Below are 72,089 nucleotides of genomic sequence, written 5' to 3'. Positions count from 1 at the left end.
GTAGTGACAGACGCAAAAGGATAGTAAATCCTATTCCAGTATGATCGAGAACCGACAGATGATTAGCCATGCAGTGACAGCGCATTGGACCATTTTCACAGGAGGATAGGATGTAGCCGTTGACAACGGTGATGCCCTAAAAAAAGCTTGCCATGGAAAGGAGTAGGATTGATTGGATGAAGACAGCAGGAAAGCAGAGATCAGAGGAATGAAAGCATCTCTATACGCTTATCTGAAATTCTCACCAATGAATTACATAAGTATCTCTATCCTAGTTATATTCTATTTGTCTTTTATTTATCACTTTATAAAACTATTTGAATCCGCCTGACTGAGATTTACAAGGTGACCATAGCTTGCTTCAAGCCGACAATCTCCGTGGGATCAACCCTTACTCACGTAAGGTTTATTACTTGGACGACCCAGTGCACTTGCTGGTTAGTTGTACGAAGTTGTGAAATAGATATAAGATCATGAACGTGCGTATTGAGTTTTTAGCGCCGTTACCAAGGAATGGAATGATCACGATTTCGCACACCAAGTTTTTGGCGCCGTTGCCGGGGATTGTTCGAGTTTGGACAACTGACAGTTCATGTTGTTGCTCAGATTAGGTAATTTTCTTTTTCGTTTTATTTTCAAAAATAAATTGTTTTCAAAAATCTTTCAAAAAAAAATTTCCCTTTGTTTTCGAAAATTATTTTAAAATTTTTAAGAATGAATTCTAAAGTTTCAAAATGGTATGCTGAAACTTGGCTGGCCATCAAGCTTTAGACTAACCTGGTATGATTCCTGGAATTTTGATTGAGGACTTTGAATTCATTACTTCCTTTTTCCTATATGTTTTTCGAAAAAAATAAAATAAAATACAAAAAATTATAAAATCATAAAAATCAAAAATATTTTGTATTTCTTGTTTGAGTCTTGAGTCATTTTTTAAGTTTGGTGTCAATTACATTTTTTCTAAAAATTTATGCATTTTTCGAAAATTCATGCATTCATAGTGTTCTTCATGATCTTTAAGTTGTTCTTGGAAAGTCTTCTTGTTTGATCTTGATGTTTTCTTATTTTGTGTCTTTTGTTGTTTTTCATGTGCATCTTTCCATTCATAGTGTCTAAGCATTAAAGATTTCTAAGTTTGGTGTCTTACATGCTTTTCTTTTCTTAAAAATTTTCAAAAATAAGTCTTGATGTTCATCTTGATCTTCAAAGTGTTCTTGGTGTTCATCTTGACATTCATAGTGTTCTTGCATGCATTGTGTGTTTTGATTCATAATTTTTATGCTATGAGTCTTTTTCATGTTTTTCTCTTTCTTCATTAAAAATTCAAAAAATCAAAAAAAATTTCTTTTCCTTATTTTACTCAAAATTTTCGAAAATATGATTTGATTTAGTTAAAAAGTTTTTAAATTTAATTGTTTCTTATGAATCAAATCAAATTTTCAATTTAAAAATCTTATCTTTTCAAAATCTTTTTCAAAAATCGAATCTTTTTCATTTTACCTTCATATTTTCGAAAACTTTTTAAATTTGATTTAAAAAAAAATCTTTTTGTTATTTTATTTCTTAATTTTCAAAATCTTTACTAACATTTAATATGATTGATTGAAAAATTTCAAGTTGTTACTTGCTTATTAAGAAAGATTCAATCTTTTAACTCTAGAATCGTATCTTTTTAGTTTCTTGTTAGTCAAGTAATCAACTTTAGTTTTCAAAATCAAATCTTTTTAATTTTCTTTTCAAATTTTTTTCAAATTAAAATTTCAATCATATCTTTTTCAAATTCAAATTCAAAATCTTTTCTAACTTCTTATCTTTTTAAAATTGATTTTCAAATCTTATCTTTTTGTTTCAATCATATCTTTTTAAATTTCAATCATATCTTTTTCAAAAACAAATTTCAAAACTTTTTCAATCAATCTTATCTTTTTGTTTCAATCATATCTTTTTCAAAACTACATAACTAATCCTCTCTCTCTTATTTTCGAAAATTCCCTCTCTCTTTTTTAAAATTCCTTTTTAATTAACTTAATTATTTTAATTTTAATTTAATTTCAAACTTTAATTTTCGAAATTTAACTTAATTTTTAATTTTTATTTTAATTACTTTTCGAAATTCTCTCACCTCTCATCTCCTTCTATTTATTTATTCATCTACTAGCACTTCTCTTCCACCCAAAAATTCGAACCCCATCCTCCTCTCTGTGTTCGAGTTTTTCCTCTTCTCTTCCTTACATTACATTCTTTTTTTCTTCTACTAACAATAAGGAACCTCTTTACTGTAACATAGAGGATTCCTCTTCTTTTCTTGTTCTCTTTTCTTTCATATGAGCAAGGACAAGGAAAACGGCATTCTTGTTGAAGCTGATCCAGAACCTGAAAGGACTCTGAAGAGAAAACTAAGAAAAGCTAAAATACAACAATCCAGAGACAACCTTACTGAAATTTTCGAACAAGAAAAGGAGATGGCAGACGCTCCTAACAACAATAATGCAAGGAGGATGCTTGGTGACTTCACTGCACCTAATTCCAATTTACATGGAAGAAGCATCTCAATTCCTGCATTTGGAGCAAACAACTTTGAGCTGAAACCTCAATTAGTTTCTCTGATGCAGTAGAACTGCAAGTTTCATGGACTTTCATCTGAAGATCCTTTTCAGTTCTTGACTGAATTCTTGCAGATCTGTGATACTGTTAAGACCAATGGGGTTGACCCCGAGGTCTACAGGCTTATGCTTTTTCCGTTTGCTGTAAGAGACAGAGCTAGAGTATGGTTGGACTCTCAACCTAAGGATAGCCTGAACTCTTGGGATAAGCTAGTCACGGATTTCTTAGCCAAGTTCTTCCCTCCTCAAAAGCTTAGTAAGCTTAGAGTGGATGCTCAAACCTTCAGATAGAAAGAAGGAGAATCCCTCTATGAAGCTTAGGAGAGGTACAAGCAACTGACCAAAAAGTGTCCTTCTGACATGCTCTCAGAATGGACCATTCTGGATATATTCTATGATGGTCTATCTGAGTTATCAAAGATTTCACTGGACCATTTTGCAGGTGGATCCATTCACCTAAAGAAAACGCCTGCAGAAGCTCAAGAACTCATTGACATGGTTGCTAATAACCAGTTCATGTACACTTCTGAAAGGAATCCTGTGAATAATGGGACGCTGATGAGCGGATATTTTATACGCTTTTTGGGATTAATTTCATATAGTTTTTAGTATATTCTAGTTAGTTTTTAGTTTATTTCCATTAGTTTTTAGGAAAAATTCATATTTCTGGACTTTACTATGAGTTGTGTTTTTTTTTGTAATTTCAGGTATTTTTCTGGCTGAAATTGAGGGAGCTGAGCAAAAATCTGATTCAGGCTGAAAAAGGACTGCTGATGCTGTTGGATTCTGACCTCCCTGCACTTAAAGTGGATTTTCTGGAGCTACAGAACTCAAAATGGCGCGTTTCTAATTGCTTTGGAAAGTAGACATCCAGGGCTTTCCAGAAATATATAATAGTCCATACTTTGCTCAAGGATAGATGACGTAAACTGGCGTTCAACGCCAGTTCTCTGCCCAATTCTGGCGTCCAGCGCCAGAAAAGGATCAAAAGTTGGAGTTCAACGCCAGAAATGGATCCAAACCTGGCGTTGAATGCCCAAAACAGCCTTATGCACGTGAATTGTTCAAGTCTCAGCCCCAGCACACACCAAGTGGGCCCCAGAAGTGGATCTCTGCACCACCCATCATAGTTTACTCATTTTTTGTAAACCTAGGCTACTAGTTTAGTATTTAAACAACTTTTAGAGACTTATTTTGTATCTCATGACATTTTAGATCAAAACTTTTACTCTTTGACAGCATGAGTCTCTAAACTCCATTGTTGGGGGTGAGGAGCTCTGCTGTGTCTCGATGAATTAATGCAAGTATTTCTGTTTTCCATTCAAACATGCGTGTTCCTATCTAAGATATCCATTCGCGCCTAACTATGGAGAGGGTGATGATCAGTGACACTCATCACCTTCCTCAATCCATGAACGTGTGTCTGACAATCACCTCCGTTCCACATCAGATTGAATGAATATCTCTTAGATTCCTTAATCAGAATCTCCATGGTATAAGCTAGATTGATGGCGGCATTCATGAGAATCCGGAAGGTCTAAACCTTGTCTGTGGTATTCCGAGTAGGATTCTGGAATTGGATGACTGTGACGAGCTTCAAACTCGCGAGTGCTGGGCGTAGTGACAGACGCAAAAGGATAGTAAATCCTATTCTGGTACGACTGAGAACCTGCAGATGATTAGCCGTGCGGTGACAGCGCACCTGGACCCTTTTCACTAGAAGGATGGATGGTAGCCATTGACAACGGTGATCCACCTACACACAGCTTGCCATAGGAGGACATGCGTGCGTGAATCAGAAGACAGAGGAAAGCAGAGATTCAGAAGACAAAGCATCTCCAAAACTCCAACATATTCTCCATTACTGCATAACAAGTAACCTTTAACTCACACTCTCTTGTTTAGTCGCAATTCAACTGATAAATAAAATTGACTTCCTGACTAAGAATTGCAAGATAACCATAGATTGCTTCAAACCAACAATCTCCGTGGGATTCGACCCTTACTCACGTAAGGTATTACTTGGACGACCGAGTGCACTTGCTGGTTATTGGTACGAGTTGTGAATAGTGTGATTCACAATTCGTGCACCAAGTTTTTGGCGCCGTTGCCGGGGATTGTTCGTGTTTGGACAACTGACGGCTTATTTTGTTGCTTAGATTAGGAAAAATTTCTCTTTTTAGTTTAGAGTCTCTTATTGTTGTCGTGTTAGAATTTTAGAATCCTTATTTTCCTTTTCTTAAAATCTTTTTCAAAAGAAAAAAATAATTTTTCTTTTAAATCCTGTGCCAAACTTTAAGTTTGGTGTTTTCTTGTTGATTTTTCTGTGTTTTTCGAAAATTTTAGTTTGATTTTCTAAAAATTTTAAGTTTGGTGTTCTTCCTTCATGTTCTTGTGTTCTTGTGAGTCTTCAAATTGTTCTTGAGTTTTCCTTGTGTCGTGATCTTAAAATTTTTAAGTTTGGTGTTCCTTGGTGTTTTTTCCTCCAAAAAAAAAAATTTCGAAAACAAGGAGCATTAGATCTAAAAATTTTAAATCCTGTGCTATCTTATTGTTCTTCTCTTTCTTCTTAAAATTCAAAAATATCTTTTCTCTCTATTTTAAAGCATCTTTTTCGAAATCTATTTATAAAATTTAGATTTTTTTTCAAAATTTAAAATCTTTTCCAAATCATATCTTTTTCAAAAAAACTTCCTTACCACTTTCTCTCCCCTCATTTTTTTCGAAAATCTTCACCTATTTTTTATTAGTTTATTTTATTTTCGAAAAAAAAATATTTTCTCTATTTTACATCATCTCCCTTTCTCCATCATGGACCTAAGCGGAAATGAACAGTCCAGGAGGACTCTGGGGTCATATTCTAACCCCTCTACTGCTTCATATGGGAGTAGCATCTGCATACCCTCCATTGGAGTCAGTAGCATCTGGCACAGTTTCTACAGATTGCTGACACATTACATGATAAAGAAATAGATCAGGATGTCTACAGACTATTACTGTTTCCATTTGCTGTAAAAGATCAAGCTAAGAGGTGGTTGAATAACCAACCTAAGGCCAGCATAAGGACATGGAAACAGCTGACAGAAAAATTCCTGAATCAATACTTTCCCCCAAAACGGTTGACACAGCTAAGGCTGGACATCCAAGGCTTTAAACAAGGAGATAATGAATCTCTTTATGATTCTTAGGAGAGATACAGAGAGATGCTACGAGAATGCCCCTCTGAAATGTTTTCAGAGTGGGTTCAGTTAGACATCTTCTACTATGGGCTTGCAGAAGGAGCTCAGATGTCTCTAGATTACTCAGCTGGTGGATCTATCCACATGAGAAAGACAATTGAAGAGGCTCAAGAGCTCATTGATACAGTTTCCAGGAATCAGCATCTGTACTTAAGCAGTGACCCTTCCATTAAAGAAGAGGTTAAGACAGTAACTGCTGAACTCAGTCTTGTAAAACAAGCTGCTGAATTCAATCAGCAATTGGACTTTCTAACAAAGCAGTTAGCGGAATTCAAAGATAGACTACAAGAGACAAGGATGGCTAATATACATATGGAAGAATAGTTTAAGCAAACAAAGCAGGAGCTGTCAAGGCAAATAACAGAAGAATGCCAAGCAGTTCAATTAAGAAGTGGGAAAACATTAAATACCCCACCTCAAAGCAGCAAAAAGCTAAGAAATGAGCAAACCACCCAAAATTCACCTAAGGACAGTAAGAGCCCAGGGAAAAGTAATTCTGGAACTAAAACGCCAGAAATTTGGTGGAAGGTTGGCGCTGAACGCCCAGACCATACTCAGGACTGGCGTTCAACGCCAGAAACAAGGCAGGACTGGCGTTCAATGCCAGAAATAGGCAAGGATCTGGCGTTGAACGCCCAAAATGGGCTAGATCTGGCACTGAACACCCAAAATGGGCACAGTTCTGGCGTTCAGACGCCAGGAATAGACAAGGAGCTGGCGTCCAATTTCACTTCAGCTTCTAACCCTGGCACTCAATTGCCAGTGAGGGATCAGACACACACAAATGCTGATAACAACCCCTCTAAAACGGCTTCTTCAACCACTTCTGTAGGCAATAAACCTGCAGCAACTAAGGTTGAGGAATATAATGCCAAGATACCTTATCCTCAAAAACTCCGGAAAGAGGAGCAGGATAAGCAATTTGCTCGCTTTGCAGATTACTTCAGGACTCTTGAAATAAAGATTCCATTCGCAGAAGCACTTGAGCAAATACCTTCTTATGCCAAGTTCATGAAAGAGATCTTGAGTCATAAAAAGGATTGGAGAGAAATAGAAAGAGTTCTCCTCACTGAAGAATGCAGTGCAGTCATTCTGAAGAGCTTTCCTGAAAAGCTTAAAGACCCCGGGAGTTTTCTGATACCATGCATATTAGAAGGTAATTGCACCAAGACAGCTTTATGCGATCTTGGGGCAAGCATCAACCTAATACCTACATCCACTATCAGAAAGCTTGGGTGGTCCATAGGTGACCTTAAGGGCATAAGCCCAGCTAGATGCATGCACAAAATCTTATTGGAGGATAATGCTAAACCAGTGGTTCAACCACAGAGACGGCTAAATCCAGCCATGAAGGAAGTGGTGCAGAAAGAGGTCACCAAATTACTAGAGGCTGGGATTATTTATCCTATTTCTGATAGCCCCTGGGTGAGCCCTGTCCAAGTCGTCCCAAAAAAGGGAGGCATGACAGTGATTCATAATGAAAAAAATGAACTGGTTCCTACAAGAACAGTTACAGGGTGGCGCATGTGTATTGACTACAGAAGGCTCAATACAGCCACCAGAAAGGATCATTTTCTTTTACCATTCATAGACCAGATGCTAGAAAGACTAGCAGGTCATGATTATTACTGCTTTTTGGATGGCTACTCAGGCTATAACCAGATTGCAGTAGATCCTCAGGATCAAGAGAAAACAGCATTCACATGTCCATCTGGAGTGTTTGCTTATAGAAGGATGCCATTTGGGCTGTGTAATGCGCCTGCAACCTTCCAGAGATGCATGCTCTCTATTTTCTCTGATAGGGTAGAAAAATTTCTGGAAGTCTTCATGGATGACTTCTCAGTATATGGAGACTCATTCAGTTCCTGTCTTGATTACCTGAAACTTGTTCTGAAAAGATGCCAAGAGAACAACCTAGTTTTAAACTGGGAAAAATGTCACTTCATGGTGACTGAAGGGATTGTTCTTGGGCATAAAATCTCAAACAAGGGAATAGAGGTGGATCAAGCAAAAATAGAGGTAATTGAAAAATTACCACCACCTGCCAATGTTAAGGCAATCAGAAGCTTTCTGGGGCATGCAGGATTCTATAGGAGGTTTATAAAGGATTTTTCAAAAATCGCAAAACCTCTAAGCAATCTGCTAGCTGCTGACACGCCATTTGTATTTGACACAGAGTGCCTGCAGGCGTTTGAAACGCTGAAAGCTAAGCTGGTCACAGCACCAGTTATTTCTGCACCAGACTGGACATTACCATTTGAGCTAATGTGTGATGCCAGTGATCACGCCATTGGTGCAGTGTTGGGACAGAGGCATGACAAGCTTCTGCACGTCATTTATTACGCTAGTCGCATTCTAAATGATGCCCAAAAAAATTACACAACCACAGAAAAAGAATTACTTGCAGTGGTTTACGCCATTGACAAGTTCAGATCATACTTAGTAGGATCAAAAGTGATTGTGTATATTGATCATGCTACTCTTAAATTTCTACTCACAAAGCAGGATTCAAAACCCAGGCTCATCAGATGGGTGTTGCTTCTGCAAGAGTTTGATATAGAAATAAGAGACAGAAAAGGGACAGAGAACCAAGTGGCTGATCATCTGTCTCGGATAGAGCCAGTAGAAGGGATGCCCCTCTCCTCTCTTGAGATCTCTGAGACTTTTTTGGATGAGCATTTATTTGCCATTCAGGAAACACCATGGTTTGCCGATATTGTAAACTATAAAGCTGCAAGGTTCATACCCAAGGAGTACAACAGGATACAAAAGAAGAAATTAATTACTGATGCAAAGTACTACTTGTGGGATGAACTTTATCTCTTTAAGAGATGTACAGACGGAATAATCCGTAGGTGTGTGCCTAGAGAAGAAGCATAGAGGATCCTGTGGCATTGCCATGGATCTCAATATGGAGGCCATTTCGGAGGTGAGCGAACAACCACCAAGGTCCTCCAATGTGGCTTCTATTGGCCCACACTCTATAAAGATTCCCGAGAGTTTGTACGTAACTGTGACAGTTGCCAAAGAGCTGGTAATCTGCCTCATGGTTACGCCATGCCTCAACAAGGAGTCTTGGAAATTGAGTTGTTTGACGTATGGGGAATTGACTTCATGGGACCTTTCCCACCATCATACTCAAACACTTATATTCTGGTGGCAGTTGACTATGTATCAAAATGGGTTGAGGCCATTGCCACAACCACCAATGATACTAAAACAGTGCTGAGGTTCCTCCAGAAACATATCTTTAGCAGGTTTGGTGTCCCTAGAGTACTAATCAGTGATGGGGGCACTCACTTCTGCAATAAACAGCTTTACTCTGCCATGGTTCGGTACGGAATTCACCATAAGGTGGCTACTCCATATCATCCACAAACTAATGGGCAAGCTGAAGTCTCTAACAGAGAATTAAAGAGAATCCTAGAACGGACAGTAAGTACCCGTAGAAAGGATTGGGCAAGGAGCTTGGATGATGCTCTGTGGGCTTACAGAACAGCATTCAAGACCCCTATAGGGACCTCTCCATACCAACTTGTGTATGGTAAGGCATGTCACCTGCCCGTGGAACTGGAACATAAAGCCTACTGGGCAACCAAATTCCTAAACTTTGATGCCAAATTAGCTGGAGAAAAAAGATTGCTCCAGCTAAATGAGCTAGAGGAATTCAGATTTAAGGCTTTCGAAAATGCCAAGCTTTATAAAGAGAAATAAAAAAAGTGCCATGACAGAAAGCTGTCATCTAGAATCTTTGAGCCAGGACAGAAGGTTCTGCTGTTCAACTCTAGACTCAGGCTATTCCCCGGGAAATTGAAATCCCGGTGGAGGGGACCATACGTGATTACAAGTGTATCACCATATGGTTATGTGGAGCTTCAAGATATTGATTATGATAAGAGGTTCATTGTCAATGGACAGAGAATTAAACACTATCTTGAAGGCAACGTTGAGCAAGAGTGCTCAAGGCTGAAGCTAGACTAAAAGCTCAGCAAGGTCCAGCTAAAGACAATAAAGAAGCGCTTGCTGGGAGGCAACCCAGCCATGGGGCATCAATCCTCTAAGCATTTTGCCCTATTTCTATTTTTATTTTTATTTGTTTATATAGAGTTTATTGATAACAAGGTAAAGAATCAATTGCATAAGTTCACAGGGTTACAGAAGGTATCTGCACACAAAACAGAGAAAAAGAGCTCACTGGCAAGAAAACGCCAGTAAGAGCCTATTTTGGGCGTTCAGCGCCCATAAGGGGCAGCCAGTGGGCGCTGAACGCCAGTAAGGGTAGCAATCTGGCGTTCAACGCCAGAAAAGGGCAACAACTGGGCATTGAACGCCCAGGAGATCAGCATTTAGGCGTTGAACGCCCAAAACAGGCAGTGTTTGGGCGTTCAAACGCCAGGATGATGGGGAGGTGGCAAACTCATTTTTCTTCATATTTTTTCATTCTAATCTTGATTTTCATACTTCAATTCATGATTTCTTGCATAAACATGTTAAGAACCCTGATTTCTAAAATCCCTAATTTCTAAAAATCCTACTTTAAAAATATCAAATATATCTTAATCCATAAGCACAAACCCTCTTTGCAAATTCAATCCAACTCTTTTCAAATCTTTTTAAAAACAAATCTATCTTTTCAACTCATCAATATCTTTTTCAAAATCTCGACTTTATCTTTTTCAAAATCTAGATTTATCTTTTTCAAAAATCTTTCATATCTTTTCAATTTTAAACTATATCCTCTCTTATCATATCTTCTATCTTATTTTTTCCAAATCAATCTCTTTTATCATATCTTTATCTCTTTTTTCGAAAACCCACCCTCCCTCCCTTTAAATTTGGGTTCGGCCTCCCTCCCCTTCCATCAACAATTGCACCTAGCTCTCCTTCTATCCCTCTCCTTTCTTTTCTTTTGCTTGAGGACAAGCAAACCTCTAAGTTTGGTGTGTTTATCCGCGATCACTAAGATCATGGCTCCTAAAGGAAAACAACCCACTCCAAGAGGCAAGAAAGAGAGCGTTCCAAAACCACTTTGGAATCAAGGAAAGTTCTTATCTAAAGAACATTCAGACCATTATAACAAAATAATGGGTCTGAGATCAGTGATCCCGAAAGTTAGATTCGATCTGAAAGAAGATGAATATCCAGAGATCCAGGAGCAAATTCGAATCAGGAACTGGAAAGTCCTAGCTAATCCTGAAACGAAAGTGGGAAGGAATATGGTCCAGAAGTTCTATGTTAATATGTGGCAGACTGACAAGCAAAAACTATCTGGAACTGCTTTCTATGAATATCGGACCATGGTCAGAGGAAAGATTGTTCATACCACCCCTGACAAGATCAGAGAGATCTTAAAGCTACCTCAGCTGAAAGATGATCCAGACTCCTTCAACAGGAGAATGATGAGAACAGACAAGGGCCTGGATAAGATTCTAGAGGACATATGTATCCCTGGAGCCAGGTGGACCACCAACACAAAGGGTGTCCCAAATCAACTCAAGAGAGAAGATCTCAAACCAGTCGCCAGAGGATGGCTGGACTTCATTGGGCATTCTCTGTTGCCTACTAGCAACCGTTCTGAAGTCACAGTTAAAAGAGCAGTGATGATCCATTGTATCATGATGGGAAAAGAAGTGGAAGTTCATCAGCTGATCTCAGCTGAACTCTACAAAATTGCTAACAAAAATTCTAAAGAGGCTAGGTTGGTTTATCCAAGCGTGATTTCTCTACTCTGCAAGGACGCTGGAGTAAGGATGGGAATAACTGAGTATATCTCAGTTGAGAAACCAATCACCAAAGCATCAATGGAAAAATAACAAGCACAGGATGATCCCACCAAGAAGAAAACACAGGAATTTCTCCTAGAAATCCCTCAATCTGAATACTGGGAGTATCTTGAGACATCTGTTACCAAGATACGGGAAGCTATGGAACAAATAATAAAAGAACAGAAGGAACACGGTCAAATTCTTACCTATATGTTTAAAGAACAAGAAGAGCAAGGGCGTGACTTAAGGGAATTGAAATGCCAGAAGTTATCTCTTGAAGGACCAAGCACCCCACAAATCAGAGGAACACCCACTTCCCAGAATAAAGGTTGTTAAATTCCAATTTCTGCTTTAACTCTGTGATAGTGTCATTATAGAAGTTCACCTCAGGAGTCATATAGTAGTAATTAGTATCTATTTTGATTTTATCTCCAATTAAGCCATAGTTTATTTTTCTCATCATCAGCAAACATGAATAAAATAGTAGATCTTTTGAATAAGAGGTAATAAAATTTCAAGTTTTAATAAGAGAAATTCTAATTAGTTACATGTGGTGGCAATACTTTCTGTCTTCTGAATGAATGCTTGAACAGTGCATATGTCTTTTGAATTTGTTGTCTAAGACTGTTAAATATGTTGGCTCTTGAAAGAATGATGAACATGAGACATGTTATTGATAATCTGAAAAATCATAAAAATGATTCTTGAAGCAAGAAAAAGCAACAAAAAAAAAAAGCCAATAACCCTTAAAAACAAAAGGCAAGGGTAACAAAAAGGATCCCAAGGCTTTGAGCATCAGTGGATAGGAGGGCCTAAGGGAATAAAATCCTGGCCTAAGCGGCTAAACCAAGCTGTCCCTAACCATGTGCTTGTGGCGTGAAGGTGTCAAGTGAAAACTTGAGACTGAGCGGTTAAAGTCAAGGTCCAAAGCAGAAAGAAGAGTGTGCTTAAGAACTCTGGACACCTCTAATTGGGGACTTTAGCAAAGCTGAGTCACAATCTAAAAGGTTCACCCAATTATGTGTCTGTGGCATTTATGTATCCAGTGCTAATACTGGAAAACAAAGTGCTTAGGGCCACGGCCAAGAATCATGAAATAGCTGTGTTTAAGAATCATCATACTGAAATAGGAGAATTAATAACACTATCTGAATTCTAAGTTCCTATAGATGCCAATCACTCTGAGCTTCAATGGATAAAGTGAGATGCCAAAACTGTTCGGAAGCAAAAAGCTATTAATCCCGCTCATCTAATTAGAATCTGAGCTTCACTCAAAAACTCTAAGATATTATTGCTTCTCAACCAATTAGTCTTCTATTTTATTTGTCTAGTTGCTTGAGGACAAGCAACAGTTAAGTTTGGTGTTGTGATGAGCGGATATTTTATACGCTTTTTGGGGTTAATTTCATATAGTTTTTAGTATATTCTAGTTAGTTTTTTGTTTATTTCCATTAGTTTTTAGAAAAAATTCATATTTCTGGACTTTACTATGAGTTGTGTATTTTTCTGTAATTTCAGGTATTTTTCTGGCTGAAATTGAGGGAGCTGAGCAAAAATCTGATTCAGGCTGAAAAAGGACTGCTGATGCTGTTGGATTCTGACCTCCCTGCACTCAAAGTGGATTTTCTGGAGCTACAGAACTCAACATGGCGGGTTCTAATTGCGTTGGAAAGTAGACATCCAGGGCTTTCCAGAAATATATAATAGTCCATACTTTGCTCAAGGATAGATGACGTAAACTGGCGTTCAACGCCAGTTCTCTGCCCAATTCTGGCGTCCAGCGCCAGAAAAGGATCAAAAGTTGGAGTTCAATGCCAGAAATGGATCCAAACCTGGCGTTGAATGCCCAAAACAGCCTTATGCACATGAATTGTTCAAGTCTCAGCCCCAGCACACACCAAGTGGGCCCCAAAAGTGGATCTCTGCACCACCTATCATAGTTTACTCATTTTTTGTAAACCTAGGCTACTAGTTTAGTATTTAAACAACTTTTAGAGACTTATTTTGTATCTCATGACATTTTAGATCAAAACTTTTACTCTTTGACAGCATGAGTCTCTAAACTCCATTGTTGGGGGTGAGGAGCTCTGCTGTGTCTCGATGAATTAATGCAAGTATTTCTGTTTTCCATTCAAACATGCGTGTTCCTATCTAAGATATCCATTCGCGCCTAACTATGGAGAGGGTGATGATCAGTGAAACTCATCACCTTCCTCAATCCATGAACATGTGTCTGACAATCACCTCCGTTCCACATCAGATTGAATGAATATCTCTTAGATTCCTTAATCAGAATCTCCGTGGTATAAGCTAGATTGATGGTGGCATTCATGAGAATTCGGAAGGTCTAAACCTTGTCTGTGGTATTCCGAGTAGGATTCTGGGATTGGATGACTGTGACGAGCTTCAAACTCGCGAGTGTTGGGCGTAGTGACAGACGCAAAAGGATAGTAAATCCTATTCCGGTACGACTGAGAACCTGCAGATGATTAGCCGTGCGGTGACAGCGCACCTGGACCCTTTTCACTGGAAGGATGGATGGTAGCAATTGACAACAGTGATCCACCTACACACAGCTTACCATAGGAGGACATGCGTGCGTGAATCAGAAGACAGAGAAAAGCAGAGATTCAGAAGACAAAGCATCTCCAAAACTCCAACATATTCTCCATTACTGCATAACAAGTAACCTTTAACTCACACTCTCTTGTTTATTCGCAATTCAACTGATAAATAAAATTGACTTCCTGACTAAGAATTGCAAGATAACCATAGATTGCTTCAAACCAACAATCTCCGTGGGATTCGACCCTTACTCACGTAAGGTATTACTTGGATGACCCAGTGCACTTGCTGGTTAGTGGTACGAGTTGTGAAAAGTGTGATTCACAATTCGTGCACCAGATGCCTATGAAGAAGGGAGTTCTTGAAATTGACACTTTGAATGCTATATTGGCTTAGAATAAAATATTGACTCAGCAAGTCAATATGATTTCTCAGAGTCTGAATGGAATGCAAGCTGCATCCAACAGTACTCAAGAGGCATCTTCTGAAGAAGAAGCTTATGATCCTGAGAACCCTGCAATAGCAGAGGTGAATTACATGGGTGAACCATATGGAAACACCTATAATCCCTCATGGAGAAATCACCCAAATCTCTCATGGAAGGATCAATAAAAGCCTCAACAAGGCTTTAATAATGGTGGAAGAAATAGGTTTAACAATAGCAAGCCTTTTCCATCATCCACTCAGCAACAGACAGAGAATTCTGAGCAGAAGCCATCTAGCTTAGCAAATATAGTCTCTGATCTATCTAAGGCCACTTTAAGTTTCATGAATGAAACAATGTCCTCCATTAGAAATTTGGAGGCACAAGTGGGCCAGCTGAGTAAAAGGGTCACTAAGATCCCTCCTAGTACTCTCCCAAGCAATACAGAAGAAAATCCAAAAGGAGAGTGCAAGGCCATTGAATTAACTATCATGGCCGAACCCACAAGAGAGGAGGAGGACGTGAATCCCAGTGTGGAAGACCTCCTGGGACGTCCAATGATCAATAAGGAGTTTGCCTCTGAGGAACTAAAGGAATCTAAGACTCATCTAGAGACCATAGAGATTCCATTGAACCTCCTTATGCCATTCATGAGCTCTGATGAGTATTCTTCCTCTGAAGAGAATGAAGATGTTACTGAAGAGCAAGTTGCCAAGTACCTTGGTGCAATCATGAAGCTGAATGCCAAATTATTTGGTAATGAGACTTGGGAAGAAGAACCTCCCTTGCTCACCAATAAACTACGTGATCTGGATCAACTGACATTGCCTCAGAAGAAACAGGATCCTGGAAAGTTCTTAATACCTTGTACCATAGGCACTATGAACTTTGAGAAGGCTCTATGTGACCTTGGGTCAGGGATAAACCTCATGCCCCTTTCTGTAATGGAGAAACTGGGAATCTTTGAGGTACAAGCTGCCAGAATCTCACTAGAGATGGCAGACAACTCAAGAAAGCAGGCTTATGGACTAGTAGAGGACATGTTAGTAAAGGTTGAAGACCTTTACATCCCTGCTGATTTCATAATCCTGGATATTGGGAAGGAGGAAGATGAATCCATCATCCTTGGAAGACCCTTCCTAGCCACAGCAAGAGCTGTGATTGATGTAGACAGAGGAGAATTGATCCTTCAACTAAATGAGGATAACCTTGTGTTTAAAACTCAAGGATCTCCTTCTGTAACCATGGAGAGGAAGCATGAAAAGCTTCTCTCACTGTAGAGTCAACCAAAGCCCCCACATTCAAACTCTAAGTTTGGTGTTGGGAGGCCACAACCAAGCTCTAAGTTTGGTGTTGAACCCCCACAACCAAACTCTAAGTTTGGTGTTGGGAGGTCCCAACCTTGCTCTGATTATCTGTGAGGCTCCATGAGAGCTCACTGTCAAGCTATTGACATTAAAGAAGCGCTTGTTGGGAGGCAACCCAATGTTATTTAATCATTTTTATTTTATTTTCTCTTTGCTATTTCATGTTTTATTAGGTTGATGATCATGTGGAGTCACAAAAACTACTGAAAAGTCAAAAACAGAATGAAAAACAGCATTGAAAACAAAACACCCTGGAGGAAGGGCTTACTGGCGTTTAAACGCCAGTAAGGAGCATCTGGCTGGCGTTTAACGCCAGAACAGAGCATGAAACTGGCGTTAAACGCCAGAAACAAGCAGCAGTCTGGCGTTTAAACGCCAGGATTGCACCCAGAAACATGCTGCAGACTGGCATTGAACGCCCAAAACAAGCATGGAAGTGGCGTTTAACGCCAGAAACATGCTGCAGTCTGGCGTTAAATGCCAGGATAGCATATATAGGGCGTTTTACACGCCTCAAAAGTGAAGGGATGAGAAATCCTCAAACACCTCAGGATCTGTGGATCCCACAGGATCTCCACTTACCTTTCTTCTCTCCTCTTCACACCTTTTCATATCACTCTCCCCAAATACCGCTCACCAATTAACTGAATCACTTTTTCCCATCACCTCTTCACCATTCACATCCATCCTCTCTTCCCCAAAAACCCCACCTACCTTTAAATTCAAAATAATTTTCCTCCCAAACCCAACCCTAAATGGCCGAACCCTAACCCCTCCCCACTCTTATATAAACCCCTCACTCCCTCTTCATTTTCACACAACACAACCCTCTCTTCACCCCTTGGCTGAGACCAACTCTCTCTCCCTCTTCTCCATTTCTCTTCTTCTTCTACTTCTTTCTCTCCTCTTTTGCTCGGGGACGAGCAAACATTTTAAGTTTAGTGTGGTAAAAAGCATTGCTTTTTGTTTTTCCATAACCATTCATGTCACCAAAGGCCAGAGAAACCTCTAGAAAGAGGAAAGAGAAGGCAATTGCTTCCACCTCTGAGTCATGGGAGATGGAGAGATTCATCTCTGAGGTCCATCAAGACCACTTCTATAAAGTTGTGGCCAAGAAGAAAGTGATCCATGAGGTTCCTTTCAAACTCAAAAAGAATGAGTATCCGGAGATCCGACTTGAGATCCAAAGAAGAGGTTGGGAAGTCCTCACCAACCCCATTCAATAAGTCGGGATCTTAATGGTTCAAGAGTTCTAAGCAAACGCATGGGTCACTAGAAACCATGATCAAAGTGTGAACCCGAACCGAAAGAATTGGCTCACCATGGTTCGGGGGAAATACTTAGATTTCAGTCCAGAAAATGTAAGGTTGGCGTTCAACCTACCAATGATGGAAGAGAACGCACGCCCCTACACTAGAAGAGTCAACTTTGATCAAAAGTTGGACCAAGTCCTCATGGACATATGTGTGGAAAGAGCTCAATGGAAAATTGACTCAAAAGGTAAGCCGGTTCAACTAAGAAGGCTTGACCTCAAACCAGTAGCTAGAGGATGGTTGGTGTTCATTCAACGCTCAATCATTCCTACTAGCAACCGGTCTGAAGTTACTATAGACCGGGCCATCATGATCCATAGCATCATGATTGGGGAGGAAGTGGAAGTTCATGAGATTATACCTCAAGAACTCTACAAGGTGGCTGACAAGTCCTCTAATTTGGCAAGGTTAGCCTTTCCTCATCTCATTTGCCACCTCTGCAATTCGGCTGGAATTGACATAGAGGGAGACATCCTCATTGAAGAGGATAAGCCCATCACTAAGAAAAAGATGGAGCAAACAAGAGAGCATGGACCTCAACATGAGCATGAGGAAATTCCTCACCATGAAATCCTTGAGATGCCTCAAGGGATGCACTTTCCTCCACAAAACTATTGGAAATAAATCAACACTTTTCTAGGTGAATTAAGTTCCATCATGGGACAACTAAGGATGGAGCACCAAGAGCATTCCATAATCCTCCATGAAATTAGAGAAGATCAAAGAGCTATGAGGGAGGAACAACAAAGACAAGGAAGAGACATAGAGGAGCTCAAAAGCACCATTGGTTCTTCAAGAAGAGGAAGACGCCACCCTCACTAAGGTGGACTCATTCCTTAATCTCCTTGTCTATTTATTTTACTATTTTTTGTTTATTATGCTTTATGTTTGTGTCTTCATGATCATTAGTATTTAAATGTTTATGCCTTAAAGTTATGAATGTCCTATGAATCCATCACCTCTCTTAAATGAAAAATGTTTTAATTACAAAAGAACAAGAAGTACATGGTTTCGAATTCATCCTTGAAACTAGTTTAATTATCTTGATGTGGTGACAATACTTTTTGTTTTCTGAATGAATGCTTGAACATTGCATATGTCTTTTGAAGTTGTTGTTTAAGAATGTTAAATATGTTGGCCCTTGAAAGAATGATGATAAGGAGAAATATTATTTGATAATTTAAAAAATCATAAAAATGATTCTTGACGCAAGAAAAAGCAGTGAATACAAAAAGCTTGCAGAAAAAAAAAGAAGAAAAATGGTGAAAAAAAATAGAAAAAAAAAGAAAAAGCAAGCAGAAAAAGCCAATAGTTCTTAAAACCAAAAGGCAAGAGCAAAAAGCCAATAGCCCTTAAAACCAAAAGGCAAGGGTAATAAAAAGGATCCTAAGGCTTTGAGCATCAGCGGATAGGAGGGCCTAAAGGAATAAAATCCTGGCCTAAGCGGCTAAACCAAGCTGTCCCTAACCATGTGCTTGTGGCGTGAAGGTGTCAAGTGAAAACTTGAGACTGAGCGGTTAAAGTCAAGGTCCAAAGCAAAAGAAGAGTGTGCTTAAGAACCCTGGACACCTCTAATTGGGGACTTTAGCAAAGTTGAGTCACAATCTGAAAAGGTTCACCCAATTATGTGTCTGTGGCATTTATGTATCCGGTGGTAATACTGGAAAACAAAGTGCTTAGGACCACGGCCAAGACTCATAAAGTAGCTGTGTTCAAGAATCAACATACTGAACTCGGAGAATCAATAACACTATCTGAACTCTGAGTTTCTATAGATGCCAATCATTCTGAACCTCAATGGATAAAGTGAGATGCCAAAACTATTCAAGAGGCAAAAAGCTACAAGTCCCGCTCATCTGATTGGAGCTAAGTTTCATTCATATTTTGGAATTTATAGTATATTCTCTTCATTTTATCCTATTTGATTTTCTGTTGCTTGGGGACAAGCAACAATTTAAGTTTGGTGGTGTGATGAGCGGATAATTTATACGCTTTTTGGCATTGTTTTTACATAGTTTTCAGTATGATTTGGTTAGTTCTTAGTATATTTTTATTAGTTTTTAATTAAAACTCACATTTCTAGACTTTACTATGAGTTTTTGTATTTTTCTGTGATTTCTGGTAATTTATGGCTGAAATTGAGGGACTTGAGCAAAAATCAGATTCAGAGGTTGAAGAAGGACTGCAGATGCTGTTGGATTCTGACCTCCCTGCACTCAAAGTAGATTTTCTGGAGCTACAGAACTCCAAATGGTGCGCTCTTAATTGCTTTGGAAAGTAGACACCCAGGGCTTTCCAGCAATATATAATAGTCTATACTTTGAATAAGGATTGACAACGTAAACTGGCGTTCAACGCCAGTTCTATGTTGCATTCTGGAGTCAAACGCCAGAAACAGGTTGAAAAGTGGAGTTCAACGCCAGAAACAGGCTACAAACTGGCGTTCAACTCCAAAAGAAGCCTCTACACGTGTAAAGCTCAATGCTTAGCCCAAGAACACACCAAGTGGGCCCCGGAAGTGGATTTCTGCATCATTTATTTATTTCTGTAAACCCTAGTAACTAGTTTAGTATAAATAGGACTTTTTACTATTGTATTTACATCTTTTGGACGTTTAGTTCTTAGATCATGGGGGCTAGCCATTCGGCCATGCCTGAACTTTCACTTATGTATTTTTCAATAGTAGAGTTTCTACACACCATAGATTAAGGTGTGGAGCTCTGCTGTTCCTCAAAGAATAATGCAAAGTACTACTGTTTTTCTATTCAATTCAACTTATTCCGCTTCTAAGATATTCATTCGTACTTCAATATGATGGATGTGATGATCGTGACAGTCATCATCATTCTCAACTTATGAACGCGTGCCTGACAACCACTTCCGTTCTACCTTAGATTGAATGGATATCTCTTGGATATCTAATACAGGGGATCGAGTCCGAGTTATTAGCGTCTTCGTGGTATAAGTTAGAACCCATGGATGGCCATTCCTGAGATCCGAAAAGTCTAAACCTTGTCTGTGGTATTCCGCATAGGATCTGGGAAGGGATGGCTGTGACGAGCTTCAAACTCGCGAGTGCTGGCCGTAGTGACAGACGCAAAAGGATAGTAAATCCTATTCCAGTATGATCGAGAACCGACAGATGATTAGCCATGCAGTGACAGCGCATTGGACCATTTTCACAGGAGGATGGGATGTAGCCATTGACAACGGTGATGCCCTACAAAAAGCTTGCCATGGAAAGGAGTAGGATTGATTGGATGAAGACAGCAGGAAAGCAGAGATTAGAGGAATGAAAGCATCTCTATACGCTTATCTGAAATTCTCACCAATGAATTACATAAGTATCTCTATCCTAGTTATATTCTATTTGTCTTTTATTTATCACTTTATAAAACTATTTGAATCCGCCTGACTGAGATTTACAAGGTGACCATAGCTTGCTTCAAGCCGACAATCTCCATGGGATCAACCCTTACTCACGTAAGGTTTATTACTTGGACGACCCAGTGCACTTGCTGGTTAGTGGTACGAAGTTGTGAAATAGATATAAGATCATGAACGTGCGTATTGAGTTTTTAGCGCCGTTAACAAGGAATGGAATGATCACGATTTCGCACACCAACTGTAAATAAATAAATAACTGTAAAATAAACTTTTGGCAAGGTATGAAAAATTAGAGATCTTATCCTAGCTATCCTTATCAATGATGATGAAAACTGAATCTTAATTCCACTTTGTTAACCTTTACTAAGATAAAGGAAGGTCAAGGGATTAATTGGTTTGATCTTCGAATCCTATTTATTTCCTAAGAAAAGATTGGGATTATTGAAGTTCAATTTAATTAACAAAGATAACAATTATCAATCATGTTTGAGTTTGATAACTCTTGAGTTACTGATTTCTTAACCAAGACCAAAAGAAAAAAAATAAATCTACTGGAATAAAAATGCCTTCAGATGGGAATAACAATAATGTAAATAAAAGAAAAGCAATATTAAACTGAAATACCTCAAATAACATTAATTCAAAAGAGTAATCTGTAATATGAAAGAATTCATAAATTAAATTGCAAAAGTAAATAAAAGGGAATATTGAACCTGATAAAGAGATAATCCTGAAAGCAAATAAAATCCTAATTGTAAATCCTAATCCTAAAGAGAGAAGAGAGAGGAGAGAACCTCTCTCTCAAAACTAAATCTAAATCATGAAAACTAACTAAAGTGGAGACTCTCCTTGAATGGATGCATTCCCTCACTTCATAACCTCTGGTCTATGCCTTCTGAACTTGGATTTGGGCCAAAAAGGGCTTCAGAATTCGCTATGAGCATTTTCTGCAATTTCTGGTGCGTGGCCTCTGTCACGCGTCTGCATGGGTCACGCGGTCACGTTATTCGGAGTTTTCCTTGTCACGCTGTCGCGTCAGTCATGCGACCGCGTCATATGTGTTTTGCTCTAGGCATGCGGTCGTGTTAGTCATGCGGCCGCGTCAATGCCTTTTCGCGCTGGCATGCGGCCGCGTCGCCCATGCGATCGCGTGGTTGCCAGTTTCTTCAAAAACTCTGTTTTGTGCTTTTCTTCCATTTTTGTATGTTTCCTTTCCATCCTTTAAGTCCTGCCTTAGAAAATCTGAAACTACTCACACACTAATCACGGCATCGAATGGAAATAAAGGTGATTAAAATAATTAATTTTAAAGCATAGGAAACATGTTTTTCACATACATCACATAATAAGGAAGGGAAAGTAAAACCATGCAATTAATATGAATAAGTGGGTGAAGGATTGAATAAATCACTCAGATTAAGCACAAAATATATCATAAAATATGGGTTTATCAAGCGTGCCAATTGGGCTTCTGTAGCTCCAGAAAATCCATTTCGAATGTTGCAGGGTTAGAATCTAACAGCATTTGCAGTCCTTTTTCAGCCTCTGAATCAGATTTTTGCTCAGGTCCCTCAATTTCAGCCAGAAAATACCTGAAATCACAGAAAAACACACAAATTCATAGTAAAGTCTAGAAATGTGATTTTTGAATAAAAACTAATAAAAATATAATAAAAAGTAACTAAAATATACTAAAAACTATGTAAAAACAATGCCAAAAAGGGTATAAATTATCCGCTCATCAAGGAATCATCCTAATTTCTCATGGAAGGATCAGCAGAAGCCTAATTAAGGCTTCAATAATAATAATGGAGGGAGAAATAGGTTTGGCAATAGCAAGCCTTTTCCATCATCTTCTGAGCAACAGATAGAGAATTCTAGGCAGAGCCTCTCTGACTTAGCAACCATAGTCTCTGATCTATCTAAGACCACTCTCAGTTTCATGACTGAAACAAGGTCCTCCATTAGAAATTTAGAGGCACAAGTGGGTCAACTGAGTAAAAGAGTTACTGAAATCCCTCCTAGTACTCTCCCAAGCAATACAGAAGAGAATCCAAAAAGAGAGTGCAAGGCCATCAATATGACCAACATGGCCGAACCTATAGAGGAGGAAGAGGCAGTGATTTCCAGTGAGGAAGACCTCAATGGACGTCCACTGACCCCTAAGGAGTTCCCCATTGAGGAACCAAAGGAATATGAGGCTCAGATAGAGACCATAGAGATTCCACTAAACTTACTGTTGCCATTCATGAGCTCTGATGAGTATTCTTCCTCTGAAGAGGATGAAGATATTATTGAAGTGCAAGTTGCTCAGTATCTAGGAGCAATCATGAAGCTGAATGCCAAGTTATTTAGTAATGAGACTTGGGAGGATGAACCTCCATTGCTCATCAATGAACTAAATACCTTGGTTCAACAGAAATTACCTCAGAAGAAACCGGATCCCGGAAAGTTCTTAATACCTTGCATCATAGGCACCATGACCTTTAAGAAGGCTCTGTGTGACCTTGGTTCAAGTATAAACCTCATGCCACTCTCTATAATGGAGAAACTAGGGATCTTTGAGGTACAAGCTACAAGAATCTCACTAGAGATGGCAGACAATTCAAGGAAACAGGCTTATGGACTTGTAGAGGATGTCTTAGTGAAGGTTGAAGGCTTTTACATCCCTGCTGATTTTATAATCCTAGACACTGGGAAGGAAAAGAATGAATCCATCATCCTTGGAAGACCCTTCCTAGCCATAGCAAGAGCTGTGATTGATGTGGACAGAGGAGAGTTAGTCCTTCAATTGAATGAGGACTACCTTGTGTTCAAGGATCAAGGATCTTCTTCTGTAACCATGAAGAGGAAGCATGAAAGGTTTCTCTCAATACAGAGTCTAACAGAGCCCCTACACTCAACTTCTAAGTTTGGTGTTGGGAGGCCACCATCAAGCTCTGAGTCTCTGTGAAGCTTTCTAAGAGCTCACTGTCAAGCTACTGACATTAAAGAAGCGCTTGTTGGGAGGTAACCCAATGTTATTTAATTATATTTATTTATATTCCATTGTTATTCTATGTTTTCTTTAGGTTGATGATCATGTGAAGTCATAAAAACAACTGCAGAATTAAAGCAAAATCAAAAATAGCATTAAAAATAGCACACCCTGGAGGACAAGCTTACTGGCATTTAAACGCCAGTAAGGATAGCAGAATGGGCGTTTAACGCCCAGTATGGTAGCATTCTGGGCATTAAACGCCAGAATGGGCAGCACTTTGGCCGTTTAACACCAGAAAAGGGTGTCTGGCGTCTGGCTGGCATTAAACGCCAGAAAGGGGCAGCAGACTGGCGTTTAACGCCAGGAAAGGTAGCAAAGCTGGCGTTTAACGCCAGAATTGGCACACTGAGGGCGTTTGAATGCCAGAATGGTGCAGGGAGCAGAATTCCTTGACACCTCAGGATTTGTGGACCCCACAGGATCCCCACCTACCCCACCTCTTCTTTTCTCCTCTTCACACCTTTTCATAACACTCTTCCCCAAATACCCTTGACCAATCACATCAAATACCTTTTCCCCAAACACCATTCACCTATCAAATCCTACCCTTTTCCCTATATTCTCTTCACCATTCACATCCATCAATCATAAACCCCACCTACCTCACCATTCAAATTCAAACTATTTCCCTCCCAAACCCACCCCTTCATGACCGAATTCTCTCTCTCTCTTACCCTATAAATACCCCTCCTTACAACCTTCAATTTCACACTTCATACACACTTATCCCCCCTTGGCCAAACCACTCACCCCCCCTCCATCTCCTCTATTTCTTCTTCTTCTACTCCTTTCTTTCTTCTTTTGCTCGAGGACGAGCAAAACTTCTAAGTTTGGTGTGGGAAAAGCTTTGCTTTTTGTTTTTCCATAACCATTAATGGCACCTAAGGCCAGAGAAACCTCTAGAAAGTGGAAAGGGAAGGCAATTGCTTCCACCTCCGAGTCATAGGAGATGGAGAGATTCATCTCAAAGGTCCATCAAGACCACTTCTATGAAGTTGTGGCCAAGAAAAAGGTGATCCCCGAGGTCCCTTTCATGCTCAAAAAGAGTGAATATCCAGAGATCCGACGTGAGATTCGAAGAAGAGGTTGGGAAACTCTCACCAACCCAATTCAACGAGTCGGAATCTTAATGGTTCAAGAGTTCTATGCCAATGCATGGATCACTAAGAACCATGATCAAAGTATGAACCCGAACCGAAAGAATTGGCTCACAATGGCTCGGGGGAATTTATATTTCAGTCCGGAAAATGTGAGGTTGGCATTTAACTTGCCAATGATGAGAGGAGATCCTCATCCTTTCACTAGAAGGGTCAACTTTGATCAAAGGTTGGACCAAGTCCTCATGGACATATGTGTGGAAGGAGCTCAATGGAAGAGAGACTCAAGAGGCAAGCCGGTTCAACTGAGAAGGCTTGACCTCAAACCTGTGGCTAGGGGATGGTTGGAGTTCATCCAACGCTCTATCATTCCTACTAGCAACCGGTCTGAAGTTACAATAGACGGGGCTATCATGATCCATAGTATCATGAATAGAGAGGAAGTAGAAGTTCATGAGATCATATCTCTCGAACTCTACAAGGTGGTGGACAAGCCCTCTACTTTGGCAAGGTTAGCCTTCCCTCATCTCATCTGTAACCTATGCAATTCAGCTGGAATTGTCATAGAGGAAGACATCCTCATTAAAGGAGACAAGCCCATCACTAAGAAGAAGATGGAGCAAACAAGAGAGCCCACTCAAGGACCTCAACAAGAGCATGAGGAAATTCCTCATCAAGAAATCCCTGAGATGCCTCAAGGGATGCATTTTCCTCTAAACAACTATTGGGAGCAACTCAACACTTCTTTAGGAGAATTGAGTTCTAACATGGGACAACTAAAGATGGAGTACCAAGAGCACTCCATTATCCTCAATGAAATCAGAGAGGACCAAAAGCAAGGAAGAGACATAGATGACCTCAAGCACTCCATAAGATATTCAAGAGGAAGAACTAGCCGCCATCACTAAGGTGGAACCGTTCTTTAATTTCCTTGTTTTTATTTTTCTATTTTTCAAATTATATGCTTTATGTTTTGTCTATGTTTGTGTCTTTATTACATGATCATTAGTGTTTAAGTGTCTATGTTTTAAAGCTATGAATGTCCTATGAATCCATCACCTTTCTTAAAATGAAAAATGTTTTTAATCGCAAAAGAACAAGAGGTACATGGATTTTGAATTTTATCTTGAAATTAGCTTAATTATTTTGATGTGGTGGCAATACTTTTTGTTTTCTAAATGAATGCTTGAACAGTGCATATTTTTGAATTTGTTGTTTATGAATGTTAAAATTGTTGGCTCTTGAAAGAATAATGAAAAAAGAGAAATGTTATTGATAATCTGAAAAATCATAAAATTGATTCTTGAAGCAAGAAAAAGTAGTGAATAGACAAAGAATGCGAAAAAAATATAAAAAAAAGAAGGCGATAAAAAAAAGAAAAAAAAAGAAAAAGCAAGCAGAAAAAGCCAATAGCCCTTTAAACTAAAAGGCAAGGGTAAAAAGGATCCAAGGCTTTGAGCATTAATGGATAGGAGGGCCCAAAGGAATAAAATCCTGGCCTAAGCGGCTAACCCAAGCTGTCCCTAACCATGTGCTTGTGGCGTGAAGGTGTCAAGTGAAAATCTTGAGACTGAGCGGCTAAAGTTATGGTCCAAGGCAAAAAGAGTGTGCTTAAGAGCTCTGGGCACCTCTAATTGGGGACTCTAGCAAAGCTGAGTCACAATCTAAAAAGGTTCACCTAGTTATGTGTCTATGGCATTTATGTATCCGGTGGTAATATTGGAAAACAAAATACTTAGGGTCATGACCAAGACTCATAAAGTAGTTGTGTTCAAGAATCAACATACTGAACAAAGAGAATCAATAACACTATCTAAATTCTAAGTTCCTATGGATGCCAATCATTCTGAACTTCAAAGGATAAAGTGAGATGCCAAAACTGTTCAGAAGCAAAAAGGCTACTAGCCCCGCTCATCTAATTGAAACTAAGTTCATTGATAAGTTTAGAATTTATTGTATTTTCTCTTCTTTTTATCCTATTTTGTTTTTAGTTGCTTGGGGACAAGCAACAATTTAAGTTTGGTGTTGTGATGAGCGGATAATTTATACCCTTTTTGGCATTATTTTTACATAGTTTTTAGTATGTTTTAGTTACTTTTTATTATATTTTTATTAGTTTTTATGCAAAAAATCACATTTCTAAACTTTACTATGATTTTGTGTGTTCTTCTATGATTTCAGGTATTTTCTGGCTGAAATTGAGGGACCTGAGCAAAAATCTGATTCAGAGGCTGAAAAAGGACTGCAGATGCTATTGGATTCTGACCCTCTTTCACTCGAAGTGGATTTTCTGGAGCTACCGAAGCCCAATTGGTGCGCTCTCAATTGCGTTGGAAAGTAGACATCTTGGGCTTTCCAACAATATATAATAGTCTATTCTTTGTTCGAGATTTGATGGCCCAAACCGGCGTCCAAAGCCAGCCTAAAACTTTCTGGCATAAAACGCCCAAACTAGCACCCAAGCTGGCGTTTAACTCCAAGAACAGCCTATGCACGAAAAAGCTTCAATGCTCAGCACAAGCACATACCAAGTGGGCCTCGGAAGTAGATTTCTGCACTATTTGCACTTAGTTACTCATTTTCTGTAAACCTAAGTTACTAGTTTAGTATAAATAGCACTTTTTACTATTGTATTAGGATTTTTGGATCCAATTTTCATACTTTGGAGCTGAGACCATTGTTCACGTTTTGGGAGCTGGTTATTCAGCCATGCCTAGACCTTTTTCACTTATGTATTTTCAACGGTGGAGTTTCTACACCCCATAGATTAAGGTGGGGAGCTCTGCTGTTCTTCATGAATTAATGCAATTACTACTGTTTTCTATTCAATCACGCTTGATTCTATTCTAAGATACTCACTCGTACTTCAATCTGGAGAATGATATGATCCGTGACGCTCATCATTATTCTCAATTCTATGAACGCGTGCCTGACAACCACTTTTGTTCTATCTGAGCTCAACGTAGTCATTGGGCAACAGCTTGAGTGCGTATCTCTTCGATATCTAATACACGGACCAAGTCTGTGAGATTAGTATCTTCGTGGTATAGGCTAGAACCAATTGGCAGCATTCCTGGGATTTGAAAAGTCTAAACCTTGTCTGTGGTATTTCGAGTAGGATCTGGGAAGGGATGACTGTGATGAGCTTCAAACCTGCGAATGTTAGGCGCAGTGACAGTGTGCAAAAGGATCAATGGATCCTATTCCGATGCTAGCGGGAACCGACAGATGATTAGCCATGCGGTAGCTGTGCCTGGTATTTTTCATCCGAGATGAGAAATCCGACAATTGATTAGCCGTGCAGAAACCGTAGAGGACCATTTTCACTGAGAGGATCCTACAGCTTGCCATGGAAGGGAGCACGCATGATTGGAAGAAGGCAATAGGAAAGCAGAGGTTCAGAAGCAACAAAGCATCTCCAAACGCTTATCTGAAATTTCCACCAATGAATCACATAAGTATCTTGACAAGCCCCTATTTTATGATGTATTTTGTGGTCAATTGAGTGTTTTTATCAATTCTTCACCCACTTATTCATATGAATGCATGGTTTTACTTTCCCTTCCTTATTTTATAATATATGTGAAAACATGTTTCCTATGCTTTAAAAATATTAATTTTAATTATTCTTTATTACCATTCGATGCCGTGATCTGTGTGTTAAGTACTTTCAGGCTTCATAAGGCAGGAATGGCTTAGAAGACAGAAAGGAAACATAAAAAAATGGAAGGAAAGCACAAAAATGGAGTTTTGAAGGAAAGGCAACGACGCGAACGCATGGATGACGCGAACGCCCGCCTAGCACAAAATAGCAGTGACACGTACGCGTGGACGACACAGACGCGTGCCTTGAGCAGAACGCAAATGACGCGTACGTGTGACTGACGTGTACGCGTGACAAGGAAAATCTCCAGAACATGCGAACGCGTGACCCACGCGCACGCGTGACGGGCGCCACGTGCAGGAATCTGCATAAAACGCCCTCAGCGATTTCTGGACCCTTTTTCGGCCCAAATCCAAGCCAGAAACACAGAATATAAGCCAGAGAATGGGAGAATCAAAAGAGAACGTTAGAGAACATTCATAATTCGTAATTTTAGGTTTTAGATGTAGTTTTTAGAGAGAGGTTCTCTTCTCTCTCTTAGAATTTAGCATTAGGATTAGGATTTAGGATTTCTATTATGATTAGGCTACTTCTCTTCAAACACAGGTTCAATGTTCCTTTAATTTATTTTCTACTTTTATTTATTCTATTACTTTAATTGTTATTTATCTTTTCAATTTGGTTTATGAACTCCATGTTAGGATTGATTTTCTTAATTAATACATATTGAGGTATTTCGGATTTATGATTGCTTTCTTTAATTTATGTTATTTATGTTATTGATTGCTTTTCAATTTATTTATTCATTCGAGTAGATTTTCTTCCCTTTTGTCTTTGGTTGAGTAATGGGTAAAACTTGAGTTATCAAACTCAACAGTTGATTGGAAATTGGGATTGCTGATTGATTTGGATCCCTCTAAAGCTAGTCTTTCCACAGGAGTTGACTAGGACTTGAGGATCAATTTAATTAGTCCACTTGACTTTTCTTTATTTAGTAAGGGTTAACTAAGTGGGAGCAATGATGAGCGGATAATTTATACGCTTTTTGGCACTGTTTTTAGGTAGTTTTTAGTATGATTTAGTTAGTTTTTATTATATTTTTATTAGTTTTTATTCAAAAATCACATTTCTGGGCTTTACTATGAGTTTGTGTGTTTTTCTGTAATTTCAGGTATTTTCTGGCTGAAATTGAGGGAACTGAGCAAAAATCTGATTCAGAGGCTGAAAAAGGACTGCAGATGCTGTTGGATTCTGACCTCCCTGCACTCAAAGTTGATTTTCTGGAGCTACAGAAGCCTAATTGGCTCGCTCTCAATTGCGTTCGAAAGTAGACATCCTGGGCTTTCCAGCAATATATAATAGCCCATACTTTGCCCGAGTTGAGATCACGCAAACTGGCATAAAAACTGGAGTTGAACGCTAGAAACAGGCAGCAACCTTGTGTTTAACTCCAAAAAAAGTCTCTACACATGGAAGCTTCAATGCTCAGCCCAAGCACACACCAAGTGGGCCCCGGAAGTGGATTTCTGCACTATCTATCTTAGTTTACCCATTTTCTGTAAACCTAGGTTATTAGTTTAGTATAAAAACTACTTTTAGAGATTTATTTTGTACCGAATGACATTTTTACACGTTTCATATTGTATCTTTGACGGCATGAGTCTCTAAACTCCATGTTTGGCGGTGAGGAGCTCTGCTGTGTTTCGATGGATTAATCCAATTACTACTGTTTCTCATTCAATCACGCTTGTTTCTATTCAAAGATATTCATTCGCACTTTAACATAATGAATGTGATGATCTGTGACACTCATCACCATTCTCAACCTATGAACGCGTGCCTGATAACCACTTCCGTTCTATCTTAGATTGAATGTATATCTCTTGGGTACCTGGTTCACGAGTTTGTCTGCTTCTCCTGACAATAGAGCATTCAAATCCGTGAGATCAGAGTCTTCGTGGTATAAGCTAGAATCAATTGGCAGCATTTCTGAGATCTGGAAAGTCTAAACCTTGTCTGTGGTATTCCGTGTAGGATCCGGGAAGGGATGACTGTGACTAGCTTCAAACTCATGAATGCTGGGCGTAGTGACAATGTGCAAAAGGATCAATGGATCCTATTCCAATATTAGTGAGAACCGACAGATGATTAGCCATGTACATGGACCCTTTTCACTGAGAGGACGGTTGGTAGCCATTGACAACGGTGATCCACCAATATACAGCTTGTCATGGAAGGAGACCTGCATGCGTGAAGAAAAAGACAGTAGAAAAGTAGAAATTCAGAAGACAGAGCATCTCCAAAACCTCAACCTGTTCTCCATTACTGCATAACAAGTATTTATTTCATGTTCTTTTACTTTTTACAATTAAAACTAAGAATCATTACTGATATCCTGACTAAGAATTACAAGATAACCATAGCTTGCTTCAAGCCGACAATCTCCGTGGGATCGACCCTTACTCACGTAAGGTATTACTTGGACGACCCAGTGCACTTGCTGGTTAGTTGTACGGAATTGCAAAAGTGTGATTGTGATTTCGTGCACCAAGTTTTTGGTGCCGTTGCCGGGGATTGTTCGAGTTTGGACAACTGACGATTTATTTTGTTGCTTAGATTAGGAAAAATTTTTCTTTTCAATTTAGAGTCTTCTATTATTGTTTTTGGTTAAAATTTTAAAATCCTTATTTAATTTTTCTTAATTATTTTCGAAAATTTTCAAAATCAATAACTTCATAATTTAGTCTTTTGTTTGAGTCTAGTTTCATATTTCAAGTTTGGTGTCAATTGCATAATTTTATTTTTCCTTTCATTTTTTTTGAATTATTAGTGTTCAAAATATAAAAATTTTTAAGTTTGGTATCCTTTATGTTTCTGTTTTCTTAAAAATTTTCAAAAGTTTCTCTTAGTGTTCATTTTTGATATTCAAAACTTCCTTGTTTGTTTTCTTTGTTTTGATCTAAAAACTTTAAGTTTGGTGTCATTTTTCCTGTTTTTCTCTTTCTTCATTAAATTCAAAAATATTTTTTCTCTTTATTTTAATTGATTTTCGAATTCTACCTTTAAAAATTCAGATTTTTATTTTAAAACTTCTTATTTTATCTTATCTTAGTTTTAGAATTTCAAAATTCAAAATCTTTTTCAAAAAAATTCATATCCAAGGTTTTTTAAATTTTCTTAATTAATCAATTATTCTAGTTTTCAAAACTTTTATTTTATTTTCCATTTATTTTATTCTATTTTGTTTGGTTGCTTTTAATTAAATAAAATAAAATAAACAAAAATATAATTCATTTGCAATTCATATCAATTCCCTTTTTTTCATCATGCACATAAGTGGAAATGAACAGTCCAGAAAGACTCTGGGGTCATATGCTAACCGCTGCATACGGGAGTAGTATCTGTATACCTCCCATCAAAGCAAGTAGTTTTGAGCTAAATCGTCAGCTCATTGTCATGGTGCAGCAAAATTGCCAGCATTCCGGTCTTCCACAGAAAGAACCTACTGAGTTTCTGGCGCAGTTCTTGCAAATTGCTGACACAGTGCATGACAATACAGATTATTACTGTTTTCATATGCTGTAAGAGAGCAAGCTAAGAGGTGGTTAAATAACCAACCCACAACAAGCATAAGAACATGGAAACAGTTATCAGACAAATTCCTGAATCAATATTTTCCTCCAAAAAGGATGATACGGCTAAGGCTGGACATCCAAGGCTTTAAACAAGAGGATGATAAATCCCTTTATAACGCTTGAAAGAGGTACAGAGGGATTCTAAGGAAATGCCCCTCTAAAATATTTTCAGATTGGGTGCAGTTAGACATCTTCTACTACGGGCTTACAGAAAAAGCTCAGATATCTCTAGACCACTCAGCTGGTGGATCTATACACATGAGAAAGACTATTGAAGAGGCTCAAGAGCTTATCGATACAATTGCTAGGAATCAGCATCTGTATATAAGAAGTGCGTCCTCCAAGAAGGAAGAAGCTAAGGCAGTATCAACTAACTTTAGTCCTTAGGAACAAGTTGCTGAACTCAATCAGCAACTATCTTCTATAACAAGGCAGTTAGCAGAATTTAAGGAGATGCTACAAGAAACCAAAAATGCTAACAAGGATATGGAATCACAATTGAATCAGACAAAATAGCAGTTATCAAAACAAATAACAGAAGAGTGCCAAGCAGTTCAATTAAGAAGTGGAAAAACATTGAATACCTCAACTCAAAGCAGCAGAAAGCCAGGAAAAGAACAGCTGATAGAGGACGAGCAACCTGCTACCCAAAATCCCTCTAAGAACAGTAAGAGCCCAGAGAGGAATAACTCTGGCGTTCAAACGCTAGAAAAGGGTGAAAAACTGGCGTTAAACGCCCAGTCCATGTCCAGTTCTGGCGTTCAAATGCCAGAAAGGGGAGGGAATCTGGCGTTAAACGCCCATCCAGTCCCCAAGCCTGGCGTTCAAATGCCAATGAGGGATTAGACACCTGCAAGTGATGATGGTAACCCCACTAAGAAGGCTTCTCCAACCACCTCTGTAGGGAATAAACCTGCAGCAACTAAGGTTGAAGAGTACAAAGCCAAGATGCCTTATCCTCAGAAACTCCGCCAAGCGGAACAGGATAAACAATTTACCCGTTTTGCAGACTATGTCAGGACTCTTGAAATCAAGATTCCGTTTGCAGAGGCACTTGAGAAAATACCCTCTTATGCTAAGTTCATGAAAGAGATCTTAAGTCATAAGAAGGATTTGAGGGAAACTGAAAAAGTCTACCTCACTGAAGAGTGCAGTGCAGTCATTTCAAAGAGCTTACTAGAAAAGCTTAAGGATCCTGGGAGCTTTATGATACCATGCACATTAGAGGGTACTTGTACCAAGACAACTCTATGTGATCTTGAGGCAAGTATCAACCTACTCCCTGCATCCACTATCAGAAAGCTTGGCTTGACTGAAGAGGTCAAACCAACCCGGATCTGTCTTCAACTTACTGATGGCTCAATTAAATACCCATCAGGCATAATTGAGGATGTGATTGTCACAGTTGGGCCATTCGCCTTTCCCACTGACTTTGTAGTACTGGAAATGGAGGAGCACAAGAGTGCAACTCTCATTCTAGGAAGACCTTTCCTAGCAACTGGACGAACCCTCATTGATGTTCAAAAAGGGGAAGTGACCTTGAGAGTCAATGAGGATGAGTTCAAGTTAGATGCTGTCAAAGCTATGCAGCATCCAGACACATCAAATGACTGCATGAGTGTTGATATTATTTTCTCCCTGGTAGAGGAGATCAATATGGCTGAGAGTCTCGAATCAGAGTTAGAAGACATCTTTAAAGATGTTCAGCCTGATCTGGAGGAATCAGAGGAAATAAAAGAACTTCTGAAAATTCCTCAGAAGAGGAGAAACCTCCTAAACCCGAGCTCAAACCACTACCACCATCCCTGAAATATGCATTTCTAGGAGATGGTGACACTTTTCCGGTGATCATAAGCTCTGCTTTAAATCCACAGGAAGAGAAAGCAATACTTCAAGTGCTAAGGACACACAAGACAACTCTTGGGTGGTCCATAAGTGATCTTAAGGGCATCAGTCCAGCAAGATGCATGCACAAGATCCTATTGGAGGACGATGCTAAGCCAGTGGTTCAACCACAGAGGCGGCTAAATCCAGCCATGAAAGAGGTGGTGCAGAAATAGGTCACCAAGTTACTGGAGGCTGGAATTATTTATCCTATTTCTGATAGCCCCTGGGTGAGCCCTGTCCAAGTTGTCCCAAAAAAGGGAGGCATGACAATGGTTCATAATAAAAAGAATGAACTGGTTCCTACAAGAACAGTTACAGGGTGGCGTATGTGTATTGACTACAGAAGGCTCAATACAGCCACCAGGAAGGATCACTTTCCTTTACCATTCATAGACCAGATGCTAGAAAGACTAGCAGGTCATGAATATTACTGCTTTTTGGATGACTATTTAGGTTACAACTAAATTATAGTAGATCCTCATGACCAAGAAAAAACAGCATTCACGTGTCCTTCTGGAGTATTCACCTACAGAAGGATGCCTTTTGGTCTGTGCAATGCACATGCAACCTTTCAAAGGTGCATGCTCTCTATCTTCTCTGATATGGTAGAGAAATTTCTGGAAGTCTTCATGGATGACTTCTTAGTATTTGGAGACTCATTCAGCTCCTGCCTTAACCATTTAGCACTTGTTCAGAAATGGTGCCAAGAGACCAACCTAGTTTTAAACTGGGAAAAATGTCACTTTATGGTGAATGAAGGAATTGTCCTTGGACATAAAATTTCAAACAAGGGAATAGAGGTGGATCATGCTAAAGTAGAGGTGATTGAAAAATTACCACCACCTACCAATGTTAAGGCAATCAGAAGCTTTCTGGGGTATGCAGGATTCTATAGGAGGTTTATAAAGGATTTTTCAAAAATTGCAAAACCCGTGAGCAATCTGCTAGCTGCTGACACGCCATTTGTATTTGAAACTCTGAAAGCTAAGCTGGTCACAGCACCAGTTATCTCTGCACCAGACTAGACATTACCATTCGAACTAATGTGTGATGCTAGTGACCATGCCATTGGTGCAGTATTGGGACAGAGGCATAAAAAGCTTCTGCACATCATTTACTATGCCATCCGTGTTCTAAATGACGCACAGAAGAATTACACAACCACAGAAAAGGAGCTGCTTGCAGTGGTTTATGCCATTGACAAGTTTAGATCCTATTTAGTAGGATCAAAAATGATTGTGTACACTGACCATGCTGCTCTTAAATATCTACTCACAAAGAAGGATTCAAACCCAGGCTCATAAGATGGGTGTTGCTTCTACAAGAGTTTGATAAAGAAATAAGAGACAGAAAAGGGACAGAGAACCAAGTGGCTGATCATCTGTCCCGGATAGAACCAGTAGAAGGGGCATCCTCCCCTTCTATTGAGATCTCTGAAACCTTTCCAGATGAGCAACTATTTCCCATTCAGGAAACACCATGGTTTGAAGACATTGCAAACTATAAGGCTATAAGATTCATACCCAAAGAGTACAGCAGGCAGCAAACAAAGAAATTGATTTTTGATGCAAAGTACTACTTATGGGATGAACCATATCTCTTTAAAAGATGTGTAGACGGAATAATTCGTAGATGTGTGCCCAAGGAAGAGGACAGAAGATCTTATGGCATTGCCATGGATCACAATATGGAGGCCATTTCGGAGGTGAGCGAACAGCCACCAAGGTTCTCCAATGTGGCTTCTACTGGCCTACTCTCTATAGAGACTCCCGAGAGTTTGTACGTAACTGTGACAGCTGCCAGAGAGCTGGAAATCTACCTCATGGTTAAGCCATGCCTCAACAAGGGATCTTGGAGATTGAGTTGTTTGATGTATGGGGTATTGACTTTATGGGGCCTTTTCCACCATCATACTCAAACACGTATATTCTGGTGGCAGTAGACTATGTATCTAAATGGGTAGAGGCAATTGCAACACCCACTCATGATACTAAGACAGTGCTAAAGTTCCTCTAGAAATATATCTTCAGCAGGTTCGGTGTCCCTAGAGTACTAATCAGTGATGGGGGCACTCATTTCTGCAATAAACAGCTTTACTCTGCTATGGTCCGGTATGGAATTAGCCACAAGGTTGCAACTCCATATCATCCACAGACAAATGGGCAGGCTGAAGTCTCTAATAGAGAACTAAAAAGAATCCTGGAACGGACTATAATTGCCCGTAGAAGGGATTGAGCAAAAAGCTTGGACGATACTCTGTGGGCATACAGAACAGCGTTCAAGACTCCTATAGGAACCTCTCCATACCAGCTTGTGTATGGCAATGCCTGTCATCTGCCCATGGAACTGGAGCATAAGGCATACTGGGCAACCAGTTTCCTAAACCTAGATGCTAAGTTAGCTGGAGAGAATAGATTACTGATGTACACGGAAACTTGTCTCTCAACAAATTTCCTTCGACAAGTGTACCAAATTGTCGTCAAGTAAAAACTCACAATAGAGTGAGGTCGAATCCCACAGGGATTGATTGGTCAAGCAACTTTAATTAGAGGAATGTTCTAGTTGAGTGAAGCAGAATTTGGTTTGAGAGTTGCATAAAATTAAATGACGGGAAAGTAAATAGCAGAAAATGTAAATTACTGGAAATAAAGAGCTGAATGTAAATAGCGGAAAGTAAATTGCAGAATCTTAAATGGGAATGGGGAAGATGCTCATAAAAGTAAACTGCAGAAATTAAAGAGAATGGGTAAGATCAGAAATGGGGATTCATTGGGCTTAGGACATGTTGCATTCTCCGGATCAAGTTCATTTTCATCTCTTCCTCAATCAATGCATTCATTGATCTCCTTGGCAATCTTAAGTGATCGAATTCCAATTCCTTGGTAATTCAATCTCTCAAATCTTGATCAATAGCCAATTTCTTGGTCAATTGCTCATGAGAAGAGATGAAGTATGGTCACTGATTATACCACATGCATTCCCAAAGCATTTCTAGCATGATCTCTTCATTCCTCTTCCAAGGTTCAGAAGAAATCCAAGTATGAATAGCTTCTTTTCCAAGATAACTACCCAATTGGATGAAGATTGAAAGCTTTCTAGTAAAATCAAGAGAAAAGATAGAAGAAGAGTAATGAAAATTAGTATTGATCCATCAAATTACAACAGAGCTCTCTAACCCAATGAAAGGGGTTTAGTTGTTCATAGCTCTGGAAATAGAAAACAAAGATGGAGAATACATCATGAAAACTGGAACTAGAAGTGCAGAGAAAGTAAATTATACAGAGAGTAGTTCCCAATTTCCAATCCCCCAAAAAGCTCCTTCCTAATTCAAAACTACCCCTATATATACTACTCTTCTAATCTTCTAGTTGGTTCTTCAAGTCTTGGATATGGGCCTTTGGATGTTGAGTTTGAAGCAGTTATACTCTTCAGTGGGCTTAGCTTTACTTGCAGAGAGAAAGTGTGAAGTAGGCAGGGTGTTTAGCTCAGGACGTTAGTGGCGTTAATGTTAAGTGAGAGTGTGGGTTCGAGAACGTTAGTGACAATCACCTTTTTCACTAACGTTCCTCACCCAGGGATGATCCACGTTAACTTCAACATTAGTGGCACTAACGTGACCACTAACGTTGCCTCTTGGTCCTTCATACACATTATTGGGACTCACCTTTCCCAATAATGTTGAGAGTCTTCCCTTCCCCCTACGTTAGAGTCCACGTTAACTAGGTTAACGTGGCTCTTAACGTAAGCTTGCCAATCCTTCGAGAACGTTAGTGACACTTACCTTTGTCACTAACGTTCCAATGTGCCCCTACTTCCCACGTTAGAGTCCACGTTAACTAGGTTAACGTGGCTTCTAACGTAGCATTGATAGCCATTTCCAACGTTAGTGACAAAGGCGAGTGTCACTAACATTGGCTCATCATTCCCTTATCCACGTTAGCTTCCACGTTAACTAAGTTAACGTGGGAGTTAACGTTGCTCACATTGGCTCATTCCAACGTTAGTGACAAAGGTGAGTGTCACTAATGTTGGCGATTCTTGCTCCCTCCACGTTAGCTTCCACGTTAACTTAGTTAACGTGGGAGTTAACGTGGCTCATTGTGGCTTAGCTCAACGTTAGTGACAAAGGTAAGTGTCACTAACGTTGGCTTCTCTTTTGCTTCTCAACGTTAGAGTCCATGTTAACTGAGTTAACGTGGCTCTTAACGTGGCCAATTGTGAGCTTGGTCCAACGTTAGCGACAAAGTTAAGTGTCACTAACGTTGGCTTCATTTCTTTCTTCCATGTTAGAGTTCACGTTAACTTAGTTAACGTGACTCTTAACGTGGGCTATTATGGCTTCGAGGGCGTTATTGGCGATTGCTTTTCTCATTAACTTTGCAAGTTACTCCCATACCACGTTAGAGGTCACGTTAGTTAGACTAACGTGGCTGCTAACGTGGTTCTTCCTTGCTTCCTTTGTCCTGAAATCAAACAATAAAGTGCATCAAAGCTCTAGTCCCCGTCATGGGAAATGCATCATCCAATTTGTCATTCAATTCATGCAAAATCCTCATGAAATTATGTAAAGTGCACAATGTATGCTTGAATCAAGATGTAAGTGAAATTCTACCCAAAACTTGCTTATTCCCTAAGAAAATGCATGAAACTACCCTAAAAATAATAAAGAAAAGGTCAGTGAAACTGGCCAAAATGCCCTGGCATCACAACACCAAACTTAAAGCTTGCTTGTCCCTAAGCAAGTACTGGAACAAGAGAATGATGAATGGAATGCCAAGAAAAATGAGTCATTATTGTGGAAGTCATGTCCTTGGTTTTATGGTGGTTTCATGCATAGCAACTTAGGTTCATTCCTTCACTGGCTTTCAGACCTTTATCATGTCCTAGAATACTCACTTGATTGCATCCCATGAGACTTTTATTCATTGATCCATTTTGTTATTTCAGGGCTTGTTTGTGTTCTTAGACTAGGTGCTCTGTGAGGGGGCGACTCTTTAAGATAAGCTTTCAGCCAGCACTCCCGAACCAGTTGGTTCAAGGTGCTAGGTGTTGAGAAACCCCTAAGGACTTACTCCTTCAAGTCTCTTTCCCCCATACATACACACCACAGGCACATGGTTTGTTTATTTTCTTTCTTGAGACCTTGGTGTCCAGCACCTCTTTGGGTTACTAAATGTTCTGTAGCAAGGTAGCTCTTGATAGTGGATTTTCAGTTGATAATCCCGGGTTAGTTAACCCAAGTTACCAAGTGATGAAGCACTCCTATGAACTTATTCATCCAAGCAGATCCTTGGTACAGGAGCACCATAGACACATCTCTCAAGTTTCAACTCTTATTATTCAACTCTTATTGTTCTTTTCCCCTTTTTCTTATTAGGATTTTGTTATTTAGCTAGTCACATGGGGTGTGTTTCAAGCATATGATTTAGGCCAGATAGTTTTTTTTTTGAAGTAAAGGAGCTCAACACACAAAGTGGAGCATTAAAGCAAACCAGTACAACACACGAACTAGGTAACAACATCAAACTACTCAACTTACATGACAACCCCTAGTCATCTTCAGCACTGCCATCAACAACCATAGGGTTCACCACCAAGCCATTCATCAGCGAATTCAAAAGATCTGTTCAGAATTTCTTCCACACAAGATGCTTGGGTTTTGAAAATTCTACAATTCCTTTCTAGCCAAATTGTCCATATAACAGCACAGAATCCAATGAACCACCGCTTCCTCTCATCCTTTCGTACTGACCCATTCGTCCAACTTAGAAAGTGCTCCTTTAATGAACCTGGCACTGCCCAAAGCCTTCCAAGAGCGAACAGCCAAGCACTCCACACCTGCCAAGTGAGCTCACACTCGATAAACAAATGAAACGCAGTCTCCTCAGACTTACAGCATAACACACACAAATTATCATGCTGTGCTATAACGCCTAATCTACGTAGTCTATCCTTGGTATTCACCCTGCTGACCAGCACAAACCAAGCAAACAGCTCGATCCTTGGAGGTACAAATCCTCTCCAAATAGCACTAGTGAAACCATAGGTTGTGATGTCCTCCGGGAGGACCTCTGCTTGCAACACCTGCACAAAGGAGTTAGTGGAGAAAATACCAGATTTATCAAATTTCCATACCACACTATCCTCTCTATCATTCGTTAGCCTTACTGTTTGTAACCTCTCTTGAAGCTGGTTTACAAGCTCCATCTCCCATTGGAACAACTCTCTCCTCCATTGAAGACTCCAAACCCACTCTAACCCATCCCAGAACCTACAATTCCCTATAACAGATCCTTTAAGGTTTGAGACCGAGAACAGTCTTGGAAACACATCTTTCAATGGACCACTAGGTAGCCAGTTATCCTCCCAGAATCGGATTAATCCGCCATTCCCGACCTCCATGGACAAGCCACTGATCATCTTTTCCCTTACTTGTGGCTCACTGATTTGTAATTGACATATCTCCTTCCACGGACCCCCTCTTGTAGGTATTGGCTGTCCACTCAGCATCTCAGAAGGATTCATGTTATTACAGGAGCAAACAACTTTCTTCCAAAGAGGACAGTCCTCCTTAGAAAATCTCCACCACCACTTAAAGAGTAAGGCGGTATTCCGAACCACTGCATCACCAACTCCCAACCCGCCTGCCTTTTTTGGAGCCATTACTATATCCCATTTTACTAGCGGCATCCCATACACCCCATCCTCTTTACTCCATAAGAATCGTCTTTGTAGTGAGATCAGCTTCTCTGCCACTGCCTTGGGCATCTTGTATAGACTGAGGTAGTAGACCGGCAGACTATTAAGAACCGATTTAATAAGGACCAGCTTACCCGCCTTGTTGAGGGATTTTGCTTTCCACAGGCTCAGCTTTTCTTCCACCTTATCAATCACAGGTTTCTATGTCCTAACGAGCCTCGGGTTTGCTCCCAGAGAAATACCCAGGTACCTGATTGGTAAAGAAGCCTCCTTGCACCCCAATATATGACACATCTCCCGTGTCCAGCTCCTCTCACAATTAACCGAAATCAAACTGGACTTTTCAAAGTTGATGCTCAACCCAGACATCAACTCAAAGCAACGCAACAACCGTTGGTAGTTCCGGATAGTCTCCTCCTCAGTAGGACAGAAAAGGATAGTATCGTCGGCAAACTACAAGTGTGATAACTCAATGTTGTCCCGCCCAACCAAAAGCGGAGTAATCCGCTCGTTCCTCACTGCCTCCTTAATCATTCTATGAAGAACATCCACAACCAGTACAAACAAAAAGGGGGACAGTGGGTCTCCTTGTCTTAGGCCTCTCTCCATTTTGAACGGCTTAGAGGGTGAGCCATTTATTAGAATCGACATGGATGCAGAGCAAACACATTCCTTTATCCAAGCCCTCCACCTACAGCCAAAACCCATCTTGTGCAGAACAACATCTACAAAATTCCACTTGACCCTATCATAAGCCTTTTGAAAGTCTAATTTGATAATCACTGAGCTCTTTTTCTTTACCTTTAGCCACTGCACAGTTTCACAGGCAATCAGTGCCCCATCATGTATCTTCCTGCCCTTTACAAAAGCACTCTGAGTCTCCCCAACTAAACCTGGCATAACCTTTCGCATCCTCCGAACCAGCACCTTAGCAATAACCTTGTACACACAACCCACCATACTAATCGGCCTAAAATCTTTAATTTCTTTGGCCCCAACAAACTTCGGCGCTAGCGCCACCCAAGTGACATTTGAATCCCTAGGTAGCACCGCAGACTGGAAAAACCCCATTACTGCTTCAGTGAACTCCCTACCGATATCAACCCAACACTTTTTAATGAAATTCATATTATACCCATCGCTTCCTGGTGCCTTGGTTGCCTCACAATCCCACACCGCTTCCTTGATTTCCTCCACGGATGGCATCATCTCTAGCTCTGTTGCCTCTTCCGCACTTATCTGCTCTACCAGTCCATCCCGAAACCCTATAATAGGCGATGTCTCCTGATGGTACAAGGTTTTATAGAAATCCCGTATAGCAACCTTGATCCTGGCCTGATTCCGCACTAATCTTCCATTGATCATTAAAGCATCAATATGATTGTTCCCCCTCCGAGCTGAGGCTAAGTTGTGAAAGTATCGAGTATTTTTGTCTATCTCCTTAGCATGCCTGGATCGGGACATCTGCTTCCAATGAAGTTCCCTTGGAATATACCACTTCTTGCATGAGCTTACAAGTGCCTTTCTTCTAGCTTCCATAGTCTCATCATACACTCCGTTGCTCACCAAGTCATCGACTATCTTTATCTCTTCTTCAAACTTTTTAATCCTCATATCCATGTTTCCAAAATTCTCCTTGTGCCATTTCCCAAGTGGGACTGTCAACCCCTTCAACTTATCCATAAATGAAGAATCCCCCAAGTTCCTCCACTCCTCCTTTACCATTCGTCGGAATCCTTCGTGAGAAAACCAAGAATCCAGGCTCCGAAACGGTCTTGGCCCCCCTCTCATCCGTGTCACATCCACAATCAAAGGACAATGGTCAGATAAACCTCTAGGCCCTCCTCTCAACCTTATATCCGGAAATTCTTCTAACCACTCCAGACTAACCAGCACCCTGTCAATGCGACTGCAAGACTGACCTCTAAACCAAGTGAACATTCGATCAGTCAGCGCTAGGTCGACTAACTCCATATCATGAATACATGAGTTAAACTCTATTGCAGATGCCGACAACGAAACAGCCCCTTTCCTCTCTTCCACCTGAGTAACCTCATTGAAGTCCCCTAGATAGCATATCGGTACTTGGCATAACCCGGCTAAAAAGCTCAACTCTTCCCATACCAACAGCTTCTCCTCCCTCACATGTGCACCATATACTAGGCAGAAAGCACAATGAAAGTTATTATTCAACAACACACCATCCATACATAAGCATCTATCCCCTTTTTAACAGTTATGCATCTTAAACATTGCTTCATCCCACATCAACAACATACCTCCCGACGCCCCTTCCACTCCTACAAACTCCCACTTAACTGCATCATTTCCCCAAAGTTGGGCTACTTCAAACATAGTCAAAGCTACTTTCTTTGTCTCTAACAAGCCTAGCATATTCAGATTAAATTTCCGCCTAAAGTTCTTCACCATACTGAATTTTCCTATTCCCGCCAACCCCCTGATATTCCAAGAGCTAAAATTCATTTTAACACATTTATACACACTTTTTTACGATTTTTCGGGCGACTTCTCCTAGCTTTCTCCTTCTGCTTCGCTAGCTTTTTCTTCTGAGCGATTACTTCATTTTGTGCTTGCAATATCGCCATTATGTCATCCTCCTCATCATACTGCACTGCTCCAGACTCTACAGCAAGCTCCCATGCCTTCCTGTTTTCGCACATTTCCTTCGCTCTTTTGTCTGGCGTTTCCGAGATCGCTTCACTCCCAGCATCACAATTGTTAAATTCCAAGCCATTTGAATCCTCCACTTCGTCATCCTTTTCCAACTCAGACTCCGCCACTGCTTCGTCAGCCTCAACTGCTTCGGAACCAGCCTCATCGCACTGTCCTGTATTAAGTCGTGCATCAACATCACCGTACCCACCAAGACCCGAACCAGTTTTCTCTCTAGACCAGTCCCTGAGCAGCCCTCCTCGGTCCCGCATGGCACTCCCCTCAGTCCCCCCTCCAGCGAGAGTCACCCCTACGACTTCTCCACTCAGGACTTGTCTCGTCCCAGCGAACCCAGGCTCACCCCCATTTCCCTTCTGCGCCCGCGCTGCGTCTTCCCTATCAATGCCCACCGCCAGTTTCCTCGACCTTGCTTGGCTGTCGTCAACCTCCACTCCATGGCTCCCCCTCCCTTTATCACCATTAATCATCGCATCCAGCAGCGCGTGGTCCCCATCAACACCGCCTCCAGGGGACGTCACTCGGAGTTGTCCTCCATTGCCATCCGCATCCTGGCACCCCTTCCCTCTCTCCCCCTTCGTCGTCGCAATCTTCTTCAAACCCGCCGGCATGCTCCCGTCGATGGTGATGGCAGCGCCGTCTTTAACCTGGTCAAAGCCACAACTCGGTTCCCCATCCACGTAGCCCTCTGTCCTCTTCATTGAACCCAGCCCAGCCAACCTACCTCCGACCCAGTCCCCACCCGATACATCATGAGGAACAGCATTTTGGGCTTTTTGGTGATGGCCCAATCTCACACCCTTGGCGTTGGTACGTGGAAAATGGGTCTCAGTGCTAGTTTTATGATTATTGGGCTTAATGCCTTCCAAACCCCTTTCAGCCTTACTCAAAAAACCAGCCCCATCCCTTATAAAACCTCTATCATAATCCCAGGATATAGTCTGTTCCGAGTCAATCTCCTCACTGATAGCCGGGGATCCCGTTGTTGCAGCAATTTTCTCATTGGAATTAAATTCCTTACTTACTGCTGTTACCGTTTTTGAAACTAAAAATCCGTTACTCCACTCATTCAAATCCTCTGGATGAATGACGACTCTACCCCTCTGCTGATCGTCCTCCCTAACCGCCAAAGCCAGCAATTCCGCCTCTGCATCCCATCCCAGCCGCTGCAGGTGACTCTGATAACCATCAACATGTCTTAAACTGTCCCCAGTTGAATGATCAGCTTCTACTGAGAAACCACCGGTTCCCGCCGACCCATCCTTCATCACCCGCCCTGCTACCCGAGAGGCATTGCTTCCCTTTTCCGTGACCAAGATATCAAAACCCGTCGTTCCAGCCATAACACGAACCCATTCATGAATGACGTCAAGCTTGCACGTATCAACCAGGACTCGTCCAGCGCCAAACGACGAGCAAGAGCTTGTAACCTCATCACAACACACCACATCACCCCACAGACTTCCAATCTTATAGAACGTATCGTCCGACCAAACCTGTAGTGGAAGTCCGATGCACTCAATCCACACTCTTCTCTTATCGCAGCGCACATGCTCTTCCCATCGGCTCACACTAACAAAGAACTGCAGTAGACTGTCCAAACCAGTGACCAGTGCATCTTCCAAGCTAGTAGCACTATCAAAGGTCAACATGGCTTTGTACGCCCCCATGTCACACACTTTAACTACCTTGGGCCACTCCGTACTTGCTATTTCTTTCAACAAATGATAGTCAATAGCTGTTGTGGCACTCCCTATGAGGCTCTTCTGTAGCCAAATCAAATTATCTGGTATCACTGAGACTTCCACTTCCTTCATCCCACCATTCCCTTGGGTTTCAACCCCAGTGTCGATCGATTTCATTTTTACCAAACGATCCCTGGTTTGATCGGAACTACCACCACAATCCCCCTCATCTTCATTTGCACGCCTACTTACATTCAGATTTTGCCCAATCCTACCATGATATTCCCTCCTACCAGCTCCGCTAACAATCGCTCTCCGCGGCGGTGCTTCGACGTCCATCGCCTTCTGTTGCTTTGACATATCTCTTCTGTATTTAGCCTCTCCCACAAAGATCTCCTTACCCCTTAATCGCATATGATTCATTTCCGTAATTGCTTTCAAAGCCCCTCCTTTCGTTGTATATCTTATGAACGCAAACAGATAAACAATTCCATTCCTCGTTTTCCTTGAGAGGTAGATGTCATTGATTCTCCCCGTCCATCCAAACAACTCAAACAATTCGTGCTTTGAGATATCATTGGGTAATCGGTCTACAAAGACAGTGAAAGATTCCTGTTCCAACCGAAGATACTGTTCTCGATTCCAAACTTGTGGTTATCTTCCCACCTTGTGGTTGAACCAATTTAGCTAACTTATGACCACATCACAAACTAAGGAATTTACTCCACAATATGAACTCCACTCTGGTCTTTGATAACACACATTCTCTTTTTATTTGATTAGAAAGGACAAGCATACAAGTAAGCAAAGTAAGGATGCAGTGACATCTAGACAGCACACATGTGACAAGAGCAAATAAGCAACATTAAACTCTAATTATCTAAATCAAGTTCCTTTGGACTTCCATGTTTTAGCATTTTAAGTATATGGAACTAAGTAACAACACAACATTCGGGTGATATTTTCTTGCTATCCCCTTGTTGTCCTCATCCATAGTTTTTGCTCCTTCACTTCCTTGGATGATGGTGCACCATTTTTTTCAGAAGGTTCCTGCAAAGTTATTGGAAGTTGCTTGTTTCCAAAGCACTTGAGACATAGTTAGCTTGCATGTATGTGGTGGACGAAATTGTGATCATCAATGGCACCATCAACATGGTACGCTCAATTGTAATATCAACTCTTTATCACAACTTCGCACAACTAACCAGCAAGTGCACTGGGTCGTCCAAGTAATAAACCTTACGTGAGTAAGGGTCGATCCCACGGAGATTGTTGGTATGAAGCAAGCTATGGTCATCTTGTAAATCTCAGTCAGGCGGATTCAAATGGTTATGGAGGATGAATGATTAAAAGATAAATAAAACATAAAATAAAGATAGAGATACTTATGTAATTCATTGGTGAGAATTTCAGATAAGCGTATGAAGATGCTTTGTCCCTTCCGTCTCTCTGCTTTCCTACTGTCTTCATCCAATCCTTCTTACTCCTTTCCATGGAAAGCTGTATATTGGGCATCACCATTGTCAGTGGCTACAATCCTGTCCTCTTAGTGAAAATGTTCAACGCACTCTATCACAGCACGGCTATTCACCTGTTGGTTCTCGATCATGTCGGAATAGAATCTAGTGATTCTTTTGCGTCTGTCACTAATGCCCCACAATCACGAGTTTGAAGCTCGTCACAGTCATTCAATCCTTGAATCCTACTCAAAATACCACAAACAAGGTTTAGACCTTCCAGATTCTCAAGAATGCCGCCATCAATTCTAGCTTATACCATGAAGATTCTGATTAAGGAATCCAAGAGATAAACACTCAATCGAAGGTAGAACGGAGGTGGTTGTCAGACACACGTTCATAGGTGAGAATGATGATGAGTGTCACGGATCATCACATTCATCAAGTTGAAGAACAAGTGATATCTTAGAATAAGAACAAGCTGAATTGAATAGAAGAACAATACTAATTGCATTGATACTCGAGGTACAGCAGAGCTCCACACCTTAATCTATGGTGTGTAGAAACTCCACCGTTGAAAATACATAAGAACAAGGTCTAGGCATGGCCGTGAGGCCAGCCCCAAAACGTGATCTAAGGTAGCATAGAACTACTCAAAGATTCCTCTCCAAATACAATAGCAAAAGGTCCTATTTATAGAGAACTAGTAGCTTAGGGTTTACAAAAATGAGAAAATGACGTAAATATCCACTTCCGGGCCCACTTGGTGTGTGCTTGGGCTGAGCATTGAAGCATTTTTGTGCAGAGACTTTTCCTGGAGTTAAACGCCAGCTTTTGTGCCAGTTTGGGCGTTTAACTCCCACTTTGGTGCCAGTTCCGGCGTTTAACGCTGGGAATTCTTGAGCTGACTTTAAACGCCGGTTTGGGCCATCAAATCTCGGGCAAAGTATGGACTATTATATATTGCTGGAAAGCCCAGGATGTCTATTTCCAACGCAATTGAAAGCGCGCCAATTGGGCTTCTGTAGCTCCAGAAAATCCACTTCGAGTGTAGGGAGGTCAGAATCCAACAGCATCAATTTCAACCATAAAAAACCTAAAATCACAGAAAAACACAAAAACTCATAGTAAAGTCCAAAAAAGTGAATTTTAAATAAAAACTAATAAAAATATAATAAAAACTAACTAAAACATGCTAAAAACATACTAAAAACAATGCCAAAAAGCGTATAAATTATCCGCTCATCACAACACCAAACTTAAATTGTTGCTTGTTCCCAAGCAACTGAAAATCAAATAGGATAAAAAGAAGAGAATATACAATGAATTCCAAAAACATCTATGAAGATCAGTATTAATTAGATGAGCGGGGATATTAGCTTTTTGCTTCTGAACAGTTTTGGCATCTCACTTTATCCTTTGAAGTTCAGAATGATTGGCATCTGTAGGAACTCAGAATCTAGATAGTGTTATTAATTCTCCTAGTTAAGTATGTTGATTCTTGAACACAGCTACTTTATGAGTCTTGGCCGTGGCCCTAAGCACTTTGTTTTCTAGTATTACCACCGGATACATAAATGCCACAGACACATAACTGGGTGAACCTTTTTAGATTGTGACTTGGCTTTGCTAGAGTCCCCAATTAGAGGTGTCCAGGGTTCTTAAGCACACTCTTCTTTTTGCTTTGGACCTCGACTTTAACCGCTCAGTCTCAAGTTTTCACTTGACACCTTCACGCCACAAGAACATGGTTAGGGACAGCTTGGTTTAGCCGCTTAGGCCAGGATTTTATTCCTGTGGGCCCTCCTATTCACTGATGCTCAAAGCCTTGGATCCTTTTTATCACCCTTGCCTTTTGCTTTAAAGGGGTATTGGCTTTTTCTGCTTGCTTTTCTTTTTCTTTCTTTTTCTTTTCTCTTTTTTTTTCTGCAAGCTTTTCACTACTTTTTCTTGCTTCAAGAATCAATTTTATGATTTTTCAGATCATCAGATAACATTTCTCCTTTTCCTTTCATTCTTTCAAGAGCCAACAATTTTAACATTCATAAATAATCAAATTCAAAAATATGCACTGTTCAAGCATTCATTCAGAAAAACAATAGCATTGCACCACATCAAGATAATTAAACTGTTTTAAAATTTGAAATTCATGCACTTCTTTTTCTTTTTCAATTAAAAACATTTTTCATTTAAGAAAGGTGATGGATTCATAGGACATTCATAGCTTAAAGGCATAGACACTAAGACACTAATGATCATAAGACACAAACATAGATAAACATAAGCATAAAAAAATTCGAAAAACAGGAAAGTAAAGAACAAGGAGATTAAAGAACGGGTCCACCTTAGTGATGGCGGCTTGTTCTTCCTCTTGAAGATCTTATGGAGTTCTTGAGCTCCTCAATGTCTCTTCCTTGCCTTTGTTGCTCCTCTCTCGTGATTCTTTGATCTTCTCTAATTTCATGGAGGAGGATGAAATGTTCTTGGTGCTCCACCCTTAGTTGTCCCATGTTGGAACTCAATTCTCCTAGGGAGGTGTTAATTTGCTCCCAATAGTTTTGTGGGGGAAAGTGCATCCCTTGAGGTATCTCAGGGATTTCACGATGAGGAATTTCCTCATGCTCATGTCCATGAGTGGGATCTCTTGTTTGCTCCATCCTTTTCTTAGTGATGGGCTTGTCCTCATCAATGAGGATGTCTCCCTCTATGTTAAATCCAACTGAATTACATAGGTGACAAATGAGATGAGGGAAGGCTAACCTTGCCGAGGTAGAGGACTTGTCCGCCACCTTATAGAGTTCTTAGGATATAACCTCATGAACTTCTACTTCCTCTCCAATCATGATGCTATGAATCATGATGGCCCGGTCTATAGTAGCTTCAGACCGGTTGCTAGTGGGAATGATTAAACGTTGGATAAACTCCAACCATGCCCTAGCCACGGGCTTGAGGTCATGCCTTCTTAAATGAACCGACTTTCCTCTTGAATCTCTCTTCCATTGAGCGCCCTTTTCACAAATGTCTATGAGGACTTGGTCCAACCTTTGATCAAAGTTGACCCTTCTAGTGTAGGGGTGTTCATCTCCTTGCATTATGGGCAAGTTGAATGCCAACCTTACATTTTCCAGACTAAAATCTAAGCGTTTCCCCCGAACCATTGTAAGCCAATTCTTTGGGTCCGGGTTCACATTTTGATCTTGGTTCTTGGTGATCCATGCATTGGCATAGAACTCTTAAACCATTAAGATCCCGACTTATTGAATGGGGTTGGTGATAACTTGATGAGTATTTTGGTGGAAAAATGAATTTCTCCCAAAACACACAAATCTAACCGGCAAGTGTACCGGGTCGCATCAAGTAATAAAAACTCACGGGAGTGAGGTCGATCCCACAGGGATTGAAGGATTGAGCAATTTTAGCTTAGTGGTTAATTTAGTCAAGCGAATCAAGATTTGGCTGAGTGTTTTGTGATTTGCAGAAATTAAATTGCATGGAATTAAAGAGAACAGGAAATAAAATGGCAGAAACTTAAAATGCAAGAAATGTAAATTGCGGAATCTTAAAGTGCAAGAAATGTAAATGACTTGAATTGTAAAGGGGATTGGGACTTGGAATTGCAGAAATTAAACAAGGAAAAGTAAATTTGCATCACGTAGAGAAGTAGAAGAGAGTTTGGGTTAAATCAGATCTTGAAGCAGAAAAGTAAATGAACATGAAAACAGTAAACAGAGAATTAGAAATTGAAAGTTCAGATCTCAGGACCCAGAGACTAGAAAACCGAGTCTAGATCTCAATGCCTTCCTAGATCCAACAAGAACAATTGCAAAGGAATTGTAAATTGCAAGGAAAGTAGATGAAGAGCAATTAACAGAAATTAAATTCAATCAAGCAGTAAATAAAGCAGAGAGATCCAAGGATGAAATTGAAACAGAATTTCTTCACTTCTCCAACCCAAGATCCAAGACAATTGTAATTGAAATTGAAAGCAATAAAACTAAGAGGAAGAGAAGTGAATTCTCCTTCCCCAAGACTAAGAAATTAAAGATCACTCAATATCCAAAGCTCTCCGAAAACTATTATGAAAATTCAAAGGGAAAGCTCCCCGAAGAACTTGAATTCTATCCTATTTATACACTTTCTTCAAATGATCTTCAAGCCTTGAGTTGGGCCTTTGCTCTTGGTGGAATTGGGTTGAAAGAGGCCTTGGTTGATTGCTCTTGGAGTTTGGAGAAGAACCAAAGTGAACCAAATGAACCGGTTTGGAGTTTTGCAAAAGTTGGAGTAAAAGTTTGAGCAAAAGTTAGGGGCTAACTTTTGCTCCAACTTTTCATATCAGCCACCATAACTTGCTGCTATCCACGTTGGGACAAAAGTTAGGGGTCTAACTTTTGCTCCAACGTTGGCCTCCTAATGTGTACTTATGGCGCCAACGTTAGCCCAAAAGTTAGAGGCTAACATTGGCGCAAACTTTTGCTCCTCCCCTTGTATTTTTCATGTGCCAACGTTAGCCCAAAAGTTAGGGGCTAACGTTGGCGCAAACTTTTGGTGCCCAGGGAGTGATTTTCAAGTTCCAACGTTAGCCCAAAAGTTAGGGGCTAACGTTGGGGCTAACTTTTGGTGCCCAGGGAGTGATTTTCAAGTTCCAACGTTAGCCCAGAAGTTAGGGGCTAACGTTGGGGCTAACGTTTCACCCAAAAGTTTGTGCAAAAGTTTGAGGCTAACTTTAGGTCCAGCTTTTTGCTTCCTGGTTCAATTTCACTTATTCCATTGTCCTCTCTTTACTCCTAGCTATTCCTTCTTGCTTCAACCTTTCTCCAAGCTTTCTTCACCTATCATTAATCAACCAAACACATCAAAGCTATGCTTAAAATCATGAGATATTCATTCTTTCATAATATGTGACAATTATAGTATAAAACCTCATGAAATAGCATGAATTCATACATGGTTGATTAAATCAAAGGAAACATGAAAATCTACCCAATTAGCTTGCTTGTAGCTCAAGAAAGTACACAATTCAAGTGAAAACAAAAGAAAAAGACTAGTGAAACTAGGCTAAGATGACTTGTCATCACAACACCAAACTTAAATCTTGCTTGTCCCCAAGCAAGAAATGAATTATGCTCATAGGTTCTTTCACTTAAGACGGATTGAAGAATAAATTGTAAGGTCCTGTGAGTGAAGTGATCAAGTGTCAGTGGGGTGAACTCTAAATCATATGCTCATGCAAGGGCTTCAGTGCTCACTAGTCTTCACATATTGGGAGTCTTAGGTCTTAGGATTTTCATCCAAATGGTGTCATGGAGATCTTTTTATATGTAGTCACCTTGAAGCAGCTTATAGTTTCTTTGCTTTGGCCTTGACTCTAAGTGTCATGTCTCAAAGCGGCTCTTTAGATAAGCTTTCAATCAATACTCCTAAACCAGTTGGTTTTAAGGTATTAGGTGTTAAAGCACCCCTAAGGATTTACTTGCTCAAGCCTCATTCCTTGACACAGCTCAACCACAAGCATTTACTAGGCTAACAACTCTTTGAGTTTTGTTTCTTCTTTCTTTTTCTGCCTAGTAATTGATGCTCAGAGCCTTGGGCCATGTTCTTTTTGCTTTTGTATTTTCTTTATTTTCTTTTGTTTTGTTTGCTGCTTCTTGGATCAATAGATTTTTGAGAATCTCCACAATACTTCTTTGAACTTCATGTCCTGCCTATGAGCTCCCATGCAAGTTTTCACAAGCATGCAACCTCAATACATAATCATACAACTAGAACCACCACTTCTCCTAATCTTTTGCTTGCCTCAAAATTGTTTAATTCCTCAATCCTTCTTTTCAAAGAACTTTCATGTGATGCATTTTTGAACATCGAGTGCAAACAAGTTTTGAAGAAAAATGTTGTGAATGATCAAGCATCTTGCTTATTGGATTACAGAAAAATTATGCTATGCAGACAGATAATCAGGGAAACTAAACCACTCTCAATCATATTAGTGTTTGATGTAAGATAATCACTTAACAATACAACCTTTTGGAGTTCGCTTGCTTTACTCCTCATCATCATCACCACTGATCCACACATTCCTCTTTCATCTCTTTGGTTGATGATGTTTAATCCTTCCAAAAGCTTGTATGGACCTCTGCAATGATATTGAAAGTTGCTTGTTCCCCAAGCACTTGGAAACAATGGTTAGCATGCATGATTTATTTGTGGGCTTTTGAACTTACTTTGGTATGGGGACACCAAACTTAGTACCTTGCCAATGGTTTTCATGCATTAAATTAACCATGTGTGATAATAATAAATTTTTTTTCTTCCTTTTCTTCTTCTTTTTCAAAAGCAATAAAACTGAAAACTAGGAAACAGCAGAATAGTTAACTAGTTCATCCAACATGCTTGAAGCCAGCATTATGCAGAAAGTGAGAATGTGTTTTATAATGGGATTTTGGTGAAACACCAAACTTAGAATCCTGCATTCTCCTTTAGATTGTTTTGGTGTGCAACACCAAACTTAGATTCTTGCATTATAGATAAAACTAATTAACCTTTTTATTAAAATAACTATGGAAAGAAAACTACCTCAGGTTGGGTTGCCTCCCAACAAGCGCTCTTTTATTGTCACTAGCTTGACATCTTGCTCTTTGATTATGGAGGCTGGAAATCATAATGCCTCAGTTTTTCTCCTCTTGCTGTAGGATTCCTTTCCTCCATGACCTGCACAATCACAAACAATCCAAATGAAAATTGGATATTCTCATGCCAGAATGTAGTCAGAGGATTAGTTGACACCATCTGTCAAACAGTTGGTAAACTTGAGAGATTAATGAACGAAAATCACTTCTCTCGTTTATTTGTCAAGCTATGAGAATCATATTCAGCAAGATAAACCAAGAAAACTTCACTCTATTGCTAAAGTGAGGTTTCAATTAGCTCAGGCAAAAATTCAAACAGTTAGTGTGTCAGTCAAAAATTAAAGAAAAAGTGCTTGATCTAAACTGCCACCTCACTTAATCATTGTCAATCTAATCAATCCCCAGAAACGGCGCCAAAAACTTGATGAGTATTTTGGTGGAAAAATGAATTTCTCCCAAAACACACAAATCTAACCGGCAAGTGTACCGGGTCGCATCAAGTAATAAAAACTCACGGGAGTGAGGTCGATCCCACAGGGATTGAAGGATTGAGCAATTTTAGCTTAGTGGTTAATTTAGTCAAGCGAATCAAGATTTGGTTGAGTGTTTTGTGATTTGCAGAAATTAAATTGCATGGAATTAAAGAGAACAGGAAATAAATTGCTGAATCTTAAAGAACAAGAAATTAAATGGCAGAAACTTAGAATGCAAGAAATGTAAATTGCGGAATCTTAAAGTGCAAGAAATGTAAATGACTTGAATTGTAAAGGGGATTGGGACTTGGAATTGCAGAAATTAAACAAGGAAAAGTAAATTTGCATCACGTAGAGAAGTAGAAGAGAGTTTGGGTTAAATCGGATCTTGAAGCAGAAAAGTAAATGAACATGAAAACAGTAAACAGAGAATTAAAAATTGAAAGTTCAGATCTCAGGACCCAGAGACTAGAAAACCGAGTCTAGATCTCAATGCCTTCCTAGATCTAACAAGAACAATTGTAAGGGAATTGTAAATTGCAAGGAAAGTAGATGAAGAGCAATTAACAGAAATTAAATTCAATCAAGCAGTAAATAAAGCAGAGAGATCCAAGGATGAAATTGAAACAGAATTTCTTCACTTCTCCAACCCAAGATCCAAGACAATTGTAATTGAAATTGAAAGCAATAAAACTAAGAGGAAGAGAAGTGAATTCTCCTTCCCCAAGACTAAGAAATTAAAGATCACTCAATATCCAAAGCTCTCCGAAAACTATTATGAAAATTCAAAGGGAAAGCTCCCCGAAGAACTTGAATTCTATCCTATTTATACACTTTCTTCAAATGATCTTCAAGCCTTGAGTTGGGCCTTTGCTCTTGGTGGAATTGGGTTGAAAGAGGCCTTGGTTGATTGCTCTTGGAGTTTGGAGAAGAACCAAAGTGAACCAAATGAACCGGGTTGGAGTTTTGCAAAAGTTGGAGTAAAAGTTTGAGCAAAAGTTAGGGGCTAACTTTTGCTCCAACTTTTCATATCAGCCACCATAACTTGCTGCTATCCACGTTGGGACAAAAGTTAGGGGTCTAACTTTTGCTCCAACGTTGGCCTCCTAATGTGTACTTATGGCGCCAACGTTAGCCCAAAAGTTAGAGGCTAACGTTGGCGCAAACTTTTGCTCCTCCCCTTGTATTTTTCATGTGCCAACGTTAGCCCAAAAGTTAGGGGCTAACGTTGGCGCAAACTTTTGGTGGCCAGGGAGGTTTTTCTTATGCCAACGTTAGCCACCAAGTTAGGGGCTAACGTTGGCGCAAACTTTTGGTGCCCAGGGAGTGATTTTCAAGTTCCAACGTTAGCCCAAAAGTTAGGGGCTAACGTTGGGGCTAACTTTTGGTGCCCAGGGAGTGATTTTCATGTTCCAACGTTAGCCCAAAAGTTAGGGGCTAATGTTGGGGCTAACGTTTCACCCAAAAGTTTGTGCAAAAGTTTGAGGCTAACTTTAGGTCCAGCTTTTTGCTTCCTGGTTCAATTTCACTTATTCCATTGTCCTCTCTTTACTCCTAGCTATTCCTTCTTGCTTCAACCTTTCTCCAAGCTTTCTTCACCTATCATTAATCAACCAAGCACATCAAAGCTATGCTTAAAATCATGAGATATTCATTCTTTCATAATATGTGACAATTATAGTATAAAACCTCATGAAATAGCATGAATTCATACATGGTTGATTAAATCAAAGGAAACATGAAAATCTACCCAATTAGCTTGCTTGTAGCTCAAGAAAGTGCACAATTCAAGTGAAAACAAAAGAAAAAGACTAGTGAAACTAGGCTAAGATGACTTGTCATCATAACTTCCCAACCTCTTCTTCGGATCTCATGTCGGATTTCTGGATATTTGCCCTTTTTGAGCTTAAAAGGGACCTCGGGGATCACCTTCTTCATGGCCACAACTTCATAGAAGTGGTCTTGATGCACCCTTAAGATGAATCTCTCCATCTCCCATGACTCGGAGGTGGAAGCTTTTGCCTTCCCTTTCCTCTTTCTAGAGGTTTTTCCAGCCTTAGGTGTCATAAATGGTTATGGAAAAACAAAAAGCAAATGCTTTTACCACACCAAACTTAGAAGGTTTGCTCATCCTCGAGCAAAAAAAGAAAGAGAAGAGTAGAAGAAGAAGAAAAATGGAGGAGATGGAGGAGGCTTTGTGGTTCGGCCAAGGGGGAGAAGTGGTGTTGAGGTTGTGTGAAAATGAGGGAGTGAAGATGGGTTTATATAGGAGTTGAGAGGGGTGTAGGGTTCGGCTAGTATGGGTGGGTTTGGGAGGGAAAGTGGTTTGAATTTGGATGGTGAGGTAGGTGGGGTTTTATGAAGGATGGATGTGAGTGGTGAAGAGAATGGTGGAATTTGATAGGTGAGGGGTTTTTGGGGAAGAGGTATTGAGGTGATTGGTGAATGGGTGAAGAAGAGAGAGAGTGGTGGGGTAGGTGGGGATCCTGTGGGGTCCACAGATCCTGAGGTGTCAAGGATAGCTCATCCCTGCACCGAGTGGCGTGCAAAAATGCCCTTTCTGCCAATTCTGGCGTTAAACGCCGGGCTGCTGCCCTTTTCTAGCGTTTAACGCCAGCTCCTTGCCCATTCCTGGCGTTAAACGCCAGTCTGGTGCCCCTTTCTGGCGTTAAACGCCCAGAATGGTGCCAGACTGGGCGTTAAACGCCCATTTGCTGCCCTTACTGGCGTTTAAACGCCAGCAAGCTTTTCCTCCAGGGTGTGCTATTTTTTTCTCTGTTTTTCATTCTGTTTTTGCTTTTTCAATTGTTTTTGTGACTTCACATGATCATCAACCTATAGAAAACATAAAATAACAATGGAAAATAGATAGATATAACATTGGGTTGCCTCCCAACAAGCGCTTCTTTAATGTCAGTAGCTTGACAGTGGGCTCTCATGGAGCCTCACAGATGTTCAGAGCAATGTTGGAACCTCCCAACACCAAACTTAGAGTTTGAATGTGGGGGTTCAACACCAAACTTAGAGTTTGGTTGTGGCCTCCCAACACCAAACTTAGAGTTTGACTGTGGGGCTCTGTTTGACTCTGTTTTGAGAGAAGCTCTTCATGCTTCCTCTCCATGGTTACAGAGGGATATCCTTGAGCCTTAAACACAAGGGATTCTTTATTCATTTGAATGATCAATTATCCTCTGTCAACATCAATCACAGCCTTTGCTGTGGCTAGGAAGGGTCTGCCAAGGATGATGGATTCATCAATGCACTTCCCAGTCTCTAGGACTATGAAATCAGCAGGGATGTAGTTGTCTCCAACCTTTACCAAGACATCCTCTACAAGTCCATAAGCTTGTTTTCTTGAGTTGTCTGCCATCTCTAGTGAGATTCGTGCAGCTTGTACCTCAAGGATCCCTAGCTTCTCCATTACAGAGAGATGTATGAGGTTTACACTTGACCCTAGGTCACACAGAGCCTTCTCAAAGGTCATGGTGTCTATGGTACAAGGTATTGAGAACTTTCCTGGATCCTGTCTCTTTTGAGGTAATCTCTGCCTAGTCAAGTCATCCAGTTCTTTGGTGAGCAAAGGAGGTTCATCCTCCCAAGTCTCATTACCAAATAACTTGTCATTTAGCTTCATGATTGCTCCAAGGTACTTAGCAACTTGCTCTTCAGTGACATCTTCATCCTCTTCAGAGGAGGAATACTCATCAGAGCTCATAAATGGTAGAAGTAAATCCAATGGAATCTCTATGGTCTCAGTGTGAGCCTCAGATTCCCATGGTTCCTCATTAGGGAACTCATTGGAGGCCAGTGGACGTCTATTGAGGTCTTCCTCAGTGGTGATCACTGCCTCTTCCTCTTCTCTAAATTTGGCCATGTTGATTGTGTTTATGGCCTTGCACTCTCCTTTTGGGTTCTCTTCTGTATTGCTTGGAAGAGTACTAGGAGAGAGTTCAGTAACTTTCTTGCTCAGCTGACCCACTTATGCTTCCAAATTTCTAATGGAGGACCTTGTTTCAGTCATGAAACTCTGAGTGGTTTTAATTAGATCAGAGACCATGGTTGCTAAGTCCGAGTGGTTCTTCTTAGAGTTCTCTGTCTGCTGCTGAGAAGATGATGGAAAAGGTTTGCCATTGCTAAACCTGTTTCTTCCACCATTGTTGTTGTTGAAGCCTTGTTGAGGCCTCTGTTGGTCCTTCCATGAGAGATTTGGATGGTTTCTCCATGAAAGATTGTAGGTGTTTCCATAGGGTTCACCCATGTAATTCACCTCTTCTATTGATGGGTTCTCAGGATCATAGGCTTCTTCTTCAGATGAAGCGTCCTTAGTACTGCCTGGTGCAGCTTGCATTCCAGACAGACTTTGAGAAATCATATTGACTTGCTGAGTCAATATTTTGTTCTGAGCCAATATGACATTCAGAGTATCAATCTCAAGAACTTCTTTCTTCTGACTTGTCCCATTATTCACAGAATTCCTCTCAGAAGTGTACATGAATTGGTTATTTGCAACCATTTCAATGAGTTCCTGAGCTTCTACAGGCGTCTTCTTCAGAGGAAGAGATCCTCCAGCAGAGCTGTCCAATGACATCTTGGACAGTTCAGACAGACCATCATAGAAGATACCTATGATGCTCCATTCTGAAAGCATGTCAGAAGGGCACCTTCTGATCAATTGCTTGTATCTCTCCCAAGCTTCATAGAGGGATTCACCTTCCTTCTGTCTGAAGGTTTGGACTTCCACTCTAAGCTTACTCAATTTTTGAGGTGGAAAGAACTTTGCCAACAAGGCATTGACTAGCTTCTCCCAAGAGTTCAGGCTTTCCTTAGGTTGTGAATCCAACCATATCCTAGCTCTGTCTCTTACAGTAAAAGGGAATAGCATAAGTCTATAGACCTTAGGGTCAACCCCATTGGTCTTGACAGTGTCACAGATTTGCAAGAATTCAGCCAAGAACTGATGAGGATCTTCCAATAGAAGTCCATGAAACTTGCAATTCTGTTGCATCAGAGAAACTAATTGAGGCTTAAGCTCAAAATTGTTTGCTCCAATGGCAGGGATAGAGATGCTTCTCCCATAGAAGTCGGGAGTAGGTGCAGTAAAGTCACTCAGCACCTTCCTTGCATTGTTGGCATTGTTGTTGTTTTCGGCTGCCATGTCTTCTTCTAGTTTGAAGATTTCTGTTAGGTTCTCTATAGAGAGTTGTGCCTTAGCTTCTCTTAGCTTTCACTTCAAGGTCCTTTCAGGTTCAGGATCAGCTTGAACAAGTATGCCTTTATCTTTGTTCCTGCTCATATGAAAGAGAAGAGAACAAGAAAGTAGGAAATCCTCTATGTCACAGTATAGAGATTCCTTGAGGTGACAGAGGAAAAGAAGAATAGAAGGAGGAGGTAGAAGAATTCGAACTTATCAAGAGAGATAAAATTCGAATTATTGATAATGGAGGAGTGTTAGTCCTTAAATAGAAGGATGTGAGAAGAGGGGAAGAATTTTTGAAAATAAATTAAAAAGATTTTGAAATAATTAAAATAAATTTTGAAAAATTGAAGAATGATTTTCGAAAATTAGAGTTGGGAAAGAGATAAAGTGATTTTTGAAAAAGATTTTGAAATTAGAAATAAAAAAGATATGATTGAAAACTATTTTGAAAAAGATGTAATTGAAAAGATATGTTTGAAAAGATATGATTGAAAATCAATTTAGAAAAAGAAAATTTTTAAAATTAAAGTTGATTACTTGACTATCAAGAAATTAAAAGATATGATTCTAAAATTTAAAATTTGATCCTTTCTTAATAGGCAAGTAACAACTTGAAAATTTTTGAAGTAAATCTTGAATTGAAGCAAGGATTTTTGAAAATGGTAAAAATAAATATAAAATGGAAAGAAATTGATTTTGAAAGAGATATGATTGAAAAGATATGATTTGAAAAAGATTTGATTTTGAAAAAAAAATGAAAACTAAAAAAAATGTGCATTAAAAACAAAATCTTCCCTCTTGTGTCATCCTGGCGTTAAACGCCCAGAATGGTATCCATTCTGGCGTTTAACGCCCAAAATGCTACCCTTTTGGGCGTTAAATGCCCAGCCAGGTACCCTGGCTAGCGTTTAAATGCCAGTTTTTCTTCTTCACTGGGCGTTTTGAACGCCCAGCTTTTTCTGTGTAATTCCTCTGCAGCATGTTCTGAATCTTCAATTCTCTGTATTATTGACTTGAAAAGACACATTTTTAAAATTTTTTTTTTTTGGATTTTTAATCGAAATGCAACTAAACATGGAAAACTAAAATCAAACAAACAATGCATGCAAGACACCAAACTTAGAAGTTTGTATACTATTGACACAAACAAATTGAGAATGCATATGAAAAATAACAAAACACACAAAACAAGAGAATTTAAAGATCAGAGCAAGGAAATCATCAAGAACAACTTGAAGATCAATAAAGAACATAATGCATGAATTTTTCGAAAATTAGATGAATGCAGTTGACACCAAACTTAAAATTAGACACTCGACTCAAATAAGGAACAAAAAATTATTTTTGATTTTATGATTTTATAAATTTTTTTGTGGTTTTTTTTTTTTTTTTTGAAAATTGAGTGGAAAAGAAAAAATAAGGGTTCAAAATTCTTAATGAGAATTCCAGGAATCATTGCAATGCTAGTCTAAAACTCCGGTCCAGGAATTAGACATGGCTTACTAGCCAGCCAAGCTTTCAAAGAAAGCTTCGGTCCAAAACACTAGACATGGCCAATAGCCAGCCAAGCTTTAGCAGATCATTGCTCTCAACAGCAAAATTGATAGAAATCAACAAGCTCTTGTGATGATAAGTTGAAACCTCGTTCCAAAAGATTAGACATGGCTTCTCAGCTAGCCAGACTTCAACAAATCATCATGAAACTCTAGAATTCATTCTTAAAAACTCTGAAGAACAAAATAGAAAATCTTTTTGTATTTTTTTTGAAAATTTTGTTCGAAAAATAAAGAGGAAAAGTACCTAATCTAAGCAACAAGATGAACCGTCGGTTGTCCAAACTCGAACAATCCCCGGCAACGGCGCCAAAAACTTGGTGGACGAAATTGTGATCATCAATGGCGCCATCAACATGGTACGCTCAATTGTAATCTCAACTCTTTATCACAACTTCACACAACTAACCAGCAAGTGCACTGGGTCGTCCAAGTAATAAACCTTACGTGAGTAAGGGTCGATCCCACGGAGATTGTTGGTATGAAGCAAGCTATGGTCATCTTGTAAATCTCAGTCAGGCGGATTCAAATGGTTATGGAGGATGAATGATTAAAAGATAAATAAAACATAAAATAAAGATAGAGATACTTATGTAATTCATTGATGAGAATTTCAGATAAGCGTATGAAGATGCTTTGTCCCTTCCGTCTCTTTGCTTTCCTACTGTCTTCATCCAATCCTTCTTACTCCTTTCCATGCCAAGCTGTATGTTGGGCATCACCGTTGTCAGTGGCTACAATCCCGTCCTCTCAGTGAAAATTTTCTATGCACTCTATCACAGCACGGCTATTCATCTGTCGGTTCTCGATGATGTCGGAATAGAATCCAGTGATTCTTTTGCGTCTGTCACTAACGCCCCACAATCACGAGTTTGAAGCTCGTCACAGTCATTCAATCCTTGAATCCTACTCAGAATACTACAGACATGGTTTAGACCTTCCGGATTCTCAAGAATGCCGCCATCAATTCTAGCTTATACCACGAAGATTCTGATTAAGGAATCCAAGAGATAAACACTCAATCGAAGGTAGAACGGAGGTGGTTTTCAGGCACACGTTCATAGGTGAGAATGATGATGAGTGTCACAGATCATCACATTCATCAAGTTGAAGAACAAGTGATATCTTAGAACAAGAACAAGCTGAATTGAATAGAAGAACAATAGTAATTGTATTGATACTCGAGGTACAGCAGAGCTCCACACCTTAATCTATGGTGTGTAGAAACTCCACCGTTGAAAATACATAAGAACAAGGTCTAGGCATGGCCGTGAGGCCAGCCCCAAAACGTGATCTAAGGTAGCATAGAACTACCCAAAGATTCCTCTCCAAATACAATAGCAAAAGGTCCTATTTATAGAGAACTAGTAGCTTAGGGTTTACAAAAATGAGAAAATGACGTAAATATCCACTTTCGGGCCCACTTGGTGTGTGCATGGGCTGAGCATTGAAGCATTTTCGTGCAGAGACTTTTTCTGGAGTTAAACGCCAGCTTTTGTGCCAGTTTGGGCGTTTAACTCCCACTTTGGTGCCAATTCCCGCGTTTAACGCTGGGAATTCTTGAGCTGCCTTTGAACGCCGGTTTGGGCCATCAAATCTCGGGCAAAGTATGGACTATTATATATTGCTGGAAAGCCCAGGATGTCTGCTTTTCAACGCAATTGAGAGCGCGTCAATTGGGCTTTTGTAGCTCCAGAAAATCCACTTCGAGTGCAGGGACGTCAGAATCCAACAGCATCCGCAGTCCTTTTTAGCCTCTGAATCAGATTTTTGCTCAGGTCCCTCAATTTCAGCCAGAAAATACCTAAAATCACAGAAAAACACACAAACTCATAGCAAAGTCTAGAAAAATGAATTTTAAATAAAAACTAATAAAAATATAATAAAAACTAACTAAAACATGCTAAAAACATACTAAAAACTGCCAAAAAGCGTATAAATTATCTGCTCATCAGTATGCTTGCGAATTTCTGAACTTAATTTGGTTTGTGAACACCAAACTTATTTCTTTTGCCTAGTGCAACAGATTGCTTACTTGCAGAGAGCCTCATATGTTGTTATTAACAAAACAACTATTAACTTCAGACTAAACTATTGCTAAGTGGTTCCCCTGATTGTTTGGAGCTAGCAATCTGTCATTAGAGTGTAGTGTGATTATAACTCATATCTTTGGTGGAACACCAAACTTAAAACTACAATTTCACTCTTAGATTTGTTTTGGTGTGGAACACCAAACTTAGCTCCTCGCAATACAGGGGAAACAACATGTGATTTTTATTGAAATGACGATGAAAAAGAAACTACCTCAGGTTAGGTTGCCTCCCAACAAAGCGCTCTTTTAGCGTCGCTAGCTCGACGATTCCTCCATTACTTGAGATGATACTTCACTTTGGGGTTTTCCCCCATGTTGCCCAGGTAGTGTTTGAGCCTTTGTCCGTTCACAGTGAAAGTCCTCTCCGAACTTTTATCCATGATTTCTATGTGCCCATATGGCGAGACCTTTGTGACAAGGAAGGGTCCTGACCACCTTGACTTGAGTTTGCCAGGGAACAGTCTCAATTTGGAGTTGTAAAGGAGTACTTGCTGCCCCTTTTCAAAACACCTTGGTTCCAGATGCAGGTCATGTCTTCTCTTTACCTTTTCTTTATAAATCTTGGCAATTTCATAGGCTTGAGATCTAAATTCCTCCATCTCTTGCAGCTGCAGGATCCTCTTTGCACCAGCAGCAATGCTGTCAAAATTTAGTACCTTGAGAGCCCAGAGAGCTTTGTGTTCCAGCTCCAGTGGTAAATGACAAGCTTTCCCATACACCAGTTGATATGGGGACATTCCAAGTGGAGTTTTGAATGCTGTTCTGTATGCCCAAAGAGCATCATCCAGCTTCTTCGACCAATCCTTTCTTGATACACCCACAGTCTTTTCCAGAATCCTTTTTAGCTCTCTGTTGGACATCTCAGTTTGCCCGCTTGTTTGGGGATGGTAAGGAGTGGCCACCTTGTGTTTTACCCCGTATCGTAGGAGAAGAGCTTCTAGTGGTCTGTTACAAAAATGGCTCCCTCCATCACTGATGAGTGCTCGTGGAACTCCAAATCGGCTAAAGATATTCTTCCTAAGGAAGTTCATGACCACCTTGTTATCATTCGTTGGAGTTGCAATAGCCTCCACCCACTTGGAAACGTAATCCACTGCCACCAAGATGTACTTGTTTGAATATGAAGTTGGGAATGGTCCCATGAAATCGATTCCCCACACATCAAACAGTTCTAGTTCTAAGATGAAATTTTGTGGCATCTCATTTCTCTTGGGCAAGTTTCCAGCTCTTTGACACTCATTGCAGTTCTTTGCTAGTTCTTTGGCATCTTTGAAAAGGGTGGGCAAAAAGAATCTGCTTTGTAACACTTTGGCTGCAGTTCTGTCCCCTCCAAAATGGCCTCCATAACATGAGCCGTGGCAGTTCTACAGGACCTCTCGTCCCTCTTCTTCTGAAACACATCTCCTCAGGATTCCATCTGAACACTTCTTGAAGAGATATGGCTCATCCCAGACAAAATACTTTGCATCATTTAAGAGCTTTCTTTTTTGATGTTTATTGATCTCTGGAGGTAAAGCCCCGGTTACTTTGAAATTGGCAATGTCTGCAAACCATGGTGCTTTGTGAACTGCCATCAACTGCTCATCAGGGAAGAGCTCATTTACACTTGTATCATGTGTTACACCTTCATCCTGAGGGATTCTGGATAGGTGATCCGCTACCTTGCTCTCCACTCTTTTCTTGTCTCTAATTTCAATATTGAATTCCTGCAACAATAAGATCCATCTTATTAGTCTCAGTTTTGATTCTTGCTTGGCAAACAAATATTTAAGTGCTATGTGATCTGTGAAAACAATCACTTTAGCACCAATGAGGTATGATCTAAACTTGTCAAATGCAAAAACTATTGCTAGCAACTCCTTTTCAGTAGTGGTATAATTTCTTTGAGTATCATTGAGGACTTTGCTAGCATAGTATATCACATGGACTAAGTTATCTTTCCTCTACCCTAACACTGCCCCAACAGCAAAGTCAGATGTATCACACATCAATTCAAAGGGTAAGTTCCAATCAGGTGGGGAAATGATAGGGGCAGAGGACAATCTTTTTTTTAAATTCTCGAATGCTTGCATGCATGTTTCATCGAAGATAAATGGTGTATCAGATACAAGGAGATTGCTCAAGGGCTTGGCTATCTTTGAAAAGTCTTTAATAAATCTTCTGTGAAAGCCAGCATGCCCTAAAAAGCTTCTAATTACCTTGACATCACTAAGTGGAGGAAGTTTTTCAATAAGTTCCACTTTAGCTCTGTCCACCTCAATGCCTTGGTTAGAAACCTTATGACCAAGGACTATTCCTCCTGTCACCATGAAGTGACATTTCTCCCAGTTCAAGACCAGATTGGTCTCTTGGCACCTTTTTAATACCAAGGTTAGGTGATTCAGGTAGCTAAGAAAGGAATCTCCGAATACCGAGAAATCATCCATAAAAACTTCAATGAATTTCTCTATCATATCTGAGAAGATAGAAAGCATGCAGCGTTGGAAAGTTGCCGGTGCATTACATGGCATGCGCCTGTAGGCAAACACTCCATATGGGCAAGTGAATGAGGTTTTCTCTTGGTCTCTGGGATCAACCACTATTTGGTTATATCCTGAATAACCGTCAAGAAAACAATAATATGCGTGTCCTGCGAGTCTTTCCAACATATGATCCATGAATGGGAGGGGGAATTGATCCTTTTGTGTAGCCTCATTGAGTTTCCGGTAGTCTATGCATGATGAGCGGATAATTTATACACTTTTTGGCATTATTTTTACTATGTTTTTAGTAGGATCTAGTTACTTTTAGGGATGTTTTTATTAGTTTTTATGTTAAATTCACATTTCTGGACTTTACTATGAGTTTGTGTGTTTTTCTGTGATTTCAGGTATTTTCTGGCTGAAATTGAGGGACTTGAGCAAAAATCAGATTCAGAGGTTGAAGAAGGACTGCTGATGCTGTTGGATTCTGACCTCCCTGCACTCAAAGTAGATTTTCTGGAGCTACAGAAATCAAAATGGCGCGCTTCCAATTGCGTTGGAAACTAGACATTCAGGGCTTTCCATCAATATATAATAGTCCATACTTTGGCCGAGTTTAGACGACGCAAAAGGGCGTTGAACGCCAGTTCTACGCTGCAGTCTGGAGTTAAACGCCAGAAACACGTCATGAACCAGAGTTGAACGCCAAAAACACGTTACAACTTGGCGTTCAACTCCAAAAGAAGCCTCTGCATGTGTAAACTTTAAGCTCAGCCCAAGCACACACCAAGTGGGCCCCGGAAGTGGATTTATGCATCAATTACTTACTTCTGTAAACCCTAGTAGCTAGTTTAGTATAAATAGGACTTTTTACTATTGTATTTTCATCTTCGGATCATCTTTGATCAGTTTTATGCTATCTTAGACTGTCATGGGGGCTGGCCATTCGGCCATGCTTGGACCATTATCACTTATGTATCTTCAAATGGTAGAGTTTCTGCACTCCATAGATTAAGGTGTGGAGCTCTGCTGTTCCTCATGATTTAATGCAAAGTACCACTGTTTTTCTATTCAATTCAACTTATTCTGCTTCTAAGATATCCATTCGTTCCCAAGAACATGATGAACGTGATGATTATGTGACGCTCATCATCATTCTCACTCACGAACGCGTGCCTGACAAACACTTCCGTTCTACATGCAAACAAGCCAGAATGAGTATCTCTTAGATATCTAATACAGGGGACCGAGTCCGAGTTATTAGTATCTTCGTGGTATAAGTTAGAACCCATGGATGGCCATTCCTGAGATCCGGAAAGTCAAAACCTTGTCTGTGGTATTCCGAGTAGGATCTGGGAAGGGATGGCTGTGACGAACTTCAAACTCGCGAGTGTTGGGCGAAGTGACAGACGCAAAAGGATAGTAAATCCTATTCCAGTATGATCGAGAACCTCCAGATGATTAGCCATGCTGTGACAGAGCATTTGGACCATTTTCACAGAGAGGATGGGATGTAGCCATTGACAACGGTGATGCCCTTGCAAAAAGCTTGCCATGGAGAGGAGTAGGATTGATTGGATGCAGACAGCAGGAAAGCAGAGGTTCAGAGGAATGAAAGCATCTCTATACGCTTATCTGAAATTCTCACCAATGAATTACATAAGTATTTCTATCTTTATTTTCTATTTATTTATTATTTATTTTTGAGAACTCCATAACTATTTGATATCTGCCTGACTGAGATTTACAAGGTGACCATAGCTTGCTTCATACCAACAATCTCTGTGGTATCGACCCTTACTCATGTAAGGTTTTATTACTTGGACGACCCAGTGCACTTGCTGGTTAGTTGTGCGAAGTTGTGAAGTTATGTTTGGACCATGGTTCTGTGCACCCGTTTTTGGCGCCATTGCCAGGGAAAGAACGAACAAATAATTTTACAACCTAATCTGAGTAACAATTTTGCATACCAATGCACATCCACCATCCTGTGACGGTCCTTGTAGGAATTAGTTCGTTCTTCTCATTGTTGACTACAGTGATCCCTCCTTTTTTGGGCACCACATGCACGGGGCTGACCCAGGGGCTGTCTGAAATCGGGTAGATTACCCCTCCCTGCCATAACTTTATAACTTCTCTCTGCACCACTTCCTTCATGATTGGGTTCAGCCTCCTTTGAGATTAAATGGATGGTTTGACATCATCTTCCAACAGTATCTTATGCATGCATATGGCCGAACTGATTCCTTTCAAATCAGCGAGGGTCCATCCAATGGCATCCTTATGCTTTTGCAACACTTGGAGTAACTCTTCCTCTTGATCTTGGCTGAGGGATGAGTTTATGATCACCGGGTAGCTTTCATTCTCTCCTAAGTATGCATATTTGAGAGTGGGTGGTAATGCCTTGAGTTCAAGTTTGGGTGCTTCTAACTTTTCATTCTCTTCCTTTGGTGCACCTTGTATATGAATCTCTGCTGTTGCAACCTCTTCACTAGATGTTAATCCCTCCTCTATTAATCCTTCAGGTTCTTCTTCTTCAAAACTCTCCTGTATTGCATCTTCTAGTGAGTCCAACCTCATAAATTCTCCCCATTGTTCTGGTGGGTAACTCCTGGCCTTGAACACATTGAATGTCATTTTTTCATTGTGTAATCTCAAGGTGAGATCACCTTTTTGAACATCAATGACAGCTCCAGCAGTAGCTAAGAATGGTCTTCCCAGAATGATGGAGGCTTTGGCTTCCTCCTGCATGTCCAATACCACAAAGTCTGTTGGGAAAATGAAATCCCCCACCTTCACCAGCAAATCTTCTAATACTTCATGAGGGAACTTAAACGATCGGTCTGCCAGTTGTAGGGCTATTTTTGTCGGCTTAGCCTCCTCGATCTTCATTTTTCTCATCATAGCTACTGACATCAGATTTATGCTGGCTCCTAAGTCACATAAAGTCTTCTCCACTGTGATCTCCCCTATAATACAAGGGATCTGGAAGCTCCCAGGATCCTTCAGTTTCTGGGGTAGTTTATGCTGAATGATAGCACTACATTCTTCAGTTAGTATCACAGTCTCGTTGCTCTTCCAACTTCTCTTCTTAGTCATCAATTCCTTCAAGAACTTGGCATAGAGCGGCATTTGCTCTATTGCTTCAGCGAAGGGTATGTTAATCTGCAATATCTTGAAGATTTCTAAAAATCTGGAGAACTGGCTGTCATCCCCCTTCTTCTTCAGTTGTTGAGGGTATGGTACTTTCGGAACATATGGCTTCAGCTCTCCTTCCTTTTGACTTGAGTTGGAGGTGGGGATTTGAGCTTCATCTTATTCCTCCTTCTTTCCAACTGAATCTTTCTCTTGGGGTTGCTTGGGAGTCTCCTTCAATTCTTTTTCACTTCTGAGGGTTATAGCCTGACACTCCTCCCTTTGGTTTGAGTCTGCATCGCTGCGAGGGTCATGGCTGGAAATTCTCTTGAATAGGTAGCCAATTTGTGTCTCAAGTTTCTTGATTGCAGCATCTTGATTCTGCATATTGGACTGCACTTCTTCTCAGAATGCCTTACTGTCTTGAATCTCTTTGCATATGCTCTCAAGCATAGTCTCAATTTTGGAGAGTCTATCTTCAGATGAGGGTGAGTTGAGAGTGGAGGGGTGAGTTGGGTTATGCTAGTTTTGGTATGGATGTGGAGAGGTGTTGTTAGGGTGGTGTTGATATGATCTTTGTGTGAAATATTGGTGAGCTGCATGGTTGTTGGGGTTATGACGTCTCTGATATTGGTTTTGATCTTGTTGATTTCCCCACCCAAAGTTTGGGTGATTTCTTGATGAGAGAACTTTTGCGTGGTCTAGAAATTTGCAGATAAATCCTCGTTGCAAGTATGGTTTCTAAACCTTCAAAAGTCCTTTCATACAAACGTTTTGGGTGTCACAAGTAACAAACCCCTTTAGAAATTGTTAACCGAGTATTCAAACCTCCGGTCGTCTTCTCAAGGAACTGCGAGGAAGTATGTTCTTATTATTGGCTATAAAGGTTGTAATCGATGAGAAGCAAGTAATTTAAATGACAAGTAAAGTAAATGGCAATTAAAATAAATAAATACTGTAAAGCAGACTTTTGGCAAGGTAAGAGAAGTTGGAGGTCCAACGTAGTTATCTCTCTCAACTATAATGAAAGTTGAATCTAAACTCCACTTGGTCAACCTTTACTAGGGCAAAGGAAAGTCAGGGGATTAATTAAATTGACCTTTGAATCCTATTTATTTCCTAAGAAAAGGTTGGGATCACTTAAATCATCTCAATTAGCAAGATAACGATTATCAGTTATGTTGAGTTTAATAACTGTTGAGTTACTGAATTCTTAACCAGGGCCAAAAGGGGAAAAAATAAAATTGCTGGAATAATAAAAATATCCTTAGATGGGAAGCAATGGTAACTTAAATCAAAGAGAACAATCATAAACTGAAAATACCTCAAATATTATTAATTCAGATAACAATCTATAACATGGAAGAAATTCATAAATTCACTGATCAATTCAAGTGCTGGAATAAATAAAAGTAAAAGGAAGCTAAAACAAAGAAATGTAAAACCTGGATTGAGAGTCACTCTTAAAACAAGAAGAAATCCTAAATCCTAAGAGAGAGAGAGGATAAGATCTCCCTCTCAACTAAATCTAAATCATTGAAAAATAAAATATGCGAGCTCTCCTTTGAATGGATGCATTCCCACACTTTATAACCTCTGGTCTATGCTGTCTGTACTTGGATCTGGGCCAAAAAGGGCTTCAGAATTTGCTGGGGGCGTATTCTATAAATTCTGATATGTGGCCTCTGTCACACGTCTGCGTGGGTCACGCGGTCGCGTCATTCGGAGGTTTTCCTTGCCACGCGGTCGCGTCAGTCACGCGTCCGCGTCGTATGTGTTCTGCTTATGGCACGCGATCGCGTTAGTCATGCGGCTGCGTCGCCGCATCTTCGCTTCTAGCACGCGATCGCGTCGTCCATGCGATCGCGTGAATACCAGTTTCCTTCAAAGCTCCGTTTTGCTTTCTCCTTCCATTTTTGTATGTTTCCTTTTCCATCCTTTAAGTCATTCTGCCTTAGAAAATCTGAAACTACTCAACACACTAATCACGGCATCGAATGGAAATAAAGGTAATTAAATTAATTAATTTTAAAGCTTAGGAAACATGTTTTTCATTTACATCACATAATAAGGAAGGGAAAGTAAAACCATGCAATTAATGTGAATAAGTAGGTGAAGGATTGTATAAATCACTCAAATTAAGCACAAAAGAACTCATGAAATATGGGTTTATCAACCTCCCCACACTTAAACGCTAGCATGTCCTCATGCTAAATCCAAGGTAAATAATTAAGGTTAAAGTGATGGAATGTCATGCAATGCAACCTAATTTAAATGCAACTACCTAAATGAATGATGCATCATGCAACTCTAAATTATTCACTTATATATAAAGCTTACATGTAGTCAAGTTAATTCACATTCTCAAGGAGTCATGTATATGTATATATATAGCCAACCCTTAAATAATAAAGCATTTTAGCAAATGAGATGGGAAAGAAAACATTGTACAAACTTGCAAAACAATTAGTAAATATAAGCACAGATATATGTTGATGAGTTATAGAACCCTCACTGGATTTTGTGTTTACTCTCTAGTCACTCAGTGTTTATTGGGTTTATTCACTCTATTTTTCTTTTTATTCTTACTTTCTATAACTTTGTTCTTCATCTAACCAATCAACAATTACAGAATATAGTCATACCAAAAAGTCATGAGGTCTTTAATTGAGGTTGTAATGGGGCCAAGGTAAAGGTAAGGATTTATGTATAGGGTTAAGTGAGCTAATAAGTGAATCCTTAATTAGACTAATATCTCACCTAACATACATATTTAGCAAGATAAAACTTCTTTACCTATTCTCCCATATTATCCCACTTATTGTTACATGCTCATGTTTCACTTTTTATTTTTATCCCATGTGCATTGTTTTTATTTTGCATTGGGGAATTTCTTTTGTATCCCCTTTTATTTAGATGCTGAAAAATAACTCTCTTTCTTTTTTTTTTAATGCACATGGTAATTGAATCACTTAGAGTTTCTCATGAGCATGCTTCCCAAATTTTATTTTATTCCTTTTAACTTCTCTACCTTTTGTTTTTATTATCCATGTTCCCAAAAGGTTTCCCACATTTAACTCTATTCATGATTTTCTATCTTAAGCTAACCAAGGATTCACTTGGGATTTTCTTTTGTTTTTCTGCTTAAGGCTAGTAATTTGGCTAAATAGAATAAAGGGGTTTTAAAAGGCTCAAGGGGGCTAACAAGGGTGATGTAAAAGGTAGGCTAATTTGGGGTAAGTGAGCTGAAATCAAATGATGGCCTCAATCATTCTCTTGGTATGTATCTACATTCTATATTCTATAATTGGACATATAGATTAAAGCAAAGTAAAGAACATCAGAATAAAAAGAAATGAAACACACAGAAATGAAATTATGGTTTGAATGCAACCATACAATTAAGCTCAAGACTCACAGGCTGTGTGTTCTCTAACTCAAGCATCATATATCATTTATATATTGTATGCAAGTTTAGTTAAAAATTCCCATTATTCTCATAAAAAATTTATTTAGGGTAGCTTTTAAAGTTTTAATGTTCCTCCTTGATGAAATGTTGTCAGCTTAACTACATCATGTAATGCTATATATAAGATTTGTGGATTTAAATCTGATATGTTCAATTTCCTAGCTTAGTTTCTTTTTATATTTTTCAATTTTAAACTATACTATCTTATGCTAAAAAGGGTAAACTATACTAATTAATCCACTAATAAATCAGAATTGCAAACTAAACTAAATAACTAAAATAAACTAAATGGCTAAAATATGAACTAAAGATGCAAAATGTAGAAAATAGAGTAAAAATACATAAAAGCAATGTATAAGTACTCAGAAAATAACAGTAAAAAGAAAAATACAGAAAAATATCCAAAATAAAAGAAAAAGTATGTAGTGGTTCACCAAAATAAACGCCAGAGATGGCGACCTCCCCACACTTAAAAGGAAGCATCGTCCCCGATGCTCAATCAAGCCAGGTGTGAAGGAGTGTCATCACTGGGAGGGATGGTAGCTGGAGTCTCAGTGGTGGTGGTGGGCTGAGGGTCTGGCTGCTGTGGAGGAGGTGCTGCTAGATCGGGATCTCAAGATCCGCCGC

General features: G+C 39.9%; 1 protein-coding gene and 1 non-coding gene across 2 annotated transcripts; one reads left to right on the top strand and one right to left on the bottom strand.

Annotated features, from left to right (window-relative positions):
- Positions 1 to 43,105: 43,105 nt before the first annotated feature.
- LOC148581109 (uncharacterized) lies at positions 43,106 to 45,652 on the bottom strand (the record flags this gene model as incomplete). The annotated part of the gene is made up of 1 exon (XM_088492308.1): positions 43,106 to 45,652. A coding segment is annotated over one exon (2,547 nt), but the record flags the coding sequence as incomplete, so codon positions are not given.
- Positions 45,653 to 58,196: 12,544 nt separating this feature from the next.
- Positions 58,197 to 58,304, top strand: LOC148581108 (small nucleolar RNA R71). The gene has a single exon (XR_015894425.1). It is a non-coding gene; the product is annotated as a small nucleolar RNA R71 (small nucleolar RNA).
- The last annotated feature ends 13,785 nt before the right edge of the window (positions 58,305 to 72,089 follow it).

The sequence above is a fragment of the Arachis ipaensis genome, chromosome B10, assembly GCF_059453495.1.
Source record: "Arachis ipaensis isolate K30076 ecotype BB chromosome B10, ASM5945349v1, whole genome shotgun sequence".
In the NCBI taxonomy this organism is placed as follows: Eukaryota; Viridiplantae; Streptophyta; class Magnoliopsida; order Fabales; family Fabaceae; genus Arachis; species Arachis ipaensis.
The sequence above is the reverse complement of the archived record's forward strand: the minus strand, read 5'-3'. Positions and strand labels throughout refer to the sequence as shown.